This window comes from Mauremys mutica, chromosome 3, assembly GCF_020497125.1.
Source record: "Mauremys mutica isolate MM-2020 ecotype Southern chromosome 3, ASM2049712v1, whole genome shotgun sequence".
Lineage (NCBI taxonomy): Eukaryota > Metazoa > Chordata > Testudines > Geoemydidae > Mauremys > Mauremys mutica.
Genome location: NC_059074.1, coordinates 152,788,217 through 152,860,305, shown reverse-complemented (window position 1 = coordinate 152,860,305; position 72,089 = coordinate 152,788,217). Strand labels below are relative to the sequence as shown.

The window sequence follows — 72,089 nt, the reverse complement described above, 5'->3', positions numbered from 1 at the left end:
CATACCTGGAAAGATACTGGAACACATTTTTAAATAATCAGTTTGTCAGCACCTACAGGATAATTTGGTTCTTAGGACTAGTGAGCATGGATTTCTCTGTCTCTTGGCAATAAGACAAACTCTTGTTTTCACAGCCAGTCGATCGCCCAGTGTCATCACCCTGCCTGCTGGCTGGGCAGAGTAACTCCTCAGGTCACCACCCTCTCCACCCTGCCTTGGGCTTGGAGAGTGAGGAGGAGGGCAAGGGACATCTGGCAACCCTGAACATCCGCCATCCATCGCTCCATCACCTAGAGCAAGTGAGTGGTATTAGGGTTCCTCTGTGGCATCCCCTGTCTGTCTGGGGAGAAGCAGAAAGAGCGGGAGAGAATCTCTCCCAAAGGAGATTGCATTTGCAAACCACCCCCAGGAACCCCTCGCTCTTAGACTGGGCAGAGGCTTCTTCAGAGCCATCTCCAGTGTGTTTGGAAAGCAATGGGGCTCCCAGCCCTTTCCTTGTGGGAGACTTCCCCAGGCTGAGAGTCTCTGAGCTGGGCCAGACCCTGGGAGCTGCCGAGCATGGAAATCAATGGGAAATGAGGGGGCCCTGGGCTTGCTATGCCTAGAGACTTTGATGCGTGGAATGGTTTCCCAGGAGAAGTCCGGACTCCTGGGTTCTGTTTCTTCTCTGGCCTGGAGGAACCCAGGTGGGAAATGGTACCTGATAGAAAAGTGAGACTGCGATGCCAGCCAATTTCTCTGACTGACCCCGGCTAGAGGATGAGTCTCTATCTCTTTCTCTGTTCGACACCACCCCCTGCAATTCTGTTGGGTCAGGCGCGCAGCAAGGACTCTGCTCATTGTGCAGCCACCAATAGGGATTGAAAAGACACAAGCACTGCAACCAGAATGACAAATGTATGTGTCTCTCTCTTTCCCAGGGCTGACCATCCATGAGGCCGAAGACCTGTGGTGTTGGGACTGGCACCAGGACAGCTGGCTCCTGGGCTACAGGAACACAACCAGTGTGGGGGAGGTAAGGACACTCTGTCAGGGCATGAGACAGCTCAGGGAGTGGGGGTGGCTGCCTCCTGGGGCCACGAGACAGAGATGCCGTTCTAGCCCCAGCCCCAGGATTTGGAGCCTGGCTCTGGGCAATCTGCTAATGCCTCACATCTTGTTGGTTTTAGGTCTTTGGAAAGTTCTTCTCAGAGGAGTAGAGAAGATTCTTCCTCCGGACAACAGTGCTGGCCATTCACGACCCCCTGCTGCGTGTCAGCCAGGCTGGGCTGCTCCTTGCCTACTCCGTCCTGGGGGAAGCCCAACAGCTGATGGGGGACAAAGTAAGCAGCTGCATTAGACGCAGGAGATTGGGGCGGGGTCCAGGCCTCATTCCCATCCTATGGCCATTCGCTGGCCTGGCAGCAAGGAGCCTGGTGAGGAATAAGAGTGAGAGCAGGTGCTACTGGAAAGAGAGATGAATTCACCTCCATGAGCAGGAGGGAGCCAGTTTGTCCCTGGAGCAGCTCCAACCTAGTTCTTTAGCAAGGCTAATTAATGACAGGCATTGCCTCATCATGGACTTATGTTCTTAGGACACGGTGCTATCACTCTTGGGAAGGGCAGAAGAGTCCCCTAAGTGCCCTCTGCAGGCCTCTTCTGTCCCACAGGGCCGCAGCCAGTTCCAATGGCCTAGTGTCCGTGTCACCCAAGAAACCACCCAGAGTTGCTCCCATCACTGGCAGCCTGGGAGGCCAAGGACTGACTGGTGATTGCACCAGACCACGCAGGGCTGAGGCACATGGGTGGGGGAAGCTTGTCCTGCTGCTGGTAGGGTTGGACCCACTCTAGAGAGAATGGGAGGATTCAGTCAGCAGGGGCTGCTGATCTGCTCCATTCACCAGGGCTGCCATCCTGTGGCTTCAGCATTAGTGGCTGGGATGACTTGGGGAAAGATCTCAACCTCCCCACATCCCACCTCACTGCTGCCAGAATCTCTCCTGTCCCCCCTGCTAGAGCCCCCTCTCTGCCCAACCTGGGTGGAAGTGGGGGTACAGGAGAGGGTTCTGAGAACTTGAGCTGTGGATTGCAGGTGGAACAGCTGTCAGGGGCACAGAGGGGGAGGTGACAGGAGCTCACCCTATAAGGAAGGGGGTTGGCACTGGAGGTCAGTAGAAAGGACAACAAGACTCCATTCTGGGGGTCAGGAGGGTGAATCCATCCCTCAGAGGTGGGCAGGTGCTGGGTGGAAATGCTGCTGGTTCCAGGTGCCTTTAATCCCCCCTGATTCCTCGGGGACATCTGAGTCTCTGACAGGTTCTCGTTCCCTTGCAGCAGGAGGACATCACGGCCAATGTGATGCACCAGCTCCACATCATCCGGCACTTGCGCCGGATGCCCGAGGCACTGCAGGGGCTGTGCCTCTGAGGCCACCAGCAGCTCCCGCTTCCTGCTGCAGGTACTGCTCTGGCTCCCTGTAAATGGGGAGCTAGTGGAAGAGGAAATGGAGCCCCCAGCACTCACAGAAACTTTCTCCCCTCTCTATGGAGCAGGGTCCTTCCCTCTGCCCCCCAAATTCCTTCATCTCACACCCACTCCCCTCCCTCCTTTCCTTGGTCTACTCCCATCCCATTCCCCCTGATCCCAGGCAGAGCTCTCCCTGCCCCATATGGTGCAGAAGGGCTGTTGTGTCAGGCCACACCCCTAGCCCCACTGAAGCTTGGAAAGCTCCATTTTTGAGGAGGTAGGGGTGGGACAGAGGCTCAGGACTAGCTTCACCTCCTGCCCTTTATTCTCCCCTTGGCCCTTCTATGGGGTCTCTGAGTGTAAAATGAATAGGAGCCTCCTTCCCAGCTGTCTTCCAGGCCCTGGGATCTGTCACAGCCTCCCAGATGGGTGCACCCTGCAGCTGAGCCACCTCCAGGAGCAGTGGGGACAGATCACCTTGTCCCATCAAAGCAAGCAATGCTGGGTCTCAAAGAGGCTTAGATGGAAGAACCCGCTCCCTCATGGAGGTAAGAGATATTTACTTTGTGGGGCGTGTGGGTCTCTCGGGGAAGAAATGGGATCCCCGATGCATAGCTTGGCTGGGAGCTTCCCCTGTCCCTGGCTCCCAGCTCTGGGACAGAGACATCTCCATCTTCATACCACCCTGGTTTTGTTCCTAGGAAGGAGGCTCCCCAGAGATGTCCTTGAACCTGCACTCCTGAGAGCGTTTCCAGCTCCACTTCCTGCAGCAGGGCAAATGAACCCTTCAGCTCCCAGAATCCCAGCTCTTTGACCTCTTTCCGCTGAGCCGTGGGGTTTCTCCAGCCCCCTCACCACACCTGTCAGCCTCTGAATGATGAAGGGCCTGAATGTCAGAGTCACCAGAACAAGCAAACTCCAGTTCCAGGCAGTGGAGCCTGTGTGTATTCAGCCCCTCTGGAAACCAGGTCTGAAATGGGGAGCAAAGACCCCAGCTCAGGAACAGTAGGAGTGAGCAGAGCAGGCCTGTAACACTCTGATGGGTGTTAAACTCGCTGCTTGGCATCTCTTCACGGCTGGGCGTGGCGTAGCAGCTCTCTCCCTCTTGGGGTGGCAGCTGCCTCTGTAACGCTGACAGATGATTACAGAATGAACCCTAACTGAGAGGCACCATGTACCTCCCCCTGAAGAGCCAGACTTCAGTGGTGATACAGCCCAGCTGGGGTATCAACTGGAATGAGAACGAGGTAGGAAGTTCAGAGCAGCAAGGAAAGCCTAGAGGGGAACTTAAGAAGAGAGATAGGAAGTGCCCAAGGAAAACTGCAGCAAAGAGAAAGGAGCAGACCAAGCTGTTGGGAACAGGGCCCTGGGCTGCTACCGATGTGAGGGTGGGACTGGGTTCCCCTACTGGCCCCAAAGAAGGGGGCATACACACACCCATAGAGGGTTACCAAGCCCAGCAAGGGGTACAGGCTGAGCAAGAGCCCCAGCGATGGCAGAAGGACTTCTTTCTGTCGAAAGACCTCTTCGGACTTTTAGTGTGAGACAAGCTGGGCCCCAGACGGGTGAATTAAAAAGGTGGTCACCTGGCGGAGGGCTAAGTTACCAGGCAGAGAAACTGCCATGGTGCTGGAGCGACCATGGATGGGGTACGCTAGCCCAGCAAGAGGGCTGTGATGCCATGCCTGGCTGCCAGGGGGGCACGTAACGATGAGTAGATTCATTTATGATTGGCATAGTCAGGAGGATTGATTTGACTGTATTCAGTAAGGACCAGTAAGGAGGTTTTGGAACAAATTGATAAATTAAACAGGAACAAGTCACCAGAACTAGATGGTATTCACCCAAGAGTTCTAAAGAAACTCAAATGTGAGATTGCAGGACTACTAACTAACTGTGGTATGTAACCTATCCTTTAAATCAGCTTCTTTACCAGATGACTGGAGGATAGCTAATATGACACCAATGTTTAAAAAAGGCTCCAGAGACGCTCTTGGAATTACAGGCCACTAAGGCTAACTTCAGTACCAGGCAAATTGGGTGAAATTATAGTAAAGAGCAGAATTATTAGACACATAGATAAACACAATTTCTGGGGAAGAGTGAACACGGTTTTTGTAAAGGGAAATTATGCCTCACGAATCAACAAGCATTTGGATAAAGGTGATCCAGTGGATATAGTGTACTTAGATTTTCAGAGAGCCTTTGACAAGGTCCCTCACCAAAGGCTCTGAAGCAAAATGGGATAAAATGGAAGGTCCTTTCTGGGATAGGTAACTGGTTAAAAGGCACGAAAGAAAGTGTCCGACTAAAAGGTCAGTTTTCAGAATGGAGAGAGGTAAATAGTGGTGTCCCTCAGGCATCTGTACTGGGACCAGTACTGTTCTGGAAAAAGGAGTAAACAGTGAGGTGGCAACATCTGCAGATGATACAAACCAACTCAAGTGAGTTAAGTCCAAAAGAGACTGCAAAGTGTGACAAAGGGAGCTCACCAAACTGGGTGACTGGGCAGCAAAATGGCAGATGAAATTCAATGTTGATAAATGCAAAGAAATGCACATTGAAAAACATGATCCCAACTCTACATCTAAAATGATGGGATCTAAATTAGCTCATACAACTTAAGAAAGAGATCTTGGAGTCATTGTGGATAGTTCTCTGAAAACATCCACTCAATGTGCATCGACAGTCAAAAAAGCGAACAAAATGTTGGGAAATCATTAGGAGAGGGATAGATAATAAGACAGAAATGTAATATTGCCTCTCTATAAATCTATGGTATGCCCACATCTTGAATACTGGAGCTGCTCTCCCCATCTCAAAAAGATATATTGGAATTGGAAAAGGCACAGAAGAGGGCAACCAAAATGATTAGGGGCATGGAACAGCTTCTGTATGAGGTGAGATTAATAAGACTGGGGGCAGTTTTCAGCTTGGAAAAGAGATGACTAAGGGGGGATATGATAGAAGTCTATAAAATGACGACGGGTATGGAGAAAGTAAATAAGGAGTGTTATTTACTCCTTCTCATAACACAAGAACTAGGGGTCACCAAATGAAATTAATAGGCAGCAGGTTTAAAACAAACAAAGGGAAGTATTTCTTCACACAACACACAGTCAGCCTGGGGAAACTCTTTGTCAGAGGATGTTGTGAAGGCCAAGACTATAACAGAGTTCAATGAAGAACTAGACAAGTTAATGGAGGATAGGTCCATCATTGGCTATTATCGAGGATAGGCAGGGATACAAAACCATGCTCTTGAAGTGTCCCTAACCTCTGTTTGCCAGAAGCTGGGAATGGATCGCTTGATAATTACCTGTTCTGTTGATTCCCTCTGGGGCACCTGGCATTGGCCACTGTGGGAGGATAGGATTCTGGGCTGGATGGACCATTGGTCTGATCCAGTATGGCTGTTCTTATGACCAATAGAGGGCAGTCCCAACCAGCAATATTTATATTTGTTGCACTGAAAGGGCTAACACTCCAAGGCTGACCAAAATGATTAGTGAAAGTGTTTTGGAGAAAAACATTAAACAGAACAATGTGAATGAAAATTTGGAGCTATTGTTTAATGCGCTTGTTAGATGGGGCATAAGCCACATTGCATAATTAGCTGAGCTTGCAATGGCCTTCCACTCAACTCACTGACATTTCTTCATCTGTAAATGTGGTAACTGTTTTAAAATCTAGATCCCATCAATTACGACATATCAGGGAATGTTCTAGGCATCATTGGTCTGATCATTGGGTTGATGGCGGTAAACAAGAGATTCCCATAAAACTTCCACCCTCTCTCTCCCCAAGAGCCACCTTCATCCTCTCTCCCCTTTCTGCCCCGCATCCTCTGCAAACTTTCAAAGACGGATGCCTCGTGATGGCCTTCGCTTCTGGGGATGTTGCCTAGTGGTCAGGGTTTCAGCCCTTCGACATGCGGAGAGGGAGAGGAAGAGCACGGCAGATGGTGTGGGAGCCCAGGGCCTCCCACTGGGCTCTGACCCAGGCCACTCTGAGGGCAACACAAGGGTGTGACACTTCCTACCACCTGCTATTGTCCAAAGTTCACAGTTTATCACAGGAGGCTCTGATGGGTGTTAAACGCTGACAGACTCCTGTTATCAATGAGTGGGATTGAACCGGGGACCTCTAGAGCTTAGTGCATGAGCCTCTACAGCGTGAGCTAAAAGCCAACTGGCTTAGTTAAGGCTGTAGAGCAGAGTCATTTAACTCTCTCTCTAAGTGGTCTCAGTGCCACTAGATGGGTCAGAACACCACACCCTGGTGCAACAGGAGCAGGTCCTCCCTTCTCTCAGGGAGAGGGTCCTTCAGGAAGTTGCTGAGGGAGAGATCTTGCCTTCCTTCAGGGCCTGCAAGGTAGAGGTCCTTCCTCTTGCCTGGTCTGCCCACTAATCCTTGTCCTGTCTGTGCACCCCCTGCAGGTGTGATGGAGCTGGGCTGGCTGAGGCCAGAGCAGCTTCTTAACCCCTTGTTCCCCAATGTGGGGTTTGTATTCCCCATCACAAGTCCAAACAGAGGGGAAAAAACCTTGAAGATACAGCTTTCCATACTGTTAATGGCTAACAGACCTAGCATGCCTGAGGGCGTATTTTTCCAAGGAGAGCTTTTTGTTATCTTGGGTATGCCAATCTAATGCTGCAGATGCATATTTTGGGTACTTCCAGCAGTGACAGTGTGAATTTTGAATCCTTTTTTATCCTGGCTTCTCTTTAACTCCTTGGAAGGTGGCTTTAGATGATGCTTTGTGCAATAGGCATTCTTTTGCCCTGTATCGTCCAGGCTTTTCTGTTGCTGGATTCGGGAGGAGGGTTGGTGAGAATCCACTCTGCTGCCTGCAGAACACTGCATTCTCACCAAAAGTATGTTACTTTGGGTCCTGATTTCCTTCTGTTCCTGGAAGGTGATGTTTGGAAGTTTTTCAGGGAGCATGAAACAAAGTCAGAGTCAGTATTGGTAAATGTCCCCCAAACACAACTTCAGCCTACCCTGCATCAGCCAGATCCAGCCTCTTAATTTCTTTAGTATTGATTTAAAGTAAAAACAGTGTTACTCTCAACTTGCATAGAGTGTACGTGTGTGAATCCTCCAAGGGCAGAAGTGAGGAGTGTACATGAGAATTTATGAGTGACATTGAAGCATTCCACAATGTTGGAAATCATGGCTTGTGGACAGACAGAAAGCAAAGTGGGGGATTTTTTCTCCCTCTCCCTTGGCAATACAATGAACATACCCTCTATTTCATTCCATTGGAAGACACTTCCACACCTGCTGGGTCAATCCTGCTGCCTGGGACTGCAAGTGGCCAGAAGTGGGCCAGAAGGAGGACCATGCAGGAGCTTTTGGAGATAGGGGCAAGGAGGAACAAGGAGCACCTTGCTTTCAAAAGAGCCAAGGAGGAAAGGGACATGGTCCATGAAGAGAGACTGCTCCAGGGGTTCCTGGAGGAAGAGCAGGGAGCAGGACCGATTTCTCAGGGAGAGAATGCTGGATATGGGGGCCAGCAGGGTGGTTCATCCAGCTAATGTCACAGCACCAGCACTAGTGCATTTGCCAGCTGCAATGTCTGCAGGTGCGCGGGTACATGTAACTATGACAGTGGAATGGAGTTCCTGGTCCTGGTTCACAATGGTTGGAGGGTGGAGTTTGTGGCAGGGCCAGTAAGCAAAATTACAGATGTGGTTTCTGTTCCCAACTATTGACAGTTGTGTGTCTCAGAGAAAGATCCTCTCTCCAAGAGACGTACCCTTGTCTTCAAACCCAGTGAGGTGGCAGAGCACGTACTGGTTTATGCCATAGACTACACATTTTCTGGCCAGCCTTGAACTCTCCAATTCCCTGATAAATGTTCTTCTGACACTTAATGGCTTTTATATTTTTGCTCTAGCAACAATTCAGACACTTGGCCCAATCAGCCAGGTCCCGCTTCAACATGGTGCCTCACTTTCCCCGTCTCTGAAGTGGGGATAATCCAAACTGGCAATTACACAGTGTTTGAGCCTCAGATCTTGCTTCCCAAATCCCTACCCTCCTTGCCCAACACCGGCCTCTCCTGTGTTTCCCCAAACTTCCATGCCTATGTTAGAGCCTGCCTCATCCCACAACTGCAAGGTCTAATAGACAGTCTCCTTCCAGCAAGCTGAAGCTGCCCCTGGCTCTGGGGCTGGAATCGCATGCCCTGAGAGCTTCCCTTGCATGGTGTATTCACCGTGGGCATGAGAAAGGACAACACCCATATGCAGGTAGAACATCAACCTCCTCCTCTGCCCCAGCAGCAGGATGGCCTCTGGTCCCTGCTCCCTCGGACCGCTGGAGCTACTGACAGGTGGGGTTGGCAGAGCATGAGAACAGCCCATATGGTTAAGAAAAGATTGGGAGAACCTCTTCCCTCCATGGGACATTACATTGTCCCTCCACGGGCAGTCCTTTCTTTCCACGGGCTGTGCTTTGGTTCCTGGATTCTGCCCAGAAGCCCAGCTCCCATCCCTAGCAGCTTGGCTGTTCCATACCCTGCTGTGCACCAGGCCCTCTGCAGAGAGCTGCTCTGGGCAAGGACTGCAGAGCCAGCTGTCATCCTGGCAGGTGTAGCCCCAGGTTCCATAACCCTGACCCATGGTCTCCCTCCGCTGGCAGGATCTGAGCAAGGCCTGCTCAGAGAACATGCATGACGAGCTCTAGATCCTGCTGACAGCACCCCCCAGCACAGACAAACTCCAGCAGAGTTAAGATTGTGTGGTGGAACAGTGTGAAACAGCAGCTTTTTGTAAGGTGTCTTTTTTGTGTGTTAGTAACTCCTCTGGTGGAAGGGTGGGAGTGGGGAGGTTATGTGGAGAGACAGTAGCTGGGCACTTTCTGGTTTTCTAATCTCTGTGGGTGAGGTTTTGAACCCTTATGGCCTGAAAGGGTATGGGTAACAGAAGGCCCTGTTGTGTGGCAGTGACTTTAATTCCACCCTAACGAAATGTTTGGAAGTGAACATTGGTTGAAGAGAGCTGACTAGGTTTTTGTGTTTGAAAATGTGATTTCCAGCAGGGGGAAAAAAAGGTACAACTCTGAAAACCAGACCATATATTTAGCTACCTAAATATGGCTTTGCCCAAGTTTGAAAATTATGACCTAAATCCTCCTCATTTGATTCTTTTTGCCTTTAATAAAAATCTAATGATGATAATGGTCGGTTCTGGGCTTTTGCAGGGACACCAGGTGGCTGAGATGTTTCATCATGCAGAGATTTTCAGTGCGTGCTTGAACAGTAGACTCACCTTTCCTCTCTTCACACACAGCAGTCACCACCCTATGCCTAGCGTCTCTTAATGGAGCGTTGCAAGAGCTGGAGGTTACGGAAATACTTCTATTTTTCTTCCCCTGAAAACTGCCGAACAGTTACAAACAACCGCAATGTGTTCCTCTGGGGGAAAAGCTGAAGGGAGTCATTCTGCTTAGCATTCAGTATTATTACTTCCTTGTCCATGGGCTGGGGGAGAACATGGCTATCATTCCAGCTCCATTTCCACTCCGTCCTTGTTCAGGGTTATATTTGGGAGTACCTGCTACTCTTGGGATCAAGGCAAGTGCCATGGAAAGCACTGAGGGCACTGGAACTAAAGTGATTCTGCAGGGCACGGGGTGGGGGCAGGATGCAGAGCCCACATAAGGATCTGTGCCCTTTTCATGGCCTGGGACACTGTTCTGTGGGGGCTCAATCCATTGTAGTGTGGAGGGACTTGGGGTGGCAGGCAGGAGCATGGCCAATCAGTTCAGAAGTAGGTGGCCCTCTGGCCAGACCCACCTCCCTGCATAGGTGACACAGAAGCTATAGCAGTACCTGGACTGCAGTACCAGGCACAGAGCAGCTCTGCTGACAATCAGCTGCCTAGGAAGGAGGATTCCATCCCATATTGTCTCTGTGAAGCATAAAATGCTTTTCACTGAGAAAGGATTTGTAACTTAGTGCACTGGGAGAGCTTTTCCAACAAGTGTGTCCTATAATCTTAATTTTTTTGCAGTCCCATCTGAGCTCCGGATCCCATTATGCATGGTTCTGTACATGCATGCATAGGAAGAGACATTATCTGCTTCACAGAGTTTACAGTGGAGCTAGAAAAGACAGGCAGAAGGAGGGGGGGACAGGATGCATTATTGCCCCATTTTACAGCTGGGGGGCTGAGACATAGAGAGGTTAAGTGACTTGCCCAGGGTCACAAAGAGATTTTGTTGCAGAGTCAGGAACTGAATCCTCCAATCCAGCCATTGTGCAGAGGTTTGATCAATATCCAGAACAGAAATTCTCTGTGTGTTTCTCACTGTAACCAAATGGACCCTCTTGAGAAGTGATAAACAAGGGAGTGTATGTTAGAGGATGAATCCAGAGGTATGTAGGTTCAGGTTCTACTGCTGACCACACATTCTGCAGCCCCTTCACTCAAAATCCTCCGCTCTGAGAATTGGCAGCAGGGTTATGGCTCTTCCCCACCTGAAGTGCTGGTTCAGTCTGTCATTCTTGAATGTGGGCTGGGTCTGGAGGAAGGTAGCTGAGGCAGTCCTTGCTTTTCATACAGGGAGGTTAATGTTCTGCCACAGAAACCCTGAGCAGTCTAGTTTCCTGATGGAAGAGGACACATTGCACACCATAAATCTTTATATTCCTACACCCAAAGTCCAGCTAAAGTCAAGATGAGCTGTGAGTGCTTGTCATCAGGGTTTGCAAGCAAAACTTTTTCAGTACTAAAGTACGGACATCTCCCATTTGAGCTAAAGGAGTAACTCCATTAGCTGACAGCAGTAGTATGCTGTTATCCTCTATTAGGATACTCAGGGTATGTCTACACTACTCGCCGGATCCAGTGGGGATCGATTTATCGTGTCTAGTCAGACGTGATAAATTGACCCCCGAACGCTCTCCCATTGACTCCTGTACTCCAGTGCTGCGAGAGGCGCAAGCAGAGTCGACGGGGGAGCGGCAGCAGTCGACTTACCACAGTGAAGACACTACGGTAAGTCGATCTAAGTAGTCAACTTCAGCTACATTATTCATGTAGCTGAAGTTGCGTAACTTAGATCGATCCCCCCCACCCCCCAGTGTAGACCAGGGCTTAGATAATACTTGTTCCTCCCTCAGTGCAGGGGACTGGACTAAATGACCTTCTGAGATCTCTTCAAGTCCTACATTTCTATGAGGACACAACACACATTACACCAACCTCTTGTGTAAGCAGCTCTGAAACTGGCCCTAGCATGTACTTGGCATAGTGTTTTAACGGTGATGCCCTTCTGAGGACAGAGAAGAGGAGTGCTGAATGCTGGGGAACCAGAAAGAAAAGATACTTAAAAAGCAACCCACGCCATTCCAGGGAAGCAACAGGATTAGTGGAGGAGGCACAGGCTTTGGGAGCTGGGACACCTGGCGCCTATATGATCAAATTAGGCCAGGAAGTCTATCTGACAGCTGTAAATTCCACCTTATTCAGTTTTTCCAGTGATAAAAACCATCTTCGGCGGAATCAGCGCATATGGGAGCAGCTGCTGCATTGTGTGAAATCTTAAAATCAACAAAAGTCTAGCCCCTTTCTCCTGTTGCCCTCCTTTCTCTCTCTCTCTCTCCCTGTCTCCCAGGCCTGTACATCTGGCTCCCACTGTAGCCTCAGGCCTGGTCTACACTAGGACTTTAAGTCGAATTTAGCAGCGTTAATTCGAACTAACCGCTCAACCGTCCACACCAGGAAGCCATTTAATTCGAACTAGAGGGCTCTTTAGTTCGAATTCGGTACTCCACCCCGACAGGTGGAGTAACGCTAAATTCGACATGGCTAGCTCGAATTAGGCTAGGTGTGGATGCTAATCGAACTTAGTAGCTCCGGGAGCTATCCCACAGTGCACCACTCTGTTGACGCTCTGGACAGCAATCGGAGCTTGGATGCTCTGACCAGCCACACAGGAAACGACCCGGGAAAATTTGAATTCCTTTTCCTGTCTGGGCACTTTGAATCTGACGTCCTGGTTGGACATCGGGGCGAGCTCCGCAGCACCTGCAACGATGCAGAGCTCTCCAGCAGAGGAGTCCGGGCAATCCAAGAATAGAAAGAGGTCCCCAGCATGGACTGACCGGGAAGTCATGGATCTGATCGCTGTGTGGGGCGAGGAGTCTGTGCTGTTGGAGCTGCGCTCCAACAAGCGGAATGCAAAGACCTACGAGAAGGTCTCCAAAGCCATGATAGACAAAGGATACAGCCGGGATGCGATGCAGTGCCGCGTGAAAGTCAAGGACCTGAGACAAGGTTACCAAAAAGTCAGAGCGGCAAACGGACGCTCCGGAGCACAGCCCCAGACATGCCGCTTCTACGAGGCACTGCATGCCATTCTCGGTGGGTCTGCCACCACTGCCCCACCAGTGACCGTGGACTCTGAGGATGGCATAGTGTACCTGGACAGTTCCTCGGCGATGTTCGCCGATGGGGAAGATGAGGAAGGGTTTGTGGAAGATGGCGCAGGCGACAGCGAACACAATGCCACTTGCCCTGACAGCCAGGATCTCTTCATCACCCTCACAGAGATCCCCTACCAACCGTCCCCGCCCGTTAACCCGGACTCAGAATCAGGGGAAGGATCAGGCGGTAAGTGCTATAAACATGGAAACTTTTATTTTTTAAAAAACAGGTATAGAAAAAATAGAAATACTATATACAAAATTTTAAATGTCAAACTATATAAATAGTAGGTCCACATATATAGGGATTGAACAATAATCCTCTTGTGACAGTTCAACAAAGCTCTCAGAGAGCTGCTCGAAAAACCTCCGCAGGAGGTTCCTGGGGAGAGGTGCCTTATTCGGTGCTCCATGGAAGCACACTCTTCCACGCCAGGACATCCTAATGTAGAGAGGAATCATCGCCTCCACCAGCATTGCTGCATATGGTCCTGGTCTGTGCAGGGCTTCCATTAGCATCCGCTCTCTCTGACTCCGAGTGACCCGCCTCAGGGTGATGTCGTTCTGGACAGGCTGCATCTAAGTAGGGCAATTAGTGTATTGTTACTATTGTTAATGGTTTAAAATTAGGTTGCAACGTGCTAATAACAACGACCCTCGCTTAACAGCCACGTGCTGGAGGCCACAGAGAACAAGCATACATTGATCTTTCCTGTGCACTGGTGGGAGGGGCTGGAAAAGGCTCAGCCTTTCTGCTTTCCAGATTGCCTTTAGCAGGAGAGCACAGCTATCCACTAACTGATAAGCATGATTTACTTTAAGGCTTACCAGGACTGTCTGCAAGACGGATTCAGCTGTCTCTCCCCGCTTGTCCGCTCTCCTGTGCAATGGTGCCGCCAATGAGAGCGTATTCCGAAATCTCGAACTTGTCCTGAGATCTCGTGAGACTTGGTGCCCTGTATGGTCTTGTTCAGAGAAACTGACTAGACTGTGTTCACTGTTCGCAAACATGTATCTGTTCAAGGAAATCACTTACTGTTTCCCATCACACAGCTTCTGCTCTTTCCCGGACTGCCCCGGCATCCCCCTCGCAGAGGCTGGCTCAGATTAGGCGGCGAAAGAAAAAGACTCGGGACAAGATGTTCGCGGAACTGATGGCATGCTCCAGAGCCGAGGCGTCCCAGCAGAGCCAGTGGAGGGAGACCCTCTCTCAGCAGCAGCGCTCACACAGCGAACGGGAGGACAGGTGGCGGCAGGAAGACCAGCAGGCGACTCAAACGCTGCTTGGGCTAATGAGGGAGCAAACGGACACGCTCCGGCGCCTTGTTGATGTTCTGCAGGACCGCAGGCAGGAGGAGAGAGCCCCCCTGCACTGTATCTGCAACCACCCTCCAACGCCAAGAAGTCCTGTCCCCCCCTCACCGAAAATTACAAGATGGAGGGGCGGTAGGGGCCGTGAGAACTGTCACTGCACCACAGCTGAGCGCTAATGTACCACACACCTCTGACGCTATAACTGTGGAGAAGCGCTTCCCTTACAGGATCACCCAGTCCCAAATCCAAGTTTCATCACCCCACTATGTAGTAGATTAATAAAAGCTGTTTGCTGTTGTTCACTCTTTCCGTCACGTCTTTCGTGTCAGAAGACTGTGTATGTAGGGAGGGGGGGCAGGGGATTTATAATTGCACGGGATAGCCTACATTAGCAGGGTACAGACTATCGGGGGCAGGATCAACTGCAGGGCACACACAGACTGCAGTCAGTAGTCACCAGGGTCACTCTGTGTGGTGTATGCTGCCCCGGGTCATTCTGTGATGTGTACGCTTGTCCACGGTCCTAGCGCCTGACACCCCCTAATGTTAAGGCATGCTGCCCTTACCATGCACTTCCACCGTAGGCGCGATCCTCTCCGCTGCCCTGAGCCCCAACAAGAGCCCTCATCCACGGACAGATACTCACCCTTCCCCCACACCCCTCACCCCTTCCTACGCCCAAACCCGCAGCCCAGAGCCTGCATCCAAATCCCTATCCAAAGACGGCACCACTCGCCCCTTCCTGCAACCCACCCCTTCCTGCAATCCCTCCCCTTCATGCACAACCACTTGCAACCGTCCCCCACCCCAGAGACCTATGTAGGAGCAGGAGGATGTCATTCCTCTATGGAACAAGCGGTCTGTACATCAGTGCACACCGTGCCCAGCACAGTATGCGTCCATGTTTCAACACCTGAACAGAAATGCAAAGTAAAAAAAAGATTTATTAATAATGACTGTTACAATTAATTTGCTTTAAAACGTGCTTTGGAAGTGGGGGAAACTTGGAGAATGGGGTATGTAACCGCAGATCTCACTCAACACATAGAGACACAGGCCCAGGATCAGCTTCTCTTAAAATCAAGTGGAGAGTCATAGCTAACCCTGCTCTCCGAGGAAACTTGCTTTCAAAGCCTCCCGGATACACAGCGCTTCCCGCTGGGATATTCTCTTGGCACGGGTGCCTGGCTGAGCGTAAACAGCAGCCAGGCGATTTGCCTCAACCTCCCATCCGGCCAAAAAGGTCTCGCCCTTGCTCTCACAGAGATTGTGGAGCACACAGCAAGCAGCAATAACTATGGGATAGCCTACATTTTCGCTGATGTCCGAGCGAGTCAGTAAGCTCCGCCACCTCCCCTTAAGACGTCCGAAAGCACACTCCACCACCATTCTGCACTTGCTCAGCCGGTAGTTAAAGAGTTCCTTCTCACTGTCCAAGGCGCCTGTATAGGGCTTCATGAGCCAGGGCATTAGCGGGTAGGCTGGGTCCCCGAGGATCACTGTAGGCATCTGCACATCCCCAACCGTTATTTTGTGGTCCGGGAAGAAAGTTCCTGCCTGGAGGCGTCTAAACAGACCAGAGTTCCTGAACACACGCGCGTCATGAACCTTGCCCACCCACCCGACGAAGATGTTGGTAAAACGTCCCCTATGGTCCACCAGTGCTTGCAGCACCATAGAAAAGTAGCCCTTTTGGTTAATGTACTCGCTGGCCTGGTGGGCCGGTGCCAGGATAGGGATGTGAGTCCCATCTATAGCCCCACCGCAGTTTGGGAATCCCATCGCGGCGAAGCCATCTATGACGACCTGGACGTTTCCCAGAGTCACTACCTTTGAGAGCAGTTGCTCAACGATTGCGTGGGCTACTTGAATCACAGCAACCCCCACGGTAGATTTGCCCACGCCAAAGTGGTTCGCTACTGACCGGTAGCTGTCTGGCGTTGCAAGTTTCCAGAGGGCTATGGCCACTCGCTTCTGCACACTCAGGGCTGCTCGCATCCAGGTGTCCTGGCGCTTCAGGGCAGGGGCCAGCAAGTCACAGAGTTCAAGGAAAGTGCCCTTACGCATCCTGAAGTTTCGCAGCCACTGTGATTCATCCCAGACCTGCAGCACTATGCGGTCCCACCAGTCCGTGCTTGTTTCCCGGGCCCAGAATCGCCGTTCCACACCATGAACTTGACCCATTGCCACCATGATCTCCACGGCGCGGCGTAACCTGCTTTGTGAGAGGTCTGCGCTACTCTCCTCACCGTGCTTCCGGAGCCTCCTCGCCCGATTTCTCAGCAGCTGACTGTGGAAGAGGTGGACGATAAGGTGCGAGGAGTTGACAACGGCCATAAGTGCAGCGATGATCGCAGCGGGCTCCATGCTCGCAGTGCTGTGGCGTCCGAGCTGTAACCGACCACAGAAGGGCGCGAACAGATTTCCCGCAGGCGCTTTCAAGGAGAGAGGGCGGGAGTGACGGTTCAATGACGACACTTACCCAAAACCACCCTCGACACATTTTTTCCCCCAGCAGGCATTGGGGGCTCTACCCAGCATTCCAATGGGCAGCGGGGAGTGCGGGAACTGTGGGATAGCTTCCCACAGTGCACCGCTTCCAAAGTCGACGCTGGCCCCGTGAATGTGGACTCAGAAATTCGAATTAGTGTATTTAGTATGGATACACAAATTCGACTTCATAAGGTCGAATCCACAAATTCGAACTAAGTTGATTCGAAATAGTCTTGTAGTGTAGACAAGGCCTCAGTGACACCGAGGGGAATTTTCCCAGTTCAGGAGCAGTGTAGGGTGGGCCCTCTGCAGCGCCTGCTGGCATGGGGTATGCAGGGATGGGAATGGGTGTGTTGGGGATGGGCCACAGGGCTGTGTAGGTCAGCTATTGTGGGCTTCAGAGCAGTCCCATGGCAACTGTGAGGAGGCTACCTTGAACTGGAACAGCCAGGAATGCTGTAACTTACACTGCTGGCCACTTTAGCCCTGCTCAGAATATTGCAGGCATAACAGTGGCTTAAAGCCATCTTCATTCCCGCTCTTCCTTGGGCTGCACCTCTTGAGAGGCCCAGCCCAGAATCCAGCCCACTGTCTCTCTTCTCAGCCCTCTACAAACCGATCTCCCCTCCTCACCTCTCCCACTCTGCAGCTATTTCTTCCCCAGCTACTCTTACAGGATGCAGTGGCTGCTTAGAGGCATGAGATCCCTCCCTCCTTTCCAGAAACAGCTGGAAATACTGCCTAGACCCCTATCTCCCCTTTTCTCCCTTTCTTCAAAGCTGGTAGAAGCTCCATTCTCCTTGCTCCTGCATGCAGGTTTCAGTTCCCCACAGATGGAGTTTTCATTGAATCAAGCTCAGATTGAATGAAAGCAGCACTATTAATTAAACAATGGCCCATATGGTGCATTTCAAGTAACTACAATGCTGAAGGATTAATATCAATTGTATCTGAAGCTGGGAGGGATGGGAAGATGGGGAGAGAGAGAATACTTGAATTGCTTTAGAAGTTGAGGAAGTCAGGAAACAGTGTGGCCGAGTGAGGGGGCTCTAGACTGGGCTCCAGGACATCTGGTTTCTGTCCTGACTGAAAATCAGACTCGCTGGATGGCCTTGAGCAAGTCACATTAGTTTTCTCTGGGAGTTGGGTACCTAATTCCCATTTGTGCCTTTAAATTCTTCCCTTTAACCTCTTTGTGCCTCATCTTCCCCATCTTTAAAATGGGATAACAACACTTGCTTGTCTTGTTGATGTGCTTTGGCACCTACAGATGAAGCTACAGAGTATTCATGGAAACAGTTTTGAGTTGCAAAGTTTGGATGGAAATCCTGATCCAAACTTTCCTCAAGTTTAGCTTCAGCAGCCAAGCCTTCCAACACAGGATATGAGTAACTGCCATTGACAGTCTCACCCGTGAGAGTTATTCGTAGCCCACGTGAAGACAACTGGGGCTGAGCTCCAGTTGCTATACAGCATCTCCTCAGATTCATTTATGTGAACAAAAAAGAACAGGGAATAGAAATTCCAAAGACCCTTCTCAGTTTTTTTTAATGTCTTTTCCTGAAACTGGCTGGCTTTACTGAGGAAAGGAGCTGCACATTGTAAATGGCATTCTGAAGAACCATTTCATACAGGGGTGGGGATGGCTCGCTGCTCAACTAGAGAGGAGAACACACAAGTTAGTTACCGGTGGTGATCCAACAGCTGTTAGAGTTCTGTTATCAGAGGGTAAAGTTTGCCCTCTAGCCTCCATTCTAAGCTCTACAAGGCCATTTCAGGGCTGGTCTACACTACGGGGGAAAATCGATATAAGATACGCAACTTCAGCTACGTGAAGTCGAAGTATCTTATATCAAATTACCTACTGTCCTCACGGCGCGGGATCGATGTCCGCGGATCCCCATGTCGACTCCACTAACGCCATTCGGGTTGGTGGAGTTCCGGAGTCCACAGGAGCGCATTCGGGGATCGATATATCGCATCTAGATGAGACACGATATATCGATCCCCGAGAAATCGATTGCTACCCGCCAATACGGCGGGTAGTGAAGACGTACCCTTAGGGTCATCATAGGGGGCAGCTTGAACCAAGATTCCACACATAAGATCTCTGCCAATAACTCAGACCTAGCTTTGCTTCCTCATGAGGCAAACTTGCTTTCCAATTACAGATCGGCGGGTATTTTGCTGTAACAAGGATTATGTCAATCAGAACCCAATACACTTTTACCTAATAGATTTCAGTAATTATTTTGGCTTCAGGCAGAGTAAATCCAATGTCAGGCATGTTGGCCTGCTCAGATTTAAAAGCTGCCTTGGGCGGAGGGAATAACACAGGGGTGGGGGAAGTGGTTTGGAACAAATAGGAACTGGAGCAATCCTCAGACTTCGTAGCCAGCCAAGCTTGACAGAGTTTTGAGATCAGAGGAGTTTTAGATGAATAAATATTCTTCTCCCTCACCCCATGATTCCTATCCCAAAATGGCTCCTCTCCCAGAGCAGACCTTTGATGGACTGGTGCTGTAGGCGGAGAGAGTATTAATCATGTTTATTGTGGTAGTGCCTAAGGCCAACCAAGCATGTGGCCCCATTGTGTGAAGCACTGTATAAATACCATAGCAGACAATCCATGCCTCCAGGAGCTTACAGTCTAAATAGACAAGACAGATAGAGGATGGGAGAAGGGGTGAAACACACAAGGTGAGAGATCAATATGATGGCAGCAAACAGTATGTTCGTACCACAATATTTTTGGGGGGTTGGTTTAGTTCGGAGGGGAAAGGAGATTGGGAGGAGCAGGGGGCTCAGTTAGGCTGAACTGAAGAGTCAGTAAGGGAGGGAGAGGATTGTCACAAACAGCCAATCAGTACAGGGCCAAGAAAATCCAGGTCAGACTAAACGGTTCTCTGAAGGGCCAAAAGGTCCCTGCTTTGGCCTCCAAGGACAAGATGTCCTGGTGCACCCTCGGGAACAATCCTATCCTGGCAGGAGGAATGGGCTAGCAGTGATCTAGCAAGATTTCTCCATCTCTTGCTTCTACAGCTCTGTGCTGTTCTGTAAAGAGAGGAAATAGGAACAACCTCTCATATGTATATAGGGTGGGTGAATTCAAAGAGGCTCTGGTTTGGGCAGCTGAATTTGGCAGTCTCTGAACATGTCAACATGATCATGATGCAACAAGAGAGCTGCCTGGGTCCTGCGCCTTGGGGATGGAGAGCAGAAGACCATTGTGCGGCCATCCTGGTTCATTTTGTGCATGTCAAAGGCTGAACATGTGAACTGTGGGATGCTCTTAGCTGACTAGTTCCCAGCACAGCCAGCTCGCCTCTTCTCCCTGTGTTTCAGGAGATGGGCATGTGGAGTGGAGGGATTTTCTTCTGGGCAGACTGCTTCCCAGTGCCCTCAGCCATCTTCTGACACCTGCACTCAGGGGATGGGCTCACAAAGAGCAGACTTTTTCTGGGCTAGTGTCACAAGGAAGTAACACAGCATCACTTGAGACAACCAGGTTTAAGACCCCATGCTCTGCAGATGGGAAGACCCAGGCAGTGGAACTCTGCTGAGGTGGCATGCTCTAACTGCCCTCCTCAATGTGTGGAATCTCCTACTTGCAGTCCAGTCTTCACAGCCGTGGGAGAGGGGTTTGGTACAACAGCTGGTGGGGGGAAAGCCAGTGCAAGGTAATAAAAGTGAAGGTTCTATTAAGTTGTGCTGCTTCCCTGTTCATTCGGTGGAGCGTCCCTTTCAGGATGCTTTCAGAGGGCAGCTATGGTTGGAAGAGGCCCTAAGAGCATGGGGCCTTCAGGAGCTATGCTCTGTAGGGCCGGCAGGAGAGCCAAGACAGCTGTATGGATGCTCCATGTTTCCTGTGGCTATCCTGAGATCTGTGCAGATCTTGGGAGATTCCCAGATTAAGGGAACAGCATGCCCAAGGGCTATTCCCAAGCAGGTGCAATGAAACTTTTGTTTATCTTAATCAGATTGGGTAGATTTGACTGAGTTTGTAATTTTTGCCTGACCCTCCTAAGTGTCATACCAGACTTGGGCTCTCCACAGAGCTACGGTTATGTCTGGATGCCCCAGACACTGGAGCAGAAACCACCTTTCTCAGGCAGGACTGGGGAATGGAAGCTCCTGTTATTAGTCACACCACTCTTGCTTGTGTATCTCCCCTTTTAAAATCCACATGTTTATTTTTATTGATGTTTTTATAGTTTGACAAATACATTTTTCTATGAAGAGAAACATAATTAACTTAAGTCATTTATATTAATCAGAAGGGGGAAAAATCATGCAAAGCAGGGGTAATTTTGCACCGAACAACGTACGTTATCTAATGAATATAGATTATGCTGATTTATGTGTTTACCGAAAAGTAAGAGCGGGCTGAGGGGAAGGGGGAGAAAGAAAATAACCCAGAAAAAAGGGCTGTTAAATGATGCGTTACAATTTCTGCAGAGTCCTGTTCACAAAGTGTTTAAAATTTAAGTCTAACTTTTGAATGTGTTTATTGGGCTGAAATGCAACAGAAGATATTGCACTTGCAATTGCCAAATAAGGGGCTAACTCTACCCCCTTACTCACATGAATAGTTCTCACTGACAGGTAATTCCAAGGACTTCATTGAGTTAGCCCAGGCATCTCAATCTTTGGCTGGTCTCTCGAGACAAAATTTCAAGAGTGCTCAGCTCCCATTGGTACCAAATGAGTGGTCAGATTTTCAAAACTGCTCAGCATTTTGGGTGCATGTTGCATGCAGAGCACTTTTGAAAATCTGGCCTCAATTGTGGGTGCTGAATCCTTGAAAATATTTCCCATGGAAGGTGAACAATCATATCTCTTCCAAAATGACAGGAAGGTGAACAAAGCCACATGACTTTCACTTGTGGGCCACTGGATCAAATTCAGTCCAGGTTGTAGAGTGACCATGAGAGGTTGTTTGGGTAATAGAAGAAATGAGCTTGATGGATCTCAGTCCAGTGTCAATGTCCACCTCAGAACCTGACAGTGCAGGTAGGGTGACCAGATGTCTCGATTTTATAGGGACAGTCCCAATTTTTGGGTCTTTTTCTTATAAAGGCTCCTATTACTCCCCACCCCTGTCCCAATTTTTCACACTAGCTGTCTGGTCACCCTAAGTACACATAGCACTAACTGCCCTCCTTTTGGCTGTCTCACTGGAGAGGCCAAGGACTGAATGAGCCATGAAGAGCGAAGTTCCCTCTCACCACTAGAGATGATCCCTGGCTGATTGGAGCCGCCAGGGTCCCTTTTTGATTGGGTGTTCCGGTCGAAAACCAGACACCTGGCAACCCTAACACCGCATTGTAGAAAATGGATTAACATACAGATAGCAATGACTTTCTATAATGCTATGCAAGCGTAACAGAAACCCATCCAAATACACAGTGCCATCTAGAGTCAAATGCACAGTGCTATTTGAGGACCTGCATGTCTGGAGGAATCAGTTTTGCTAGTTATTCATTGCTGTGAGTAAAATGTGCACAGTATATTTTTTGCCTAAAGTTTCTCACCCCCCTGAATACATTCCTTGTCCCTCCCCAGGGGGGGCCACCCCATAATTTGAGAACCTTTGACCTAAAGTACTCCACAGTTCCAACTGCATACAGTACTCTTTTTCTCCTCACCTACAGAGCACTGCTGTTTAGTGTTGCTGGTGCATAATGACTGCCTTTCCACCACGGAGATGAATGCATTTCTTAGGAAAGCAAGGGCTGCTATACTAGAATTAGCCCCTGGACAATTTAGTCCAGTATCCTGTCTCTGATGGCGGCCGATGATGGATGCTTTGGAGGACGGTGAAAAAACATATAGGATGAAATCCTTGCCTCACTGAAGTCAGTTGTAAAACTCCCATTGGCTCTGAAGGGGCAAGGATTTTACCCACAATGCAACTGCCCAGCTACACCATACTTTACTATAAAAATGGAAGGAAATTCTTCCTGAACTCAGCGGATGCCCTAAAGCTTGACTACTGAGAGCCTTTATCCTAGGCTTGTGGTCAGTGCATATGCTACTCATATATGTACAAATGTCTCAGTCTTTTAAAAAAATGTTTCTAAGATTTTCCATAGGAGATGCGATCATTTGTCCATCTAATCTTGTACACTGCACAGGACTGTTCCTAGATTCACATCTCCAAGAGGAATCTATACTGCAGATATTCAGTGTCCTCCTGGCAGTACCATGTCACGTTTTAGGGGAGGGAAGCCACAGCTCTACTGCTTAGCTTGTCAGACTTGCTCAGTGACAACAGAATTTAAAGTCAAATTGCATTAGTAATAAAACAAGAATAATAACTTTGTTTACATGGCGTCTTTTATTCCAACGGATTCCAAAGCAATCTATAGAATGTATATAAGACTCCTTCACCTACCGCTGAACCACCTCTAGGGCAGATCACGGCAGCAGTTTAAATGTGCATCGCCACATAACACTTGTTGGAGGATAAAAGAAAAGTACCATTCACATTTAAATCTGGGGGAGGGGGTCAGGAATTAGGAAGGCAGAATGTAAATATCTCCTTTGGAATATGGCCAAGATACCAGGTCTAACACCCCTGCTCCTGCCATGGGATCATTTAGTGACCAGGAGAGGATTGGCGCTTGGCTTATACTGTATCTTTCATCTTCAGGATTCCGTTTAGAGGAGTCACTACGTTCAGCTTTAATAAGAATAGCAAGTCAGTGGCTTTTAACAATGGATACCCCCCCTTCTTCTATTACTGCAGTCAGCATGGGGTCACAGGCACGTGTAAATTTCCAAAATGTAGTTTCTTCAGCTATCCACGCCACAGGGAAGGGCTGATGAGTGGGATGGAGCTTGATAAACTGCAGTGCGGGAAGTGAAATTTGTCTCTCTTTGCTGACTCACAAGCTTTCTGCTGAAGTGCATGGCCACATGGCAGAGTCGCCCCTCGCTTTCTCTGTCTTCTCATTAGAGAACTCTGTCATATATCACTGTGCCTAACAGAACTGGTTACTGCAGTGGCTGAGCTGACAAATATTAGAATGGCATTCAATTTTGCAGTGGGGAATGGATAATACAAGGTCCCCCCAGGGCCCTGTAGATAAGGTACCACTGAGATCTGCAGTTATCATGGACATTAAATCCTTTATGGCTGAAAAAATAATGCCTAGCATCACCCAACTTGTGCCGCTTGTTCTTAGAGGAAAGGTTGAATATTCAGGGGAGTTCAAAGTGCAGCTGTTCTGTAGCTTTTGGATTAAGGAGCAGTTATGAATGACCACTCTGAGAAATGTAACCCCCCGAGTCTGTTTCCCCTCAGATCACTCTAGCTAAGAAGCTGATAGGGTTCTGAGGCTTCGACATTTCCACTCCACCTCAGGCATATGCCATTTGTTTAGCAGTAATAATAATAATAATAATAAAAGAACCAGGACTTGAACATGCTTCCCCATGAAACAAGGCTGAAGGCAGATTTTTCTGGTGGTGATTTGTTTCATTGGGAGGGGACAGAAGGGGGCCATGAGGCTGGTTCACTGACACCGTGGGGCTCAGGGGATACGTCACTCCCAACTCCAAACTGAGCTGCAACAGAAGGCAGCTTTCCTAAGGGTAGCTCCCCACTAATGGCTAACTCCCTACTACCACCGGATTTGATTTTTTGTTGTTGTTTTAATAATGGGGAAAATGTATTTTTTCTTAATTTTCAAAAATCGCTGACTAGTTTTTGCTCAAACTGTCAATAAAATAAAATGAAAATCTCCCTTGGGCAGAGACCAGGCCTGGAAAATTCCACCCTGAAAGGCGAAAGCTTCTGAAAGTTACGAATGACTGAAAATTGCATCGTGAGCCTTTCTAACTGGGATCTCAGTTGCTAGAGTAGCTGCACCTGTGTGAAACCCTAACATGGACACCGTTTACAGTGGTCCAGCTTTACCCTGGTTTGAAACTACAGTAGGGCCCTGTCTATAATAGGCTTTTCTTCTTTTTGTTTGTTACACCCATGATACTACACCATTGCAAACGCCCTGTGTGGTGCACGACAGTGGCATAAGATGGGGCTTGCACTGTGGCAACTCACCCCATTAAGTTACTGAGGCAAGTTGCACTCAGTGCAAATCCCCATGCCTATGATGTGGGGTTGCACTGGTGTAACTACACCACGGTACCTATACTGCTGCAAATTTCCCTAGTCTGGACAAGCCCTGAAATGCTGCACTGCTAAAAACCATGTTGCACAAGTGTACCCTGGCTCTGTCTACACTAGAGGCTTTACAATGGTGCCATTAGCCATGTGACTGGAATCCCAATATAGACCAGGTCTTAGAATAGAAGTGGAGAGAGACAAATGGGTGTTTTGTGAATTTTGCACTTTTGAAAACATCTCTGAAAATTGTCATTCATTACCTCCCTGCTTATCATCTTTAGACAAAGACTACAAAAATTCACTACAATAGACCCTTTGAATGTTATCTGCATTGTGATCGGATGCTCTCCAATGTTTAGCTCTGCAATCATCTCTTTCTTCTTTTCAGTAAACATGTAAGTGGCACTGCATTGTAGATAAGTGGCACTGTCTAGTAGTATTCTTTCAGCGTGTTGGTTCCACACCAACCTCCCCCGCACAGCTGGAGAGGCTCTCTTTCTCTTCACTGAAATGGGGGTAAGAAAGGCAGGTGGGAGTTCTGAGGATAACAAAAAAATTGTTGGTTTGGGTTTATAATGAATTCCAATCAGATAATTGTTGGTATAACAAGTGAATTTGGTGTTATCCCTCTTTACACTTAACCATTAACTTCTGCTCCTCCCTCCCATTTGTTTTGAAACTCCATCATTGACCTTATGTCTCCTTCCTTTCCTCTGGGTTTTCTACTACAGGGGAGGGCTGCTCTTTGACACGGGCTGCTCCATGGTTATGGAGCTCCCTCCCTCTGAGACACTTCCTTTTGCCTTCACACTTTCCTTTCCTCCTGTATGGCTCTCATGCTGCATCAAGCATCTTTTGTTATGCTGTGTACCAGGGATACTGCATAAGATCAAATGGCTTATGCTGTACGCTTTTATTTTTCTACATGGAAATTGAAGAGGCCTTTGTGAAACACTCTAGCGGATACGACTTCCAAAGCAGAACATTGTCTCTGATTTTGACTATCAGAGAGACAACTAAATCAGTTTATGTATCTTAGGCTCTTGTACGAGTGCCACTTCCTGGGGAAGTACTACTCTCATTTTATAGATGGGAAACTGAGGCACGGAAAGAGTAAATGACTTGTTTGAGGTCACACAGGAAGTCTGTGGTGGAACAGTGGCCCTGGATGTTTAGCTGGCCAAGGCAAAAAATGTTTCTGGTTCACCAACCCCAGTGACCAAGGGGGAGGGAGAAAAGGCCAGCCAATCAGAGCAGAATTTACCCCATATCTTCCCAGTTCCAGATACCAGTAAGTTCCCTGCTCCATACACCCAGGGCAACCCCATTTCTCACCCCTCCCCCGAAAGCAAACCTGGGTGAATAGAGCAAAAGATGGAACCCATGACTTTTCGGTGAGAGGGCAGCATGCTAAGCAGTGGATTGTCCTCCTTCACCAGAGTCTATTGGGCTAAATTCTGTTTTCTGTTTTCATGTACATTAGTGTAATGCCTTTGAAATCAATAGAGTTACTCTGGTTTTACACTGAGATAACTGGGAGCAGAATTTGGCCTACGGTGACAAACTAATTCCTGATGTATCTCCAGTGAAGTCAATGGAGTTACACCACAGATGAATTTGGCCCAAAGAAATCGGAGGGCCTGGATGTCGGAGAAGAGTAGCAATAGGACAAAGTTCTTTATTTCTAGTGTGAATCTAGCCTGGATCACCAATGACCGAAAGCTTTTTCCATATGATGGGTATTCAGTGTCCCTTGTGAAACAAGTCTGGTGGATCTCAGACCAGTTCTTAGGAGACGGGTGTCCACATCTCTCTAACTTGCACTAATGAGCACCCTTCTTGTCAGTCACAGCAGAGGTGCCAGAGCCTAGAGACTGCACTATCCCCTCATTCCTAGAGGGATTTTCTTCCTTTAGCTCAAGGACTGAGCCACACTGGCTGGGCACTGCTGCTTCCCCCTGCTGTATCCGTTCTGAAGGTTAACAGAGGATTTCAGTCTCCGGGGTGCTCCGTCCAGCACCTTCCACTAGAACTAAAATCGTCTTTGCTGCCTATTCTACAATGGTAAAAGGGTCTGTATTGTGCACATACAGGTACAGCCCCCTCTCACTGGCAATCTGAGATTGCTCCGATACAGTCCCCTAATCACCTCCTCCTCACCACCGCCACCTGTCCTGTATTGTATCCAATTGCTTCTTTCTAATGTTTTCCATCTTCTGCATTTCATACCAGAGAAGCCATTGGAGACACTCTGGCTATTCCACGTCTGCACAGACGAGCTGAGCAAGATCATTAGAATACAGCAGAGCTTTTTATTGCCAAGGTGCCTTACCTACTTGCACAACATGACAGATGACAGCGTTGTTGTGCCATACAGTTTGGAGCATTATTTTCCAATCTGATAAAGAACTGACAGCCTGTGCTGAAAGCAAGAAATCAGCCCCCTGTAAGGGATGAAGAAGCAAATCAAAAGCTATGTTGAGGCCTAGGAGACGCATCTTCAAACTCGTTTTTCATGTAGCAAGCAATGCATACAATGCCCATAGCCATACCACTTCAAGCTGGGACCAAACGAAGCTGAGTCAGGTATGATCAGTACATGGATGGGAAATCTGTAACCTCAAGGAAAACCCAGCTACTGCAAGAAGGTCCTGACCATTTATGGCCATAAAGTTCTGCTGGAATTGTTTCAGGCATACTAACTCTGGTGTCCTGGCCAAACTCCTACACAGAGGATGTTGATAATAATGATACTTTGCATTCAGATAGCATGCTTCATTTGTTAGATCTGCAGGTATTTTACAAAGAAAAGGAGACAATGGTAATATCCATTTGACAGATGGATAAAGTGAGGCTCAGAGATGCCATTCAAGGATCAGTCAAGAACAGATCTCAAGCCTTCTGATGATCTCTCCCCTACTTAGTCCCCCTCCCATACTGCCTACCTAATTTCTCCCTGTAGTTCTAACTGGATAGGGTATTTCTCTTCACTTCCTGTCCTAAATTGTTGTGCAGTGTTCCTGTGTGTTATTAAACATCTGCTTCAGTTCACTCCAGAGGTGGATTAATTCTGATAGTGGAATGTTTCCTGTATATATGTCTGTTTATCACTTTGGGGCTTTTTCAATGGGAATATAGTGTTACATAAATTTAAGTTAGTATTAGAGATGGACTCAAGTCCAAACTACAGATCTGGACTTTAGAGATGTTCAGAATCTGAATCTGGATCCAAATTTTGCTATAGATTTGCTGAATAAAAAGACCCTGGATTTGAACTGCCTAAATTTTGGAGCGCTTGAAATTTTCTTCCAATTTTTGCATCTTAGGGAAATTTCTAGGTATTGTTGTCATAGGTCAGCAGTTCCCAAAGTGTGATCTGCAGTGCACTTTATAGCGCTCTGCGGAGAGCTGTCTGGTCACATAGTCCTGGCTCTTCCCAGCTCCTATTTGGTATTAAAAGAAGCTAAAACATCCACTGAACACTTTTCTATTGTTACTTTTCCATGTAAGCAAAAGCAAAAGCTGGCACAGTGATCCACAGTGACTGTGAATGGGAGATGGGGTCCGTGAGATTTTAAATGGGAAGACAGGTGAAGTCTGTAGGATTGGGAAGGTCAGAGAAGGTGGCACACGGGAATCTCTGTCGAGATATTGTTCCCACTATGGAAAAAGTTGTAGAACCCCTTTTATAGGAGGCTGACCAAAGATTGGACTTTTGGTAATCAAATAGGTTAAAAAAATTCAACTATTGACACTGATTTTAAAGACCTCTTAGCTATCATGAGCCCTTTTGTTCTGAAGCTGTTGTATTATCTGCGGATAGTGTGTATATCTATCCATCTCTCTCTTTCTCTTTCTTCATGTCTATTGAAATATAAGCTTCAAACCCAAAAGTTACAGTCACAATCAGAACAAATCACAGATACAAAGAGAAATCACCTGAATCCTCCCCATCCTACCCTACCCACTTTGTCCTGAAAACTAGAGGATCACTCTCCATTCCACCAAAATAATTTGTTTTTTCTCCACCATTGCTAGTGACGGAATAACTTCACAAACAGTGCGAACCATGGTTTCAGGTGCATCGTTCCGTGCCGGAAGACAGGCTGAACAGCTAAGCCACTGCATTAACAACTTCCAGAGTCTCAGAGAAAATACATGGAAAGTGTCTGTCTTTCTTTATTGAGGCAGTCAGATGCTCAGTCCCCGTGTCTGAAAAAGTCGAAAAGCCAATTGTCCACAAGTCCGACCAGGCAACAGACGGATTCTCAGTTTTGAAGCCCACAAATCCCAGATGTGGACATTAATGGGGCAGAATAAGGAAAAGTACTCCATTGTGACCTCTGATTCAGAGCAGGCTTCATGGGGTAGCCTTTCTACTCAGTGGTTCCCCTAGCTGTTACCTCAAACACAATTTACCATGAAGTACCCACCATCCTATATCCCTGTGCTTGAAGGGCAGGGCTGCCCAGAAAGTGTGTGTGTTGGGGGGGGCAAGTGGGGCAATTTGTCCCAGGCCCCGCAGGGTCCACCATAAAAATATAGTATTCTATCGTATTGCAACTTTTTTTTATGGAAGGGCCCCCCGAAATTGCTTTGCCCCAGGCCCCCTGAATCCTCTGGGCAGCCCTATTGAAGGGAACTGTTTTTTCAAAGGTGCAATGCCCCACTGAGACAATCTCCTCGGCAATTCAGTACTGCTAAACGTCAGTCTGAAAATTTTTCCTTAAACATCCTCTGGTATATCAAGCTCTAACTGTGAGCCACCGTGCTGGACTGCTGTCACTTGAACATGCCAATGGGAAATGCACCTTCAAGCAAGTTGTATGAAAGAGGGAGCCTGTGTGGCTATTGCAAGACAAGAATATCTTTTTAGGGTCTCCATCCCCTTTTCCCTACCAATTATTCCATTTTTTTCCCCTGTGACACTTCCCAGTAATGCTGGAAAATGAGTGGTCACTCACAGCTGCAGGAATCCTTTGAAAATTAAAAACACAAAAACTACACCATCAAGAACATTTCAGGGCATACCATCCCTGCCCCCCTTTTTAACTAGATGGTAGACTATACCTCTCTTCACTGGGATACATTTATTGTCCTAGAGCATCTGAAAAAATCAACCCTATCAATATGACCAACAATTTTCCAGGAGGAGGAATCACAAATGCCACATAAATGCAAAGAGGTAACAGGGATGTTTTAATACACATCACCATTTTTGCCAATTTCAGGGTCCATCTCTTCCACCTCATCACCTTAGCCTGTCAGGAGGCAAACTGTTTCTTCCAGGACACTCAATTATTGAATCACCACTGAAGGTACATCCCAAAATATCTATATCTATAGCTCTGGGAGGGCTTGGTCACAATCTGCAATGTCTTTGGAAGAGAAAAAGGGCACTCCAAAATCCTCACTCACAAAACCTTGCTCTTCTTCATGTTATCATAGATTATTAGGGTTGGAAGGGACCTCAGGAGATTACCTAGTCCAACCCCCTGCTCAAAGCAGGACCAATCCCCAACTAAATCCCCAAAAGGCCCCCTCAGGGATTGAACTCACAACCCTGAGTTTAAGCAAGCCAAGGCTCAAACCACTGAGCTATCCCTCCCCCTGTTGATCATTGCTCCTGCTGCAGAGTTATGTAAGGTGTCTAGATATATGTCCCTATCTTTGGTACTACCCACAAGTGCTGTGATGTCGTCCACATGGGTGAAAATTTTTATTCATAGGGTGAAATTCCTCTCTTCCTTAATCCACTCATTTAAGCCCTGAAATCCCCTGTTACCATCCATAGCCCACAGTAAAAGAGTCCAAAGTAAACCAATACAATTATGGACCCAAGGGACAATCTTGTCTGACCCCAGCACGTATCAGTATAGCCTCTCCACTCCACCCATTTACAAAGGGATGCACAGTGCATGAACATGCAAGACCCGCAGGCAGTTAATAAACTGTGGAGGAATACCGTATTGAAACAAAGTTCACTCTATCAAAAGTTTTGGTGTGATCCAAAGTCAAAACATAACCTTCCCATTCTCGCCACAGCCAATTTCAAATACTTCCCACAAACAACTCAAAGTGTCTGCCACTGTGTGACCTTTAACTGTATTAGATTGACTGGGATGCAATAATTTCCTGGCTACTTTCCCCAATCTCTTTGCTAGAAAAAAAGCCAAATTTTTGTAATCCATGTTCAAAAGGCCCATAGACTCAAGGTCCCCTCCGCTTTTTTTTTGGCCAAAAAAGTCAAAAGGCCTTCATAAAAGGAAAATTCCAGTGAGCCTCTAGTGAAGGCATCATTGAAGGAACATGACGGCACCATACAGAGAGAGGATCCATAAACTTCTGATAAAATTCTTCAGTCAACCTGTCCATCCCCAGGGAAGTTCCCTTCTTCAGTGACAAGGTAGATGCAGGAACCTCCATCTCTTTTCATGGTCTCACAAGTGAGTCCTGTTCCTCATCTACCAATCCTGCGATACTATCCAAAAACTCCAGCTGCTGGAAACAAAGATTGGTTTGTCCTAGAAAGAGCTCACTGTAATATTCTTGAACTATCATCAACATGCCAACAGGGTCCCCATGGACCTGCCCAAGAGTTATGATCCTGTAACCCTACCACAACCCACTGCAGTTTCCTTTCCTCACATCCTGCAAATATATCAGAGGAAGCTGCCCCACGTTTTGTCCTGAAGTCCTTTGCAAATTTAGCTGATTCCAGATTTCTCCCTTCATACTGAACCATTTCCTCCTTAACTTCCTCTGAGACCTTTATTTACATGCGTTCCCCACCTTGCAGTTGACTATGAAGCTCAAATAGTTCTGCAATGCTACATGATGCTTGTAATCAGATTATTATAGATGTCTTAGAGAGGTCACCAGGCTCCTCTTTGTCCGTTCCCACCATTTCATCAGGCATGTGTAAAACTCCCAAACTGTTTCTTATCCCATAAAGATGCCTTTAACATTTCTAACTCCCACTGCACTAATAAGTAAACAAGTATTTAATTTCCAATAATCATGGTCAAAGGCCACTCTTCCTAACTCCCCGAGTTCAGAGGTCAGAAAACTCTACAGGCTGCACTGCACATTGTCTGGTTACTGAGGTAGCTTTCACATAAACCCTGTCCCATTGACTATCTGATTCCTCTCTAAAAAATGTAAATGCCCCCTTCCCCTTAAATGAGGATGCTCATAAACATCTTTTAGCCAACGGCATCTCTCACTGCTTGTAAGTAAGCTTCATTAGCTCATAACCCTTTAGGTTGCTTCGCTCTGTCAGTCACTTCAGTTAGATAATTAAAATATCTCATTAAACACAACTGTCATGACATCAGTAAAAAAGAGCTTTCCTCAGCTTCAGATGCTATGGACCATAGATGGTGACATGACAATACCTCACACCCAAATAACAGAAATCAACTAATGAACTCCTTCCCGGCAATTCTATCACCCTCTTCGGTGATACTGAAAATATATAAAGCAGTACCCCTACTTCATCATACATATCAGCCGAGCTGGCTTTAGGCTGATTCAACCAATTTCCCTGAATTGGGCCCCACACCTAAGAGGCCCCACCCAAGCCCTGGTATGGCGTACTGGCAAGAGCCGGTGCGCCGCACCGGGGTGGCTGGAGCTCCAGGCCCTTTAAATTGCCACCAGAGCCCCACTGCTGGAGCCCTGGGGTAGGGCTGCGGGGCTCTGGGGGCTATTTTAAAAGTCCAGGGCTACAGTTGCTTCTACCGCCCCGGCCCTTTAAATAGCCGCGGGAGCCCAGCCGCTTCCCCAGAGTTCCCGCGGCTATTTAAAGGGCTGGGGCGTAGAAGCAGGGGAGCCCTGGGCCCATTAAATAGCTGCTGCTGCTACCCCAGTGGGGGAGAGAGTAGGGGTCACTTACTGTACAGGGTGGGCTGTACCCCCTGTACCCGCACCCCCTGCCCCCAGCCAGCCCCTGCTACATCCCCTGCCCACACCAGCCCAGCACCCCCTGCCCTGCCTGCAGCCAGCCCCTGTCTCCAGCCAGCCCCACACCCCCCTTTTTTACATTTTTTTTTTAGTCATCCCTGCCGGGGCCCCGCTGAAAATGTTCCAATTGGGCCCTGCACTTCCTAAAGCCGGCCCTGCATATCAGGGCCCATGGACCAAAAAGATGGTCCTCTCCTTCAATCTCTTTGAGCTCCCAAAACATCATGCCTAGAACAACAGATTCATTTTATGGAACTAGATTCAAATCCTGCCCCTCAAAAACTGGAAGATCACCTGGCCTTCGGTGCACACTCAGGATGCAGCGCACATTCCAAGTTGCAATTTTCATTATTATCATCTACATAAAGGGTCAGGTTGTCACAGACACTTGCAATCCCTGCCTTGCTGACTGCCTTGACACTCTACTAAACCCCTTGACTTACCCCTCTCTCTCTCACCTCTTTCCTTTTCTTTAGCCACTTTTTACTTGTTGACTAGTTCATTACTCTCCCCCAGGGGGTCTCCTCAGTCCCCAGATCCTGATCCCAACTCTGATGCTTCTTTCTGAAGTTGCTCAAGCCAAATAATTCTCAGATACCTTTCCCCTAGTGAATGTGCTTGTAACGGGTCCACAAGCTCCTCTCTGCTCTCCCTCATATGCAACAGTGCCAAAGAGAGAAAATCTGTTCTCTGTCTGAATTGTGAAAATGATGTGTGGTTCGGAAAGTTGTAGGCCACCCTCAGTTATCCTCTGAGGTCTCCATGGATCTTCTCTTTCCCTGTGACTTCAACAAACTCTTCCATTCCTGAGGTTGAACACATTGAAATCTGCTCCCCAACTACAGGGTCTGCCGTACCCATAGCCTGCCAATCCCTCCCTGGTGACTGGGATTCCTGCATAACCAATTGTGCCTGTGGATGTTCTTTCTACAGTTTCTCTTTTTCCTCCTCCCCATCATCTCTGATAATCTCCCCCATATTACCAGTGCTCATGGGTGGCAAATATCAGAGGCTGGGGGAGGCTGTGCCTCCCCAAACAGCCAGGTGTGGCCTTGCCCATGGTCCGCCCTTAGGCGGCACTCCCATCGCCTGCCCCTTCACCTCAAATCAGGGGTTCTCAAACTGGGGGTCGGGACCTCTCGGGGGTCATGAAGTTATTACATGGGGGATTGCGAGCTGTCAGCCTCCACCCCAAAGCCTGCTTTGCCTCCAGCATTTATAATGGTGTTAAATCTATTAAAAAGTGTTTTTATTTTATTGGGGGGGTCGCACTCAGAGGCTTGTTATGTGAAAGGGGTCAGCAGTGCAAAAGTTTGAGAACCACTGCCTCAAATTCTTCCCCACCCAAGTCAGCTTCTCCACAGGTTCCTTCAGCCTGCAGGCACAAGCCCCCAGGCGTCACAGGCACAAGGTTTGTGACATCGACTGATTGTGCCACAGTGTCCATCAGCCTGTGCACAGTAACTTCTGCATCAACCTCCAAGCAGACAGACGCCTTCCCTATCAGATCCAAAGAACTTATGGGAGGAACCCACCATCTGAGGCTGCAGCCATCTTGGCAGGATATGAAGAGGAAATGAGAACGCTCTCTGGAGAGTTTTGTCACGGCCAATGAACACTTTCACATAGAGCATCCACAGCCTCTTTCCATTCCCTGTCAGATGCCCTCGACTAGCCGTGGTCTGCAGGAGGCATGTGCTGTCAGAAAGGATAGGTTCACCCAGGACTGAAATGGCAAGGCATTCATATTCCCATACCATTGCGCAGACATTCTCAGACAATTAAGCAGGGGAAATTAATTTGAAATTGAATAGTCTTTGGCGCGGCTTCTTGATATTACTTTTATTAATCAACACTGATTTTTTTATTTTATTTTACATAATAATGTCATATTTTTTCCTGCTAAAGAGGGTAGAGGGGAACCCATTGAAGGCTTGGGAACTAATGAATCTGATCTTGTATTCCATGTGCCCCCGTGGTCCAGAAGCTGGGCCATTACAGATTTCTTTATTGAACCTTCTGGCAGACTTTATGAGAGAGCCATTTTGTAAATGAGGGTTTGCAAGCCATGAGCACAGAAAAGGATCATCGTCCATGGCAGTGGACACTTCAGGAGACTGATTAACAACAACATACAGAGCCTTTTGCTTTGAAAGTCACCCATTCAGATTTAGCCCAGTCTGATGGTGACAGGAAGTTCTTTGTATCTTATAGCTGTTAGGCTACCAGGTGCAAAGATGATGAACAGAAACCCAAGTTGCATGCCACATCATCAGCAATGGCACTAACTAACTGTCACTCTTGCTGGCAGGCTCAGTTGAAAGCCCAAGGACGTAAAGGGCATGGAGCATGAACTCACCTTCCAAAGCTAGAAGTGGCCCTTCCAAGCGCAAACCGCAAATAGCCATGTTGTGCACATAGACAATTCATATACTTGACTAATCTGATTATCGTAACCCTTATCTACCCTTAGCTGTCTCCTCCTATTGTTCTCCTGTCTTGCTTCAGATTCATTTGTAAGCTCTTTCGGGCAGGGATTTTGTCTCCCTGGGTTTGTGCAGTGCCCAGTACATTGAAATGCCAAATATCTTTGCTGCCTTCATTTATACTGTGGTCAAGCTGGAATTGCAATAAATAATAATGAGGCAATATGGGGGATAATTTCACTGCTGCTTCCTTTGCTGTTTTACAGCTCAGACTTCAGGCTCTGCAATCTGACTGTCCATCCATTACGAAAAGTGAGTGGAAGAAATATGCTGGTGTTACAGTCATGAACTCAATGTGTTATGGGTGCCCGGAATTTTGAGAGAAGGTCTGGATGTGCCATATCAGGGGGCCTTGCTTATGAAATCAGAAATGGACCCCAAAGGAACAAAAGTTTTCTTGGGTTTTATTAAATGTCCTTATAAATATAAATGTGTGCTAGTCTGACTGGATGGATCTGAATCCATCCAAGAGCGTGCAGAATAGCTAAATGCCCAGATTCCTCCTTGGCTCTGGGGATGTAGCTGATTAGCTATACTAGGGGCAATGGCAAAAACAGCAGCACTTGATAAAGTGGCTCTTCAGAAGCCAGCAGGAATGAGAACCGCAGCTGTTTATTGCTGACTCAGCATTGTCTAATCATTCTATTAATCAGAAAATCAAGAGCAGACTGTGGTATGATTGTACCAATTAATTCATTTAAATTAATGGAGTGCGGGGGGAGGGGGGAAAGACCAGTGGTGGGAAGTGTGTGTGTATGGAGGGGAGGGGTAGCTGATGCTTGTCTCTCTTACTATTTTCTAGGTGCCAATGGAATTTGAAAGATGAATATTAGCGGCTTTGTTGGAGTTCTGTAAGGTAGGAATGATAGGGTTGTCTTGTGTACGTGAATGCAACATTCAGAAATTATTCCCCCTATCCAGAAGGGCCACATTTGAGTCTATGAACCACTTAAGCCTCATTTTGAGGATTTATTTGGTGCATGCTGGCCAAGTGTGGCTTTGTCCCCCTCTAATGGTTGGCTCACGTAAAAAGGTTTACAAATGTTACAGTCTCCAAGTTAGTAGAACTGATCCTTAAGCTTCAACAGTAGCAACCTGTGTTTTTAGATCTAGATGTTCAATCCCTGCAGACCACCCAGACAGAGGAATCAGTAATAGGTCTTATGCAGAGTGAATTACACCCTATTTGCAAAAACAAAACAACTAATCTCCCATCCCAAAACCCATCTCTTTGATAATATTACTTTGTACTTCCAGTAGGTGGATCCCCAGAGTGCCTTTCAAACATTAAATGAATTAATGAATTTGGCTTCATAACCTCTCCAGCCTCACTATCACCCCTGAGATGGGATTACAGAAGCTAGGGGTGTGAACTGAAAATTATATATTTAACTATGTAATAGTCACAGTCGGAATGAGCTGCCAACCTCAAATCAGCATTAGAGAAATCCCCAGAAAATTGTGAATAACGAATAAATCTGAAAACTTCCCTACCTGCCCTTGGACAAAGGATGAAATTCACTGAATAATTTAATTGTTGTGAAGTGTTTTCTCAGACCTGCTCCTGAATCTGTGACACTGGGCCAGAAATTTAAAAAACTGACCAGACCTCCTCATGAGATTTCCAGTGCCACTTGTTTCAGATCTAGCCAAACAATACAGTGAGGACAACTTTTCATGTGGTATTTTGGAATATCCAGTCCCAGTGTGATCCCAGAAGTGCAGAGGCAAAAATTAAATGAAAACTAATGGAGGTGGAAGAGTTTTAAAAATGCTGTTGTTTAAACAGAAGCGGTTGGGCTTGATGCAGAAATTACTGAGTGAAATTCTCTGGCCTGTCCTATTCAGGAGGTCAGACTGGATGATCACAGCGGTTCCTACAAACCTTGAAATCCATGAATTTTAGAGCCTTTGATGAGGTTTGTATCAAGAAATGCCTGAAGATGGCAGCTGTACCCATTGTTTTCCCTGAATCTTTTCCCCAGGGCTGGTTGGAAACGTACAGAAGTGGGTGGCTGTAAAAAGTTCTGCAAGCTCCTCTCCAGCACACAACTAGGACCACTCCCACCCAGAGGGAGGCTGTAATCCCCCTCTTTGGGGGGAGAGCTGCAGGCACCCAGCCCTGTCCCAGTTGTCGAAGCTCTCCCTGGCCCTGAAGTAGCTGATGAAACCCTTCTGAGCCCCGCTGTATCCTAACTGTGCTGACCAGAAGTTCCAGTTGGCCATGTTTGTCCCAGTTTTGAGGAGCAGGTCCCAGATCCCTGATGGGTCAGTTGAAACTGGGAGTTACAATGAAATGTCAGGCCATCTGGTTACTCCAGGGGCTTCCGAGCTGTGCCCTCAATTCCCAGTATGCTGCTGTGATCTTCACAAAGCAGCACCTCCAATGACTGCCTCTTAGGCCTTTGTGTATACTAGGATCATTTTGACTGAGGAGATTTGGGAGGTGGCAGGGAAAGAGAACAAAATGCAGAAGGGGTTGGACTGAAGATGCAGGGAGAAGCAGTCTGAAATAAGGCAGGATTTGGAGTCAGGGCTCAGAGCTTTGAGAAGAGGGTTAAGACGATATGCCAAGCAGTGGGGAAGGAGAACATAATGAGGGCACAAAGGGGTTGATACATTAAACACCCAGGTTGGATGGCATCACATAGATGGTGGTGATAGTGAAAGGACTAGCGCAAGCACTAGTATGGGTCCTGTCATTACTCAATACTGCTAACTCCCAACCATGGAAAAAAATTATGAGTCAGGCCCCTCAAAATCTTAAAATTGATTTAAAAATAATCAGATTAAAATAAATGTGAAAATTAATGTTGAGTTATTTTTATTGGCCTTCTGGTTTGTGAGCTTTTAGGGCACACTTAGGTCACATTTTCAAATTTTTCTCCACAACCATCAGAGCTAGAAAGGTACTTTAAAAGAAAAAAAGAAAGAAAGCTGAGATTCTCATGAAATGACATGACTCCAGGAGTTGGGGCTTGAAGAAATACACCAAATATTGTAAGACTCATGATGAAATCACATGAATTGGTACCACCGTCACTGCTCCTTCCCCTGAAAGGCCTCATAAGCAAATCTATTTTTTGTTTCCAGATGATAAGTCATACTAAGCCCTTAACTCCTTTTCTAGCCTTCATACTAATTGCACAATCTCCTTATTCTGTTCCCTGCTAGAAAACAATGTTTTTAGGTGATGGGGAGGGCTCCTGACTGATTGTGGAGTACTCTCTTTAAATTGAAACTGAACATTAGTCTGGACTTCTATACTTCAAACTCAGACTAGAGAGAATAGTTGACATTATTCTCTCCATGACTTCAAGTAAAGCCTGATTGGTGGAGTTGCTATAGCAATCGGCTTGTTGATCAAATCAAGGTGTCAGATAAAACAGAGGAAGGTATAATTCAAAGATTATTGTAAATACAGTACTCACACAGACAAGTACTAGATAGAAAAAGAGATGGGGAAAGAGAGAATAGATCGAGCAATATTTAAGAAATCAACATGAAGAAAATGGTTAATTTGATCCTCTGTTTAATGTGAAAAGAACAGGAGTACTTGTGGCACCGTAGAGACTAACAAATTTATTTCAGCATGAGCTTTCGTGCATCCGAAGAAGTGAGCTGTAGCTCACGAAAGCTCATGCTGAAATAAATTTGTTAGTCTCTAAGGTTCCCACAAGTACTCCTGTTCTTTTTGCGGATACAGACTAACACGTCTGCTACTCTGAAACCTGTTTAATGTGAGTAAAACAAATACCGCATCTTACAGCATTTGCTTACCTCAGTTTTGATGACTTATTCTATAAAATATTGACCATTAATATGAAATGATCCAAAATTTGGAAAGAAACAGAATAAGAATGTCTGAGCCAAGTGATAACATAGGACAAATACAAAGCACTGTGTTATTCAGGCATTGTTATTGACAGCAGCACTACCCTGTGCTATGCAAGCTGGTAAATGGACCAAGGTAGTTATATGGGTAGCAGGTTTAGCCGCTTCCATCAAAGTGAAAGGAATGGATTTGACTGAAATAAAAAGGCTGCTGTGGACATTCTGCTTGCATGAACTGTCTGATGGAAACACCTCCCAGCCCATTAGGATTTGAAGATCAGGCCATATGTTACTGGAAAAGTAATTTCCCGTAGATGCTCAGTAAGTTTGTGCACTTCACCTTTGACTTCAGAGTCGCTAGGTGTTAATGATCAAAACACAGGTAATACACAGGCAAAAGTCCAAGTCCCAGGGTACACTCAGAAATGCAAGCAGAATCTCCTAGCTAATTTGCATACACAATTACCCCGACTGTGTCCACAAAATTCATATTTGCACATGCAAACAACTAGTCATGCATCTTACTTGCTGGGTATTTGCATACACACTGATACTCCAATATGCATATGTAGTTTTATAACCTAACTAGGTGCACAAATGTGTGTATGTGAAAGAAAGTGAAAGATGACAGCTTAGGTCTGCTGCAACATTTATCTTCACGTCTAAGACAGAAAGGTCTGGAGGGTTAATAATAGACATAGCTAAATACATCTAAAACTTGCATCAAAGTATAATGCTGTAACGGCACAAATTATATGCCTCGAAAGATTCCTGATTACATATTTATCCTCTTTTTCCTATGCATCTACTCAAGCCTTAATGTGTGCATCTGAGTGACTGGAACGGCTCTCAAGGTTAATTACTAAACTAACGAGAGGTCTTGACTCATCTGGAGCTGATGAAGACCACTGCACTTACTTCCCAAATTTACTAACCAAACACAATTATGTTGCTTGTCACAAATGTCTTGACTAATAGCATATGCACATCGTGTCCTGGCATGCAACCTCACACCCATCTCTCCCTGGCAAACAGACTCTCACATACCACAGAATAGGAGCTGGTGCATGAAGGGGAACAGTGCCATCCCAATGGATCCATTCCCTGTGTTTCTGAAATTGAATTGCATATCTAGTGACTACAGAAATGTGTGTTATTGTCTTCTTTAGACCTGGGGATATATCTGCAAATAGTTCTTCCTTAGCAGGAAATTTCTGATTGTAGAATACAAAGTAGTCTAGCTGGCTGTGTCAAGTGGGTCAATAAACAAGATGAATGCACATAATTAAGAACTTTAAAGTGGTATCTGAACCAGCTGTCAGTGAACTTGCACTAAAGTTTCCAGAGATTGCATGAGCTGCAGAGAGGAATGAAAAGCCTCCCCAGTCTTCTGAAAAATTGGGTGCAAGATCTGATTTACTGAGATAACACCCACTTGTCAGACTGTGTAAGAGTGGCAGAGTCCCTGTAAGTGAAATTGCTTGTCAATAGGCAACACACTAGACAAATGAAAAGTTACACTCACAGTTGTGTGAGTCACTTTCAAGGTTTCACTTCCCCAACATTTATTCGCTTTGTCACCAACAGCAGAACTGTCCTTGTTAAGAAGTCGTCTCGAGCAGGAACTTTCTTAAGGTTTTTTTTTCTTTTTTAAACGCATAAATTCGGTCGGACACAGGCACTCACAGCCCTCACAAGTCCATAGCATCCAAAGTTAGTTACGTGATAACAAGATGTTCCCTTCTGATGAGGTAATAAATATATCCTGTAAAACATGACTGTGGTCCCCATCCAGCAAAACACCTACGCACACACTTAATTCCATCATTACGTACTAAAGTTCTTCCGCATCTGTATAGCTCCCTCTCATGTCCAGGCTGAAGTGTGTTGCTAAGTAGGGATGGAATTAAGCACATGCTTAAGTGCTGTGTTGAACTGGCACCCAAATCATTACGTTATTTCTTTGAAAGTCCCGCTATAAAATCACTCTTAATATGAAATAATGAAGCAGGAAGCAGCCGTATTATCAGCATGATGACTCTTATCAAGAGAGGAAAATCTGAGTTTTCCGTTCTTTCTGGGCAGTTTTTATTTTTGGTTCAGCATGTAGATCTACAGAGTATCGACATTTCTTATCTATAAAAACCAGCAGGCGGCTCCAGTCCTTCTCCATCTCTAGCTGCAACTCCTCCATGTCCCTGACAGCAGCTCTGATCTTCCTGTCCTCAAGCTGAATTTCCTGCTGGAATTATCATTCAAATGATATTGCCCAGGAATCCTGCAGCTGCCCATTTCATATCCAAGGAGACTGTGGAATATTTTCAGGCATTTGAAGAGGCCATTTTGCAACTTGCCTGTTTAACTGATCAGCATTCAGTCTGATGAAGTAAATTTCCCTATAGCCATTTAAAGCAGTAACGTAAAATAAATTGAATCACCTTGGAAGACTAGGTGGGCTTTGTGTGGATCCACTTAGTGTCTGGGTCTGTGCACTTGTTATGCAGAGAGAGACAGTAGAAAAGCCAGCCCGCCATTTGTCTACATGCCCTTCACCCAAAGGAAGACCTGGTGCATTTTAACCATCAAAGGGGCTGTGTAATGTAGACAGCGTTTTTTTTAGGCAGAGCAGAGCAGAGCAATTATAAGCACTTATACGCCCAGTGATGTGTTTATTAGCACACATGTCTCTGTGCAGATACAATGTTGCTGCCAGAAGGGCCCCTGCGGTGAACGTCAGGACCCGTTTTTCCTGCGAGCTGGTGTGAATGAAAGGGGCTTAGCCGTTGCACAGAGTGAAAGGCATTTTCTCTCTCTAAATGGGAGGCAAATCACAGGAGTCAGTGCTTGTCAGCAAGAAACTAAGATGAATGAAGCTCCTGCACTGTGCTAATAAGAACAGAGCTGCTTAGTCAATGCAGCCTGAGGAGATGGGCTATACAGGTGTGTGTGGCTTGTCAGGTGGCTGCTGGCAGCACTTCTGGATGAAGGAGAAAGCTTCTGGTTGTCTGGAAGGCTGCCAGACATACCGTATGCAGATTAGGCAGCCCACACCTAGGGCTGAATAGACACAGATCTGGAGCATAGGGAGGTGGAGGTGACTTGTTCCAGGTGGAACTGTCAGAGGCAGGGGTCTCCAAGAGCATTGGGAGAACATAGGGTAGAATGACACCTGTGGGGCAAGGTAGGCTCCCTTCTGATTCAGTCTAAGCTGTGAAGGTGGGCTGTGGTCCATGCCCTCTCGTGCCCAGTCCAGCCTTGCTTTGGAGAGAGAAATGCTGGTCTCTGTGGATCACCTGTCCTAGGCCGTGTCTGCAGTCAGGAACAGCTCTAATTCTGCAGCTGGCACAGTTTTAGAAAAAAGCAAGTTGGAAAAACAGAAATTCTATCACATGGAACAATACTGACTCCCACATGGTTCATCAGTAGAGTCGGAACCTGGAGATGCCCAGCACAGACCTTGACCACTTGAGCTAACAGAATAACTAATAGCAATAGTGAGTTGTCATTCCCCGGTGTGTGCCAATCATTAGAAGAGATGAGGCTCACTTTTTGTCAGTGGATTTCGCAGCTATTTGCTGGCAGTAGAGGAATATTGAGACTCAGGATTTCTGAGTTCTAGTTTAGGTTAAACGAGGAGTGATCTCTAGTAGTTACATACCTGTTCTGCTCTTGGCTTTTCCAGTTTGCCCTTGCCCCAGTCTTCCCATCACCACTTGATTACACACACACACACACACACACACACACACACACACACACACACACACACACACACACACACACACACACACACACACACACACTGTAAAAGAACATTAAGGCTGCAAAGTCAAGCACTCACAAATAAGGAATTACCAGAATTACGGTTGCCTGTTCTATCTTAATTCAGCCCCCTTGTTTGTACCCTGTATTATGATAGTTTTTTTAATTACATGATCTCAGACTATGCTTTCCACAGGACACCTGCCTCCCAGATTTGCATAATGTTTCAGTATCACAGAATTTCCGTTTTCTTGGTTTTTTTTGGCTGAAAATATTCACCCAGCTCTCCTCCTTTGCCAGCCCTATCTCCAACATAGCACAGAGAATGTGGTGGGGCAGAGCTCTGCTGTGTTGATTCTCCAAAGGGGTAAGGTCCTCAATGGTGTAAGTAGGGAGGGAAGCCCCTGTGCAGCCAGGGCTGAGCTGGCTTAAAATCAGGGAACCATACCTGGATCTCCCCTGAACTCCCAAATCCCCCTCACCTGGGCCAACTGTGGCTACGATACAATGAGAAGCCTGAGCCCTGTGTGACTTAGACCGGTCCTGAGCAGGGTTAGATGATGTGATGTTAGAAATCCTGGACCAGGTTCTCAGCTGAGGTAAATTGTCACAGTGCCATGGACGTACACTGAGCTATGACAATTTACACAAGTTGAGGATCTGGGCTGCTGGCAACTGCAGCATTGTCTGCAGTAGTTGCTATCACTGGGGGAGTAGAACCAGAGTTAGCAATGACAAAACATTTTTTTCCAGAACCCCCCTAGAGTATTTACAGTATAAAAAAAAACCTACGCCACTCTTTTCAGAAGACAAGAGTAGTACTTTGCTATCCAGGGGGGGCCCATGATTTCAACTCATTTACTCACAGAGTGAGATGTTACTTATTCCACGTGAATATATGTGACAGAATCCAACCTGGACTGATTGCATTTAAACCAGTCAGAAATTACCAGTTCAATACACAAACAAATGAACTCATCCGATTTTCTGCATGTGTTTTCCCTGCATATTCTTTAGCTTTGCCTTGGCATTTATACAGCAACGGGAGACTATTATCTTGTCAACAATGTTCCATTGCATTGACATTATCTCTTAATTACACAATTACTTTGTTATGTACTGTAGTACTAGCCATAAAATATTTGAAGTACTTCAAGCAAATCTAGGTTTAAAGGTTGTTGTTTTTTTAATTTACTTGATTCAAATGAACTGCTAAACTTAAGTGGGTTTTTTGGGGGTATTCTTGATGTACTAAGGAAGGAATTGTACAATGGGTATTAGAAAATGGATTGGTAAGATGCTGATGGCTGACATATGCTCTGACTCCTGTTGTCATTCAATATGTGGCAATGGAACACTTTTTGGCCACATTCCTCCTTGTCATACCACTACGCATGTCATTGCAGTGGCCTGTATCCCTATCACTACATACATAATAGCGCTAACCAGCTCCACAATATTTTGCCTCTGATAAGTTATCAGAAGAGTGATCCCAAAATAGAACACAAGAATGAAACTAACAAAACGTTGTTAACCCAGTTAATGTAATTATATACACACATAAAGGGCCACATGCTGATTCCAGGTATAGATCCAGAATATCTCCATTGGTTTCTCATTGCAATGAGTACCCCCCTAGAGTATTTACAGCCTTAGTATAAAAAAAAACCTACGCCACTCTTTTCAGAAGACAAGAGTAGTACTTTGCTATCCAGGGAGGCCCCATGATTTCAACTCATTTACTCACAGAGTGAGATGTTACTTATTCCACGTGAATATAAGTGACAGAATCCAACCTGGACTAATTGCATTTAAACCAGTCAGAAATTACCAGTTCAATACACAAACAAATGAACCCATCTGATTTTCTGCATGTCTTGATATAACTGGATGTAACCATAGCCCTGTGGGAGAATATGGATTAACAAATCAAAACTCATAAAAGGTGGGAAAAATAAGAAGAGATCAAAATTCACATTTACATGCCTCCCATCGCTGTAGTATCTGAACAGAAATAAGAATTCATTGATTTTCACAACCCCTGTGAAGTAGGTAGGGCACAGCTATTATCCCCATTTTACAGATGGGGAACTGGGGCATAGAGAGACTAAATGACTTGCCCAAGATCATACCAGAAATCTACCACACAGCCAAGTACCTAGATCTCCTGAGTCCTAATCCTGTGCCCTCTCCACCAGACCATTCCCTATTAACAGCTGGCTCAATCTAGTCCCATTCAAGTTAATGGGACTTTGCCAGAGACCTGAATGAGAGCAGAATCAGATTCTCATTGCTTAGATAAAAACATTGCAAAATCGATGAGTTTAAAATACAAAAGAAAACTCCATAGTCCTGTAAATATAGAGCACTGCACAATTTCAGACTCTGCATAATTTTTCCTACATCCCTCGCTTTGCCTCCTGACAAATCAATATTATAAAATACATAAAAAAAAATAAAAATACAGTGCAGGCATCTAAATTGGAAAAAGTAGCAGTCTGCAGAGCCTTGCATCTTTAATCTGGATTTAGTCAGGCACATAGATCCAGGCTTGGCTGATGCCCTCAGGCAAAGCATTCAACAGATTTACTGCATTACACTTAAAAAGTCTCTCATCCCTTTCACGTTCATGCATTTTTAAAGGAGTCACAAGCCAGGTATGTTTCCAGTCACCTGCTTGTCCTAGATCTTGGGACAATGAAGGAATATAGCAGACATTGCTCTTCGCTTGTGACACAGATGGCTCAATGGACAGGGTAAAACCAATGGGAACTGGAGACAGATGACTAGCTCCTTGATAGGTGTTAATTGATGTTGCTCTATTGACTTCAATAGAACTATATTTATTATTTCTATGTGGTAGTGCCTAGGGTTTCCAATCAGGCACTTTACAAACACATAACAAAATACAGCCACTGCCCCCAAATGCTTACAATCTAACCCAGTTACACAAGCTGAAGATCTAGACCGAAGCCTTTTTGGTGAATGGTCCTCTGCAGTGGAGTTCCCTTCCACAGTTAAAGAAGAGGATCATAAATCTGGCTGCCTTCATGTCAACATGCAAGGCCCATCTCTTTGCTAATGCTTTCCTGTAGCACCAATGAGACTTCCTTTCAAGAAGTAAGTGAGCTACTCTGTCAACTCTAGGAATGGGGAAAAGAAGAGCAGTGAAATGAATTCTGAGAATTCTTCCTGCTATAGAAAGGGGGTGAAAAGAGAAAACCCAGGTCTATAGTAGAGCACTCACGTGGACTGATACAGTTTTGAAAGACCCAGTCACTGAGGTAAGATCTTTTATTGGACCAACTTCTGTAAGTAAAGAGACAAGCTTTAGAGTGCTGTGTAAGCTCTAAAGCTTGTCTCTTTCACTTACAGAAGTTGGTCTGAGGGAACACCACCCATGCCACCATGGATGTCACCTCCTTGTACACTGACAGCCCTCGCCATGACAGCATTGCTGCCTGCCTCAAATATCGACAAGATAATGGACCACACTCAGATGTCCACCCCAAACGCATTGCCAAACTCATCCATTTCATCCTCACCCATAAGATTTTTCTGTTCAACAACAAACGGGAGGCACGTGGGGGGGGGGGGGGAAGGAGAGGGAGCTGATAGGGGGCTGCTGGTGGGTGCTCAGCACCCACGATTTTCCCCCCATGGTGCTCCAGCCCTAGAGCACAAATGGAGTCCATGCCTATGACTGTAGAGGTGATTTCACTGCAGACAGGGGTACCATCACCTCCAGAGAGGTAATTCCAAGTGTAGGGGGAGAATGGAAGAAGAGACCAAGACCAGAATGGGAATGTTAGTGGCCAGCCACAGCTGTGAGTTCTTCCCAATAGTCTCTGAACCTGGAGCCCTGAGCCCAGCTGCTGTAGCCAATAGGTCTGTATGGCCTTTGCACTGTGTGTTCTATGCCCTGCCTAGACTGGAGCGCCCTGCTCTCGGATGCTAATAATGTTTTCATAATAGGATTTATGGGTTTGCTGTTGTTGTGCCTGGTGATGTTATAATGCCGGTGACGTTCAAAGGCAAGGAGGTGTTGACCCCAGCTCTTTTTTTCCCTGCGGGAGGTGAGTAACAGCTTTCAGTCGGAGTTTACACAAAATAATTCCCTTTGAATGACAAGAACAAATTGCATGCAAAGATCTCAGTGACCAAACTAGAAGGTTAAAGCAACCAAAAGGCAGCGAGCCAAGGAGAGAATAGCTATTTCAAGCATGTGATCCGCAGTGCTCACCCCTGCTTTCTCAACTCCATTCCCACCTGTGCTGTCCAGGTGCTCCCCTGCTTTCCCATCTGTTCTGTGCTCTGCTCCCCAGCTCAGCCTGGCCCTGCAGCATTGCAGGAATTCCCCTGTTCTCCCCCATCTTTCCCTCATTCCGGTCTCTTCAGTAACAAATCTAAAAATTCTTACCCACCCACCTGTCTCTTCCTCTTTCCTCGCCTCCCTTTGGAGTCACTTTCTGCTTTGTCTGCATTTTTGTGAATGAACAACTTTTTGCATCTTCTTTTGTGAGATGAAAAAAAAACAAAACAAAAGCAAGCAAACAAACAAAAAATGCAGCAACAAATGAGCCCAGTGAAATATCAGGGGAAACTGGTTAAATGACAGTCTTGAAATCGGCACCTTAATTGCATCACTAATGGGAGTTTTTAATTAATTGAAAAGCAATGAAGTGAATCATTTTTTGTTGTTGTTCCCATTAAGCATTGCCTGAGAAGCAAAGAAACCACATAACAAATCTTTACAAATCATGGGGATTTTCACTGAGGAGCAGAATAGCTGGTCCTGTATCATTTTGCATGGCTAGCAATAGTTCCTAACTTTGCAAAGTTCCATGTGAGTTTTAGGAAGTAGCCATTGGACTGGGTGGACTGATTGGGTTATATGTGCACGCCTGCCCTGTATTGGCAGGGCTGTATAATATCTGCTCAACTGTCAGTGAGCTAGAAGAGTTGATCCTTCAGGATTCTGGGAGAGAAACCTGATTGTGGGAGATTGATCTGATTTTGTAGTAAGTTCTATTCCCCCCTACATGTGAGTATCTGATGGCTGGAGTGGTCTGTTACACTGTAAGCATTGCTATATAGCCAGAATACAATGACCTTGGCACAGTGGGGAAGGGTCTTTCAGTCAAAGAAGAGAAAGAAAGAAGCATCCTACTTCCTGGGATCCGTTGTGTAAGGCCAAGCTGATGGGAGAACAGATGGTGAGTGGAATCTTGAGGGACATCTACAAACCTGCTATGGAATCAGATGTGGCAGTGCAACCTGTCTTTGAGAAGTGACTGCATCTGTGTAGAATTAGCTGCTAGACTTTCGAAAAAGGGACTGGGCTTTCTCCCCTCTTGGTAAAAGAGGATAATTTGTAGCATTTTACACCCAGTGTAAATGACAACACAGGATGCAGGGCAATAGAGAACCAAGCCCAAATTGTGAGGGGTTAACTGAGACTCATTCTTAGCTCTTCTGTCTCCAACCTGTCTCACGAGTAGCCCTACGGCTTTCTTACTTTTGCATTTGGGAGCGGGATATGCTGTTTGTTTGGAAGTGGAAGATGTCAGCAAACTGACACGGTGCTTTAGAGCTCATGCCCCTTTGATATTTATTATTGGTGTTGGTGCACACGTAAAGCAAGTGGTAGCCTGACTGCATTGGGGGGATTCGAGGGAGCAAATAAACAGACTCCAAGGTTGTTAGCGGCACAAACACATGCAAAGAAAATGCAGAGAACAATACATAATATCTTCAGTTTCTATAGAACCTTTGGTTCCTAAGGGCCCCTCTACAAACTGCACATACAGACAGAGATTTTGTCACCCACGTCTGGAGCTGCTCGCAACCACCACAGTTTGTTCACACAGTGTCCTTCAGAACATCTTCAGGTGGTGTACAACTAGCCATAATAAAATGTAATAACACAGAGTAATGCTTAGGACAACCACTTAGGACAGCAAGTTTAGAAGAAAACTGTATCCACTTGCATCGGGACTTAGGTTGGCAGAATGTAATTACCTAAGCTGGGATGTTCGGCAACTAACATCCCCATTCTCGTACACAGTGCTATGGGAACTTTAATGACAATAAATAGTTAGGACTTCTTTGGGTTTATGTCTTATCTGAAAGGCATCCCCTCCAGCAGCAAAGTGCTCACGATAGCTCCACGCTGGGGCGATGGTTCAGAACCGACTCCAAGGGAAGAGCACCACCGACTTTGTCATCAGCATCACTGCCTCTACTACCTTAATTTTTCCTGGAAGCACGTCTGGCCTCTGATGGGAGAAGAGCCTCAGCAGAAATGCCAGAGTGATTAGTAGAGCTGGCTGGGAAACTGAATTTCAATTTCGTGGAAAATTTCCAGGCTTGGGGGAAAAAAATTGAATAGAGTCGGGACGTAAAGCCAAAACTCTGAAATTTCCCATGGCAATGAAATTGCACAATGTTTCATTTTGGAAACACTGCATTGGGAATGTTTCATGTCTCCAAAATGAAATATGCTCCCTGGACTTCCAGGGAGCCTGGAAACCCTGGCTTCATGGCAGCCTTCCAGGTAAGTTGTCGAGGAGCCAGAGAGCCTGGGAGCTGAGTCCCCCAGGGCTTCCAGACTCTTCTGTGATGCACCATACTCCAGAATTGCCCATAGGAGAGGCCCTGCTGGACCAGACAGTGACCTGGGGATTTGGGGGTAAAATCCCAGCAATAGTTTTTCGAGTTCCTCCCTGATCTGAAGGTGATTGGGGCAAGCTCTGGGCTTACTCTGAGGCTCAGCATGGTTGGCTCTGGGCACAAGCAGGGCACAATGTTTGGCTGACTAGATGTAAAAGGCAACAGGGCCAAAGCCTCAGCTGGTGTAGATTTGCTTAATTTCATTGATTTCAGTGGAGCCAGGGCAATTTATACCAGCTGGAGATCTGGCCCAAGTATGTACAGACTGTTATGGTGCATTAAATGAACGTGGCTGGGGATTTTTCTGGTTTGCGTTACTTTGACTAACCTCTCTGTAAATAAACCTGAAATCCCAGGGAAGGTTTTGTCTAAATAGGATTCGGTTGACTTTCTGCAGAGCTATGCTGATCCGGATCTTATCACGGTATAAGAACAGCTGAGCTCTGAGGTTCTCCCACCTCGCAGATAACACCTATCCGCTAAAGCTGGTTAAATAGTTTTGAAAAATGAATAAAATAATAAAAGCACCAAGTCTGGTTTGCTGTGATTTGTGAGGCCATATAATTCATCATCCTCCAGTGTCTGGCTAATCACCAAGTATTGGTGAAAAAGTTTCACAAATTTTAGTGCAGTAATTTTTCATCCGAAAATTTGTACCTGAAAACATGCAGTGTAGCTGTAGCCGTGTTGGTCCCAGGACAGACTTGAAGAAGAGCTGTGTGTGGCTTGAAAGCTTGTCTCCATCACCAACAGAAGTCAGTCCAATAAAACGTATTACCTCACCCATCTTGTCTACTTGAAAATATGCTAGTCACTATTTGTTACTCTGCTGTTTAAAAAGTTGCAGACATCCAATCAAGAAACAGAAACAATACCATGCGACTTAGACAGCCAACCATACCATAACAATAATGAGTAGTCAAGTATATAGATTGCAAACAACCTGGTGTTGAGTACCATATAAAAACCTAAGAAGTCTAGAAATACCATAGCTTGAAAACGATTGTTCAGCTAGATTCTGAAACAATGCTATTAATTTGACCTACTCTCAGCTACACAAAATTGTCCCAGTTCAGCATGTGCTTAACTTTAAGCACATGGATAACCCTAGTGAAGTCAATGGGCCTACTCACATGCTTAATGCTAGGCACCATCACACTTTCTTTCATGCTGCTCTGCAGCAAGGTGCTTTGGGTGGGCAGCAGGCCTGGTAGCCTGAGCCTCCATCTCCAACCTTTCTATCCGGGGGCGGCGAGTTATATGGGCCCGTGGGGCCCAGGCCCCACCAATAATCCAGGAGCTGGGCTCAGCCCCACCAATGTTTGGGCCCCAGGCCCTGTGCTGGGGGTCCCCGCGTTGCAACACCCGGCGCTCTCACTCACCGCAGCGGCAGCTCCCGGGAGGGGCCTCAGGAGCGACTGGACTCCCAGCCCATTGGCTGGGAACCCCAGCCAATGGGAGCTGCCGGGGGCGGTGCTGGAGCTGCCTGGCCGTGCCTCCACAGCAGGGAGGGGGAGCGAGCCACAGGCAGCGGCTGAGCCCTGGGCATTGTGAGCAGCAGACAGACACAGACGGTGAGCTGTGGGCAGCCAGACACACACACACACACAGCCGGGGAAGGGGGGGTTGGTGGGGACAAACACACACAGCCAGGGGGTTGTGGGACAGACACACACGGGGGGGGGGACGGACAGACAGACAGACAGACACAGCCTGTGAGCTGTGGGGGCAGCCAGACACACACACAGCTGGGGAGGGGGGGTTGGTGGGGACAAACACACACAGCCAGGGGGTTGTGGGACAGACACACACAGGGGGGGGACGGACAGACAGACAGACAGACACAGCCTGTGAGCTGTGGGGGCAGCCAGACACACACACACAGCCGGGGAGGGGGGGTTGGTGGGGACAAACACACACAGCCAGGGGGTTGTGGGACAGACACACACAGGGGGAGGGGGGACGGACGGACAGACAGACACAGCCTGTGAGCTGTGGGGGCAGCCAGACACACACACACAGCCGGGGAGGGGGGGTTGGTGGAGACAAACACACACAGCCAGGGGGTTGTGGGACAGACACACACAGGGGGAGGGGGGACGGACGGACAGACAGACACAGCCTGTGAGCTGTGGGGGCAGCCAGACACACACACACAGCCGGGGAGGGGGGTTGGTGGGGACAAACACACACAGCCGGGGAGGCGGGGTTGGTGGGGACAAACACACACAGCCAGGGGGTTGTGGGACAGACACACACAGGGGGGGGACGGACAGACAGACAGACAGACACAGCCTGTGAGCTGTGGGGGCAGCCAGACACACACACACAGCCGGGGAGGGGGGGTTGGTGGGGACAAACACACACAGCCGGGGAGGGGGGGTTGGTGGGGACAAACACACACAGCCAGGGGGTTGTGGGACAGACACACACAGGGGGGACGGACAGACAGACAGACACACACAGCCTGTGAGCTGTGGGGGCAGCCAGACACACACACACAGCCGGGGAGGGAGGGTTGGTGGGGACAAACACACACAGCCAGGGGGTTGTGGGACAGACACACACAGGGGGAGGGGGGACGGACGGACAGACAGACACAGCCTGTGAGCTGTGGGGGCAGCCAGACACACACACACAGCCGGGGAGGGGGGGTTGGTGGAGACAAACACACACAGCCAGGGGGTTGTGGGACAGACACACACAGGGGGAGGGGGGACGGACGGACAGACAGACACAGCCTGTGAGCTGTGGGGGCAGCCAGACACACACACACAGCCGGGGAGGGGGGTTGGTGGGGACAAACACACACAGCTTGGGGGTTGTGGGACAGACACACACAGTGGGGGGCAGACAGACAGACACAGCCGGGGGGGGTGGGGGGGTTGGTGGGGAGAAACAGACACAGCCAGGGGGTTGGGGGTTGTGGGACAGACACACACAGCGGGGAGCAGACAGACAGACAGACACAGCCGGGGGGGAGGGTGGGGGGGTTGGTGGGGAGAAACAGACACAGCCAGGGGGTTGGGGGTTGTGGGACAGACACACACAGCGGGGAGCAGACAGACAGACAGACACAGCCGGGGGAGGTGGGGGGGGTTGGTGGGGAGAAACAGACACAGCCAGGGGGTTGGGGGTTGTGGGACAGACACACACAGTGTGGGGCAGACAGACAGACAGACACAGCCGGGGGTTGTGGGACAGACCGACACAAGGACACAGCCAGGGGGTTGTGGGACAGACAGATGGACACAGCCGGGGGAGTTGTGAGGACAGACAGATGGAGCCGTGGGTGGGGAAAGGAGCAGCAATGGGCACCCCGGGGCTGGTATAAAATACACAGGATGGGGGAGGGGGTTTCCTGAGGGGACTATAGCAACACCCCCCGCAGAGCAGACCCAGGTTGCAGCTGGCTCCGCCCATCACAGCCCCCTGCCCCACAGAGACCCACACAACACACTCTGCCCCCTCGAGAGACTCCCAATGACCCCTGTCACTCCTCTCCAGAGAGCCCTCCCCTTTGTGCCAGCCCACTCCCCTCCCCCACTGCCTCCCCTCCTCCAAAGCTCCCTACAATCTCCCCCTTTGCCTTCCGCCCCCCAGCCCAGCCCATTCCATTGGCTGGGAGGCTCCCAGTCTAGTAGCTAGCAGGGCCCATGGGAGCTGCACCTGAGGCAGGGTGCCTGCCTGCAGATGCAGACCTGCCTGGCTGTGCCTCCACAGCACAGGGAGGGGGAGCCACAGGTGAGCAAGCCCTGGTCATCATCATCACAGGCCCAGTAATTCTCTGGATATTTAATTTCACTGAGGCAAAATGTGTGCAATTTTATGGGTTGAATGATTGCATTGTCCGTCACTAAGTCCAGTAATTTTGTCAAGTGTTTGTTGCACAACATGGTGGTGCCTACCCCTACCTTGTCCTTCAGGGGGTGATGGGGTCAGGGCAGCCTGTTATAGAACTACCTGATTAGTAATTGGATATGTTGGCTGGCATCTTTTTTAGTAATTGGATATGTTTGCTCCCCCTGATGTTAGAACCTGGCTACACCACTGGGGAGGGGAGCTTACTAGACCTGTGCAGCTGGGGCTTAGGTGAATTTTGTGATACTGTGCCCCTTCCCAGCTACCACCCTGCAGTCCCCACTCCTGCACCATGCTGGGCAAGGGGCAGCCCCATCCCCAGTGAGGCTATGGTGAGGGGTGGCAGCAGGGGAGGCCATACGTGATGGCAACCTCCCCCCTCGGTACCCACCATAGGGGAGCCGAGTGGGCTTTCTGGACCTGAGAGGGACTCTAGGAGCATGTGCAGTGAACTGCGGGGGAGAGGAAGAGTCCCTCCCCTGGAGCTTGCTGCTGCCAGGGAGGGTGGAGGGGAGTCCTCTTTGGCCCTAGCCCTGGGGCAGCCTGTCTGCACCCCAAGTTCCTTATCCCCAGCCCTGTCCCAGAGTCCTCACCCAACCGGAAAAACACGCAACTTAAATTTGGTGGTCAGTTTAGAGTATCATAGAATATCAGGGTTGGAAGGGGCCTCAGGAGGTCATAAGGTCCAACCTCATGCTCAAAGCAGGACCAATTCCCAACTAAATCATCCCAGCCAGGGCTTTGTCAAGCCGGGCCTTAAAAACCTCTAAGGAAGGAGATTCCACCACCTCCCTAGGTAACCCATTCCAGTGTTTCACCACCCTCCTAGTGAAAAAGTTTCTCTTAATATCCAACCTAAACCTCCCCCACTGCAACTTGAGATCATTACTCCTTGTTCTGTCTTCTGCTACCACTGAGAACAGTCTAGATCCATCCTCTTTGTAACCCCCTATCAGGTAGTTGAAAGCAGCTATCAAATCCTCCCTTATTCTTCTCTTCTGCAGACTAAACCATCCCAGTTCCCTCAGCCTCTCCTCAGAAGTCATGTGCTCCAGCCCCCTAATCATTTTTGTTGCCCTCCACTGGATTTTCCAATTTTTCCACATCCTTCTTGCAATGTGGGGCCCAAAACTGCATGTAGTACTCTAGATGAGGCCTCCTCAATGTTGAATAGAGGAGAATGATCATGTCCCTCGATCTGCTGGCAATGCCCCTACTTATACAGCCCAAAATGATGTTAGCCTTCTTGACAAAGGCCAGAGGAGGGAGTGTTAGTGCCTGTGTGGACTTCTGAGAAGTGCATGGGGTGGAAGGAGATGCTGGGATGCTCTGGAACCACTCCTTCAAAGCCAGTCAGGACTCTGGGGGAGCCTCCTCTCTGAGCAGACTGTCTCCAGGGCAAGAAACTTACACCTTCCTGGGTCTGACCTCAGAGCATTCAGCATGCCCTTCCACACCATGCACTTTCCGCAGTGAGTCCGCCCAGGCGGGGTCCTGGGGCAGCCAGAGGTCCCTGCACCCCAACTCGGCAGTCAGATGTGACTCTCAGCCAGACTGTAAAACAGAAGGTTTATTAGATGATGGGAACACAGTTTAAACAGAGCTTGCTGGTACAGAAAACAGAACCCCTCGGTCAGGTCCATCTTGCGGGGTGGGGAGCCCAGAACCAAGTTCTGAGTCTCTCCCCATTTCCCCAGCCAGCTCCAAACTGACACTCCCTCCTCTGGCCTCTGTGTCTCTTCCGGACAAGGAGGCCACCTGATCTCTTTGTCCCCAACACCTTCAGTTGGCATCTTGCAGGGGAAACTGAGGCACCCACACAGTATTCAGAGAAAATATTAAGAACATTCCCACTTCATCACAACAGGTACAACAAAATATAATACTGTATATTGAAGTAGGCAAGTGCTGCTTCTGACTTTCCACTTTTAATTGACCCTTGTAATCTTGTGGCGCTGACGCGTTGTAGCTTCATTTTATATCGGCTTACAGGGCGGGAGCGGGGGGGCACCACCATTTTGGGCCCCACCAAAAATTATACAAACCTGCCGCCTATGTTTCTATCAGTTCAAGGTATCCCAGTCCTCTGGATGAGGTCTTAGCTGGACTGGCCTCTTTGGTGGTAACCCCTAGCTCTGCTTTCCTTGGGCCTAAGGTCATAACTTCAGGGTAGGTAGGTGGACCTGGGCCCTCTCTCGCTCTCTCTCCATTGGGTCCTGGCCCAGACCCTGAAAATGAAGTGGTGTGCACCTGCCTAGGTTTGCCCAGCCCACTTGCTCACCTTCCCCTGGGCTGTGTCCTACCACCCCTGCCTCTCAGTTTGGGGTGTGGTCAAAGTAGACTTAAAGTCTTTGCTCCCAAACTCCCAGAGCCTAGGGCCACTGTCTGTGGTCTTCTCAAACCCTTGCCCAAGGTTCTCCCTCCATCTTGGGGAGCGTCTGGGGTGGAGAGGGGACACTCACAACTAGGTCCCCTCAGTAGAAGCTTCTTCTCCTGTTGCTGCAGAGTGGTGCCCCTACAGGAAATGGACTCTTTTCTTTTCTTTCGCCCCCCCCCCCCCGCCACCCCACCCTTTATCTGGGGCTGCTGAAGCACTCTTTATACTAGTCCTCTCCCCAGGAGCATGCTCGGCCGTGCCTGAGGGGCCTGGCCTCCCCGGCCCAGTACGGCTCCAGCCTTTCCATGCTCTTGGCCTTAGGGCTAGTCTACACTGGGAATTTACATTGGCATAGTTATGCCTCTGAGGGGGTGTGAAAAATCCATACCCCTGAGCGACGTTGCTATGCCAGCTTAACCCCCCATGTAGCCAGCGCTAGGTGGAGGGAAGAATTCTTCCCTCGACCTAGCTAATGCTTCTCAGGAGAGTGGATTGTCTGTGCCAATGGGAGAACCTCTCCCATCAGTGTAGCTAGTGTCTACACTGAAGCGCTGTAGCAGCACATTTGCAGCTGTGCCAGTGTAGCATTTTAAGTGTAGACAAGCCCTTAGTGGGGTGTTTGTAAACCCTGTCATATGCCCCTTATTATTTTTATTTGTATTACCTAGGAGACCTAGTCACGGACCAGGATCCACAGGGCTTGGCCTTGTGCATGCAAGGAGCTCTCCTTAAATACCCATTAGGGTAGGACTTAAATTCTCAGAGACTATTTCCTGGAGCCCCCATGTCCCCGCACCCCCTTTTGGGGCTCCAGTCTTCAGCTGCGGGGCAGAGATCTTGGGGGCTTCGGCCCTGCGAGGAGGGAGAAGGCACCAGTGCTGCGGACTTCAGCCCTGCTGGGGTGGGGTGGAGCACCGGGGCTGGAGGCTTCAGCCCCACAGGGGGGTGCCCCCAGGGCTAGGGGCTTCACCACTTGGGAGACACTGGGACTTGGGGTTTCAGCCCCATTAGAGTTGCTGTGGGTCCTGTGGGTTTGAAAATATTTACTGGATCTCTTCTCTGGACAGCTCCGGCTGCATTTAAGCCCTGCGTTAGGGGGCCTCATTGTTCTCCTTCATTTCCCTCTTTAATGGTGGGAGACCAACAAAAACCTCAGCAATGGTTAAGCAGATGGTGCGCCGAGACCACTGCCCATTAAACTGCTGAGTACTGTCTCATTGTTTCCTTGTACTCCCGCTGTCTGCCTGTTGCATCCACTTCCCTCATCTTATACTTAGATTGTCTTTTTGTTCTGGGTTCACACAGTGCCTGGCACAGCTGGGGCCCTCACCCATGATCGAGGCCCTTAAGCGCTACTGCAATACAAATAAATAACAATAATAACCTTAATACTCTGCACAGGATGTGAGCAATTTAGGTTGGCTGCGGAAGTGTGTTCAACAGCCCTTCTAGAATGGATGGGCTCTGTCTATGGAGGTGCTAACAATGGAGAGCCTATTAGAAAGGAACTGGCAAGAGACTCTTCCTGGAGCTAATAATAATGTTAAAGAACTAAGCAGGGAAGATAGAAGTCATTAAGAATGAAGAGAGTTTTTAAAGTAGAACAGAAAAGTATTTAAGAGAACAGGGGATAGATTAGCAGAGGGAAATACTGATGAAAAACATATATCGACATAAATAGGCTTATGATTAAAAGCTGAATTAGTGAACATGGCTAAGAGGATTAAAAAGAAAAAATTAAGCTAAATGGCTGAGATAGGACTATCTCTGCCGCTACGAACAGCCGGAGGTTTATCATCCTGCAACAAGGTTCACCATGCAAGGAGAGATCACAGAGGGCTGCACTTGACACAATTTGCTGCGTGACAGATGTGGGCCATCGGAGCTAGTAACAATCAAGCCTGTATGTTCCCCACTTGCCATCCCCTTCTCTCCTTTATGATTAGCCCGGGTTTGAAGTGCAAGAATATTGCCATCTACTGGTGTGCCACAAACAATCCACCAGGGTGGAATTCCCTCTGGAGGTGGGAACTATCATTTCTGAAATTGACAATTTGGGGGTCCTTTATTTTCCTGAGACTGAAACAGTATCTGGAGGCTGGGATATTTCAGTGGACTTGACAGCCAATATTTTTAAAACCGGGTGCTTAAGGTTAGATCCCTACATCCAGATTTAGACACCAACCAAGGCAAGGCAGCCTGAAGTGTTAGAGCACCAGCATCTCGGTCTGACTGCCCATATCCTTCCTTCCCTTCCCAACTGCCTGCCTGTATCCTCCCCCCCCCACAGAGTGAACTGCACTGATTCCACTATGCATGGTCGGCAGGGACATGGAGGTCAGGGTGGGATCTCAAGGGAACACCCTGATTGAAGAAATATAAACATGCAGTCTCATTCACTCATGCAGGCTCAAATCCTCCACTCAATGTCCATGGGCAGAAAGGAAATAATTCCCCTTGGATCTTCACTCAGGGAGTGCTCCCTTTGTGGCACTGCAATCACTGGGACCCAGCAGAAACTCCTCGGGGCAGCATGGGCGGGAAGGATGCAAGTATCATCCTTCTGCCAACCCCTGAAGCAAAAGCTAATGATGACAGAGGCTGGGTTCACTTTTTCAATCCTCACTTTTTCACATCCCAAAGGAGGGCTCCAGGAGCAGTTACCAGTAGGGGAGCGTCTAGAGGGAAACTGCCCAGGAAGAGTACAGAGGAACCTCCATTCTTGAAGCGTTTACAGTCCTCCATACATACTTTTTCCAGCCCAGAGAGTCATTTGAGCCTTAGACTAAAGAGCAGTATTTCCTGACTGCAACATGAGAAACAGTGGATGTTTGCACTCCACCCCACCCCAGAGGTCAGTGCAGGATCTCTCCCTACAGTACAATCTCCAGTGCTTTCAACCATCCAGATTTAGAGGATCAAAGTAATGGAGCTTCCACTACTATGTTGGGAAGCTATTCCATAGTCTAACAGATCTTCCTCTTAGCACATTTTTCCTTTGCTCAATCTCATCCCATTGAACACACTTTTACCCTCCTTGAACCATGCTAAATTATTCCTATTTTGGGGAAGATACTCTTCAAAGTACTTGCATGTTATTATTATTCCCTCACTAGCTCCATCTCAGTTACCCCAATAGATAAAACTACAGAGATGCTAGAACGAGGCTGACATATAGGTCTGATTTAGTAATTGGGATCCACACTGGGATGAAATTTTTTTCTAACATATTTGTGAAATGGAATTGTGTCAAATGTCTGTTTTTGGATTGAAATGATTCGGATCTGTCCATCTGCCTCTCTCTCTGGAGACTCCACCTTGGACCTCAGACATGTTCCTGTCAAAAACTTTGTCAAATTGATCTATCTCCACAAAAGATTTCAGCTTTGATGAAACATATTTTGACCAAAAAAAGTGTAGTCAAAAATATTCTCACCAGCTCTACCTGTAGGATTGTTCTATCACAATTGGAGCAGGAAGATTTTCCACCAGCTAGTTATTTTCCCATGTGCTCACTGCTCCTAGAGTTAACACTTTGCTCTTGGTGGCTGAGGTAAAGTTTCTATACACTGTGGTCTAGACCCATGATGGCTGTAAATAAGCAGAACTTCATCATCTTCAGTGATGCTATGTTGGCTTACAGAAGCTGAGATATGATCCCACTGACTTAAATGAAGCTAAATCAATTTACACCAATTGAGGATCTAGCCCACTGACTTCAGTGCAGTCCTGTTGATTTATACCAGCTGTGGATCTGGCCCTGTATACGTTCCCCCAGCTAGTACGTATTTCTATCTCATCTTAGGGAGCACGGCACAATAGAGAACTGGATTTTTTTCCCCACTTCAACAAATTTGATTCAGACTTCCATTTATCACCTTCCTTGTTGGTCCAATGGAGCTAAACTCACATCCCTCATAGTCCTGGACTGTGTGACAAGGCTCCCAGGGGACATTACCTGAACACTGAATGAATGAACAAGTCTAGAAAAGGTCAGATAGTTTCCTACCCAATTTTGACATCTTTATCATGCTTCTTGGGCCTTCTGGAAAATTTTGAAAATGGTTCTATTTAGAGACAGTTCTGCCCATAATTCATCTATCTTCAGAGCTTTTTCCTTCCCCTGTTTTTTAAAGACTAGGGACATAATTATAAAAATACTTCATGCCTAGATAGTGCCTTTCATCAAGAGATTGCAGAACACTTTTCAAAGGTGGGTAGTATTATTATTCTCCTTTGACACCTGGGGAAATTAAGGCAGAGAGAATTTAAGGGCCTGATTTTCATGAATGCTGAGCACACATAAGTCCAACTGAACTAAGGCCTGCAGATACTCAGCACCTTCCAAAAACAGGCCCTAGGGTCTCAATCCAGCTTGCACTGAATTGGATAAAAGTCTTTCTATTGATTTTAATGGGAGCTGGACCAGACACTAAGTGACTTGCCCAAAGTCACACAGGGAAGCAGTGGCAGCTCCCACCTTCATGGAAAAGTCCTATACAACTTAACAGAATTTTTTTTTAAAAGAACATTTTATAGAATTGAATAGATAATTATATCCCTGCTTTAGAATTCTATAGGATGGTCCAAAAACCTATCTAAAGGATCTCATTCACCGGAAAGTTCTTTAGAATAATTTGTCTAGAATCCGTCTGGTTTCCTTCTATAAGGGACATTCCCATATAGGTGCATTCAGTAAACAGTGTATAGAAGCAACTAAAATTCAATTTTTCAGCCTGTGCCTATATGGGTCTTTATAGGTATCAAAGAATTCTGTGTGTGTGTGTGTGTGTGTGTGTGTGTGTAAGAAAAAGGCCTAATGCTAATCTACTCTTGTGTGTGAATTTGGTACAAGGTGCCAGATTGGCACCCCCAGAGAGCTGCATTATAGACAAAGTCCTATTGAATTTCATGGGGATGGAAACCCATTGAGTTCTATAGAAATTTCTCTAAAAACCCATTCAAGGTAATAAGAAATGCTAACTTTCCTAGAGTTTTTTTTAAACCATCCTGTAGCATTCTGTCACAGACATATCATTCTTTATGATGTTTAAAGAAAGCCTGTAGACATTTTCCATTAAATTCTAGAGGATGCCTCCATAAGGGTGACATCCTCTTTTAAACCAGAGAACAGGTACAGCCTAGGCAACAGCCATACAAACTCCCCACTTCTTCTCCTACTGTGCCTCAACTGTGCCCTAAAGCGACCAACTCCAGGCAGGAGCCGGTACATCATTCTCCATGGCCCATGCAGGCCTTGGCATCAGAGTTTTTCATTTATTTATTTAGTCATTTCAATTTAAAATAATGAAAAGACGGCTACTGTCCAAGGCTGTAGGTGCCCTAACACATCATCATAATACAATGAAATCCCACCGGCATTAAAGTGATCCTTTCAATAGAAACTGATAGACTTCTTTCCACCTTAGGGTGACCAGACAGCAAGTGTGAAAAATCAGGAAAGGGTGTGGTGGTGGGGGAGTAATAGGCACCTCTGGAAGACAAAGCCCTGAATATTGGGACTGTCCCTATAAAATTCATTGTTCTGAGAAACATGCCCCCAGCTCTCTTCAGAGACCTGCTCAAACAGGTGTTTCTGCAGCTTGCTTGGGAGGTCACCAGATTCGGGCTACTTTTGGATCCAGGGCTAGGAGAAGCAAGTTCTGGAGTCCTGGAGCCCTCACAGAAAACACCCTGCCAGCCACCCCCTCTCTTGTGTAACAAGGGGGATCTAGCTAGAGTGCCTCTGCTGACCACAGCCTTGGCAGTATGGCCTGGGGAGAGAGGGAGACTGGTCACAAATCACTTAGGGCTTCATAGGGCATAACCCACACTTTAAACAACCTCTAGAGACCAATGGGCAGCCAGTGCAGATTCTGGAGCACTGGTGTTACATGCTCCAGTGAGTGAGCCGCTGCATTCTAAAGTGCATAATGGGGCTGCAGTGATGGTGGCTGTGTGGGACGAATATCATTCAGTAGCAACAGGCCTGAGTCTGACCTACACCTCTTTTCACATAGTTCCCCAAAACAGAAATCAGAGAGTCACTTTTTTGGGGGGGGGGCGGGGGTGCCATTACAAATATGGGCTGGATTGCAACCAGTGTCTCTGGAGCTCATTCTCAGTCTCCCACCAAGATAGCTAGACGACCGCTCCCCTGCCCCCAGCAGCAATGGCTTGTGGGAGAATCTGAGCTGTGCCACCACTTCCCTTTGCTCTTTTTATTCGATTCTAGCCAAAGCTGAATAAATCTGATTTGGAACTTATCTTTCCTTTCTCTCCCTCCTTCCATGCTTCCCCTTGCTCTTCTCTTTTGTACTGTCTGTGTGACGCTCCACTTCCCCTCTACACACACCTTTCAGGGCTGTCTTTCAAACACGGGATTTGGGAGAGATTAAGCAGGCAGACAATATCATTAGTGTCTCTTCCCTCCAGGGACCTGAAACCCTTTGAACTGAAATACACTCTCTGCTGACATTTGCATATACTTCTTGCTGCCTGCTCAAAGATGCAGAAAGGAAGAGATGTTTCCCTGTGTCCTTTCAGAAACAATACCTTGCTGTAGTTGTTGGCTAGCGTGTAAACCAGGGAGAATAGTAGAGCTGTGTGAATAGTTCATTTTTTGGTTCAAATAATAGCAAAAACAAAACAACCAAACAAAAAAGACACCCCCCCCAACATTTTGGGTCAAAGGACACTAAATGTATCATTTAATATTAATACTTTCTTTCCCTCACACCCTTTAACTGTCTTATCTATTTAGACTGTCAGCTGTTGGGGGCAGGGACTGACACTATGTCTACATATATCAACTCCCAAGGAGAGGCACGGAGCACACCACTTAACCCTCCACAAGACATGCTGAGGGAGTGGACCAGCCTCAGGCACACACTGACAGATTCCCATTACAGATCAGTGTAGCCAGCTTCCCAACTCAGCCTGGCCTAGCAAGGAATAAAACACACAAAGCTTTCTAGTGCTGTGGGCTGAGCCACTGCAAAGTGAGAGATGCTAATAAAGACAAACAGTCACAGTTAAACAAATCCATGACCTAAAAGGATTTCATAACTGTCACTCCAGGACTGATGAGAAACCACAGAGCTCTGCTGCCTCTGTGTTTACCTTTCTGCGTCTATTAACTGGAGTAATTAAAAAGGTCCATAATACTCCCCAGAGTCATTCAAGATGAAACCACCTTTTTGTTGACTCTGGTTATTATTTCCCATCCGGGGTGGGTTCCCATCACCCAGAGGCCTTTGCTATGCATAGGGTATAAATGATGATCTACGATGGCTGAGTGATTCAATTCTAAATCTCTGGCTTGTTGCACATGGTAGGTTAGGATAAATACAATAAATTCTGGCATGCTGGTAATGGGAAATAAGCAATGAAGCGAAGTCCAAAACAAGAACAGGGACACTTTGCAAAGGATAAATCAACATTTGATAGATCAGTAGTGACCAAAAACCATGACAGTCTGATGGCTGTTTAGTGGCCTGTGTGAAATGGATTGGGGAAGGCCTTTGTCCTAGCTAGGAGTCTATATCACAAAATAAACATCACTACAGCTGCTTGTTACTGTCCTGGCAGAAAGGACCAGGAATGAGTGGGCTCAAAACACAGGCCTCTCCATCTCACCCCTACAGGTAGGCGCACTCAGGTCAGAGTTCAGCTATACAGGTGGGCTAGTCTGGGGATAGCTTGCATTTCTACAAGCCAGACAGCATAAGTAAAATAAGAAAGGAGGCCACCTTAATTGTGTTTTATATGGTTACAAGTACAGCTGGCTGAAACATTTCATTCAAAAATGTTTTTGATACAAAATGGCCTTTTCTTCTGAATGAAAGTTTGTATGGAAAATTTGTATCTTAAGAAATGTTCCAGTGTTTCAACAAAACCAGAAAACCAAACATTTTTCTCCCCTTTCTCCCGTTTTGTCAGTGGAACAGGTGGGGAGGGGAAAAGAGAGAGGAAAAATCTGAAAACTCCCAAATCAAATAATTATCGGTTTTCAAAAACTGAACATTTTCAGGGGTTCTTTTCATTAAGAAAACAAAACATTTTCACCAAAAATATTCAGTGAAAAATAATGACCGTTTCCAATCACTTTTCCATATAAGGTGGCTAGTCTGGTGGTATGACCAAAAGATTGGATACAGGAAGACCTGAATTCTAGTCCCAGCTCTATAACTGACTTGTTTTGGGCTAGTCTCTTCACCTCTGTGTCTCATCTATAAAATGAGGACACTACCCACAACATACCCTGGAAGGTAGGAGGGTCAGACATTAATAAGTGAATGTCAATACAGTGCTATAGAAATACTAACTATTGCTGCTATTATTACAAGGGAGGAGCACATTCAAGAGGGATCTGCCATGTGGGTGTGATGTTCTGGGGTTTACAAAGGCCAGTATGGGATTTGGTCACCGTCTCCAAATGGTGCAGAATGCTGACCCCAGCAACCCACGAGCCTCAATTTTCCCAGCCTGGTTACTCTTTGCAGGTTGACCTTAGTACCCTTCCCATCCCAAAATCTTCCTACTGTAGGGACCAGTCCTCTCACTGAACTCTCACAGACAAAGTGTAAGGTTTGCTTCTTCTTCAGAGACAGTAAAAAACTCCAACCTGTCAGCTTCCTAGGATCTGCTATTGTGTGGCCAGGGAGGTTGAAGTGTTCTCCTACAGGTTTTTGTATATTGCCATTCCTAATATCTGATTTGTGTCCATTTATCCTTTTCCATAGAAACTGTCCAGTTTGGCCGATGTACATAGCGTATGATGGCGTATGCCAGCAATGCCCCTCTGCTACATACATCGGCCAAACTGGACAGTCTCTATGGAAAAGGATAAATGGACACAAATCAGATATTAGGAATGGCAATATACAAAAATCTGTAGGAGAACACTTCAACCTCCCTGGCCACACAATAGCAGATCTTAAGGTGGCCATCCTGCAGCAAAAAAACTTCAGGACCAGACTTCAAAGAGAAACTGCTGAGCTTCAGTTCATCTGCAAATTTGACACCATCAGCTCAGGATTAAACAAAGACTGTGAATGGCTAGCCAACTACAAAACCAGTTTCTCCTCCCTTGGTTTTCACACCTCAACTGCTAGAACAGGGCCTCATCCTCCCTGATTGAACTAACTTCGTTATCTCTAGCCTGCTTCTTGCTTGCATATATGGAATCCTTCTTGCCCCTGGAAATTTCAACTACATGCGTCTGACGAAGTGGGTATTCACTCACGAAAGCTCATGCTCCAAAACGTCTGTTAGTCTATAAGGTGCCACAGGACTCTTTGCTGCTTTTACAGAACCAGACTAACACAGTTACCCCTCTGATACTTAAAAACAATAGACTCTTCCCGTGTTTCTTCATAAATATCTGCATGCGATTTCCCCCCATCACTGGACAAAAAGACCCAGCAAGCTGGAAAGCATGCAGGCTGCTGTCAGCATTTCATGTAATGCCTTCATCGGATTAAATATCTGAACAGTTCCATTAATCTTGCAGTTAGTTGCACCAAATTGCATTACCCTCACTAGCAACAGCTGGAGGAATAACTGCCTAAAGCTATCATCATATTGCTAACATATTTACCCTCTCTGCCCATGATGGATTCCGTGGTAATCTAATCTTTGGAACCCTCTCCGAGAGACAATGTACCCTGCCGAAGACTATTTTGCCTGCAACTCCCCGTTGTAATGGTTTTATTGAAATAGATACTCTATTATTATTTCCCCCCTTTACCTTTCGGCAGGCAAGCAGCATCCAGCCTAAAACCTGATTAGCAGAATGTGCAGTGTTTTGAAGCAGGAGAGCAAGAGAGCAGAGGAATTATCAGGCAAATGTGCTCCAGCTCCTATCCTTCCCCCTTGTCGTGGACTATCTCACTCCACGAGGGATTTTAAAATGTCATTGCACACTTGTGCATGGCTGCACAGATTCAGACTCTTGCTTTGTGTCAGTTGCAGGTGTAACTGATCACTGCCTTCTAACCTATCTCCTACTCCACAATGCCTCTTGCAAATGTAGAAGCCTCTGCACATCCTTGGCGGGTGTAAATCAGCATTACTCCTTTGAAGGCAATGGAGCTATGCCAATTGACACCAGCTGAGGATCTGCCGCAGAGGGTTTGATTCTCCTCTTACACCAATTCAGTACCTCTTGTAACTCCAACGACAGTAGTGGAGTTTCACTGATGTAAATGAGAGGCAATGATAAGTGAGAGGAGCATGTGGCCCAGAGAGACTTGAATCCAGCCAGTCTTCTCTCTTTCTCCATTTCTAACCTGCTCCATTTCCCACCAGCTTTCCTGCTTGCAGTGCTCCAACTCACCATTCCCATGGCACATGTCAGGGGCCCACCTCTATTGCTTATGTCCGTAAATGGTTTGCAGCTCGGTTCGGCAGAGCTGGCCCTGTTACCCACCACATGATTTCACATGTGAAATCAGAATCAGGCCTCTAATCTTTATAATATTTTGCAGCATTTACACGGTGATCTAAATTGCCACAAAGTGAAGTAAATGCCTCACCTGAAGAATGTAGAGGGGGCGGAGAAAAGCAGAAACAAACACTCTGATAAATGCCAGCATTGGCTCACTCGCTCTTATTTAGCAGTCGTAAGGCCCAATTCTGCTCTCTGTTACAGTGGAGTCAGGGCACCCACTGAAGGGTTACAGCGGCGTAAATCCATCATAGCCAAGGAGAGAAGAATCGGGTTTTTAAGCACAGTATAATCATCCGGCAGTTTCTACAGACTGCATAATGAAGCTGCTTGGAGCTCAAGTGATGCACAATTTCTGGTAATTCTGGAACTACCGGTTAAAACTGTACATTCCCCATTCTTCAAAAAGTGACATATTAAATTGTGAATATTGCATCACATTAAGGAGCAGGAAGAAATTGCAAGCACCATCTGAAATTCACAGGTACAGAAACACTGTCGGCATCCTTAATATGAAAGTTTTTAATTTGATAGTTTATATTCCATTAGCATCCCTCATCTATCAGACTTGAAGTGCACAAATGTACCATAGGACACACCACTTTGCGTTTGCAGAGACAGAGCTGTGAGGTGCATAAGAAAATATTTCTTGAGGCTCAAAAACAAAAAACAAACCCTCCCACACAACTCTCTGCCCCCAAACCAAAAAAAGAGATGGGAAAATGAGTGGTGAGCATGAGGTGCAGACAAAATTGAAAACCAGCACAGTTGTATTTCTGCAGAGTCCCTGGAAAAGGTCATAAATATATATGAGCTCCCAAGATCTAATTAGAAAAGGAAGATCTATAACAGCAGATCAAGCTAATGGTCCATTTGGGGTGGTATCCTATGGTCTCCAACATGACCAATGACAGTTGGTTCAGAGGCAAGCAAGAAAATAATACCCATAATGCATCTGACAAATATTCTCTCATGAGGGAGGGTTCTTCTCGATCTTGCAGATGGTAATCAGTATAGGCCCTGAATCTTGACCAAATGACACTCTTTGTACTTTGGATCTTCTAACTGTACGATCCTTAATCCTGGTCTACACTTGACAGTGTTAAAAAGCCATACCCCTTAGCGCTGTAGCTATGCCGACCTAACCCCTGGTGTAGACACAACTATGTTGATGGAAGAATGCTTACAGCTACACATTTGGGGAGGTGGAGTTCCTACAGTGATGGAGAGACCCCTTCCATTGCTGTTATATGCATCTATATGCTGGGATTATCCCAGCATAGCTATGGAGCCGTAGTTCTGCCACCATAGTCCCTGTAGTGTAGAGAATATCCTCAATTATGTGAATATCTATCTACATTTTATTTAGGTACTCGCCTTAATCGTATCCCGTGGCAGAGTTATGCTGGTTAATTATGTTACATTAAGTGGTATTTCCTTTAGTCCATTTTAAATGTGCTAGCCACGTTTTTTAAGTGGCTAGTGAACTTGAGTGCCTCACTTTTGGGGTATGCAACTTGAGATCCCTCAAAGGGGCCAGATTTTCCAAGGGCAGGCTCTCAGCACTTTCTGAAAATCAGGCCCCTTTAAAGCATCTCAAGTTGGACACCCAAAACCTGAGCCCCCAGATGACTAGGCATTTCTGAATATCTTGGCTGCTGCCCTTTGGTGTCAGGAGTGTGCTCCTGGGGCGAGTACAATCCTGTTCTGTAGAAATGGACAGCATTCAGATTCCTGGATGAACCTTCCCTACAGCCAGATAGGTTATGCTCTCTTGCACTTGAGTAATTTGATTTGATTCACCCCTGCTTGCAAGCTACTGTTGTTATGCTAAGGATTACCCATACACTATATAGGCATTTTCTACATAATATGATTTTGCAAAGCCAGATTATTCCCTCCATTTTACCCTGATCTACAATATAAGAACAAGTGACCACTCAATAAAATTAAAGGGCAGATGCATTTAAAGAACCAATAAAAATATTTCTCCAGGAAGTGCGTAGTGGACCTGTGGAACTCAGTGCTGCAGGAAGCTGTCAAGACAAATGTAGTAGTTGGGCTTTCAACAAGGATGGATACTTAAGACCACTTGAGCTGTGCAATCCAAGATCTAGGTAATCTTATCTCATTGTTCAGGACAGTGTCACACTTTGATTTCAAAACTAGAACAATATAAAGTGAACATGGCACACATTAAATGGACTAAAAACTGGCGAACTGATCAGTCTCAAAATGTATTTGTAAATGGGGAATCATCATTAAATAGGTGTGTTTCCAGTGGGGGCCCACAAGGATTGGAATTGGCCCTACGCTATTTAACATTTTTATCAATGACCTGAAAGAAAACAAAATCATCACTGATAAAGTTTGCAGATGACACAAAAATTGGGGGAGTGGTAAATAATGAAGAGGACAAGTCACTGATTCAGAGCAATCTGGATCACTTGGTAAATTAAGCAAAGCAAACAATAAGTCTTTTAATACAGCTAAATGTAAATGTGTACATCTGGGAACAAAGAATGTAGGCCATGCTTACAGGATGGGGAACTCCATCCTGGGAAGCAGTGACTCTGGAAATGATTTGGGGATCATGGTGGATGATCAGTTGTACATGAGCTCACCGTGTGATGCTGTAGCCAAAAGCATTAATGTGAGCTTGAGATGTGTAAATAGGGGACTCTCGAGTAGGAGAAGAGAAGTTATTTTACCTCTATATTTGGCACTGGTGCAACTGCTGCTGGAATACTGCGTCCAGTTCTGATGCCCACAATTTAAGAAGGATGTTGAAAAATTGGAGAGAGTTCAGAGAAGAGCCACAAGAATGATTAAAGGATTAGAAAATCTGCTTTATAGTGACAGATTCAAGAAGCTCAATCTATTTTGCTTAATAAAGAGAAGGTTGAGGGGTGACTTGACTAAAGTCTATAAGTATCTACATGGAGAACAAATATTTAATACTGGGCTCTTCAATCTAGCAGAGAAAGGTGTAATACGATTCAATGGGTGGAAGTTGAAGCTAGACAAATTCAGACTGGAAATGAGGCATACAGTTTAACAGTGCAGGTAATTGCCCATTGGAACAATTTACCAAGTGTTGTGGATTCTCCATCACTGGCCATTTTAAAATCAAGCTTAGATGTTTTTCTAATAGATCTGCTCTAGGAATTATGTTGGGGAAGTTCTATGGCCTGTGCTATATAGGAGCTCAGACTAGATGATCACAGTGGTCCCTTCTGGCCTTGGAGCCTATGAATACAAGCAACTGATCACCATAGGGATCAGGAAGGAATGTCCAATCTTCTTCTCCCTATGCTTCATGTATAGCATTACCCAAAGGGCTAGATGCATTATAAAATGGCTTAACCATATTCAGAAGTGTCATGTATTGGCCTCTGTTGGAGGCAGTCTATCTTTTGTGTTAGGCCTATGGATCCAGCTACTCCTATGTTCTTGTGAAATGGTCAGGTACACTTAGAGATGAATGAGAATGATTCATTAAGGTGGAAGTGTCTTTGAAGTAGTGGAGATGGAAGAAGGGGAAGGATCACAGGATCACTGCTTGGTTACTGTCTTTACACGCTGAACCTTTTCTCCACAACCAACTCAGACGAGCAACACCTCCACCTTGTTTTGTGAAACTCTTTCAAGACCTTGCTGCTTTGGCGGGGGGAGGGGCGAAAGGAGCAGGGGTTGGATTAGTTCCTCATGTGGATGTACCAGCCTCCCTAGAAGTAGCAACATCAGGAGCCAGAAGCAGTATCCCCCTGTCACTTGAGGAAGCCAAGTATTTTTGGTATGCCCACAGGTACCAGCTATTTCCACAGTGTCAATTCATTTCTGTTCATCACACTTATATTGAGAATTGCTGCAGTGCTGACACTGAGTCTAAGTGTCTTGTCACAATTAAAAAAAAAATCAACATTAATATCCAGAGAAGGGACTGAGCCAACACCCGCCCCGCCCCACCCCCAGTTCAAACAGCTCTGAGATTTGCGGGCAGACCCATGGGGATATTTGGATCTGAGTCTGAGTTTTGTGGCTGGCCCTACCTCTTTAACATGGCTTAACTAGAACTTCAGCATTGAAAACCACTTTTCTTTGCAGGCAGGGGCTGTGTACGTTTGGGAATCCCAACCTGGATCTGGGTTATGCGGACGAACACAAATCACCTCTTGTGATCATCGTGGTTTAAAATCAAAATGCAATTTTGGGGCTTGGGACCATTTGTACTGGTATCTGTTCAGTGGAAGCAAAACACCAGAAGGAAAATAGCCATTGTGATTCGCAGAGATTGGGCTGGAAACCCAAGGAATGTGACACCACACAGATCCCAAAAGGTGTCATTGCTGACAGCATCACACACACATTTACAGAGAGCAGATGCTCTGAGATCAGCCACGCAGAACTGAAGACAGTTTGCACAGTGCTGCAAATCAAAAGCACCAGGTGGAGCCAAAACCCACAGAATGTGCAACTTACACCTGTCTGTGTCAGTGAACAGCAAACAGAAGGGTGTGGTTAGGAGCCTGCCAGGAGGTTCAACCCCCTACCAAACAAGTCACTTTCCTGACCCAAATTTGTTTGAATCTCTCTAAAGGAAAGTCCAGCTCCTCATATGTAGAGGACCTGAGAAGCCCCATATGCTTAGAGATGGACACACTCATGCTTGTATTTATTTAAAGGGTGGGATTTTAAGCCATTTGCAAGGATGGATGTTGCTGGCTGTTTCAATCTGTCACTTAAAATCCAATTTTGTCATTTTTCTTCTGAGCCTCTGTAATGGTGTGGCGACTCACCAGCATGGCACCTCCTGCTGGTTGTCCAGGGAATTAGCTTTTCAGCCTCTGGAGTGCCCTCTGCAGGCCAGTGTCCTGCTTGCCGCTGGCCCCCCTGTCCATCCCGGACCCCGGTGCCCTTTACCCAGGGGTTCTGCCCACCGCAGCAACCTCCAATCTGGGTCTCCCCACTCAGGGGAACCCCCAACCCCCTATCCCCATCTCACCTCAGTGGCTACTGCCAGTCACCATCTAGCCCAGGGGTCGGCAACCGGTGGCTCGCGGCTCGCCAGGGTAAGCACCCTGGCGGGCCGGCCCGGTTTGTTTATCTGCCGCGTCGGCAAGTTCGGACGATCGCGGCTCCCACTGGCCGCGGTTCGCGGTCCCAGGCCAATGCGGGAGGCAGGAAGCGGCGTGAGCTGAGGGATGTTCTGGCCGCGGCTTCCTGCCTCCCGCATTGGCCTGGGACCGCGAACCGCGGCCAGTGGGAGCTGCGATCGGCCGAACTTGCCGACGCGGCAGATAAACAAACCGGGCCGGCCCGCCAGGGTGCTTACCCTGGCGAGCTGCGAGCCACCGGTTGCCGACCCCTGATCTAGCCCCTGCTCAGCAGGGCAGCCTGCAGCCTGTAATGACCACTAATCATTGGCAAGGGGGGTTTGGACCTGCTGCCTTGGCCTAACCTGGGCTGCACCCCTGCAACCCCAGTACCCTTCCTGGCCTTTCATCAAAGGTCTGCAGCCTGGGAGTTTGCCGGGTTGGAGCTCCCCAGCTCCTCTAGCCTTCCCCCAGCCCTGCTCCACGCTTGGTACTCTGCTCAGTTCCCAGGCAGCCAGGTCCCTCTCTCTCTATGGCCGGAGAGAGACTCTACCAGCTCCTGGCTCACTGGCCTTTTATAGGGCCAGCTGTGGCCTGATTGGGGTGTGGCCCAGCTGCGGCTGCTTCCCCAATCAACGAGCCTTTAGCTCGCAGCCCCAGCCCTCTCCCACGGCTGGCTTTAACCCTTTCCAAGCCGGAGCGGGTGACCACCCTGCTACAGCCTCCCAATGCTGGAATTGTCACAACGTGGTGGGGAGGTCC

General features: G+C 47.2%; 2 long non-coding RNA genes across 4 annotated transcripts in view; both read left to right on the top strand.

Moving 5' to 3' along the window:
• The window catches only part of LOC123367172, a 6,886-nt gene extending 1,864 nt beyond the window's left edge, over positions 1-5,022 (top strand). Inside the window, exons 1-6 of one of the 3 annotated variants that reach the window (XR_006578337.1) lie at positions 19-299; positions 921-1,015; positions 1,170-1,322; positions 2,314-2,437; positions 2,844-2,993; positions 3,147-5,022. This is a non-coding gene — a long non-coding RNA (uncharacterized LOC123367172). Of the gene's footprint in view, positions 1-18; positions 300-920; positions 1,016-1,169; positions 1,323-2,313; positions 2,994-3,146 lie in introns of those variants that run through there. The other 2 variants (XR_006578336.1, XR_006578335.1) reach the window with 2 other exon arrangements.
• A 30,458-nt stretch (positions 5,023-35,480) lies between these two features.
• Positions 35,481-40,195, top strand: LOC123367283. The gene is made up of 3 exons (XR_006578386.1): positions 35,481-35,527; positions 36,078-36,131; positions 39,924-40,195. It is a non-coding gene; the product is annotated as an uncharacterized LOC123367283 (long non-coding RNA).
• Positions 40,196-72,089: the final 31,894 nt, after the last annotated feature.